General features: G+C 42.2%; 1 protein-coding gene across 1 annotated transcript; it reads left to right on the top strand.

Moving 5' to 3' along the window:
* The first annotated feature begins 1,254 nt into the window (after nt 1–1,254).
* On the top strand, nt 1,255–50,618 carry LPAR3 (lysophosphatidic acid receptor 3). The gene is made up of 2 exons (XM_082614457.1): nt 1,255–2,005; nt 48,465–50,618. The coding sequence occupies exons 1-2, from the start codon at nt 1,270–1,272 to the stop codon at nt 48,794–48,796; spliced, it is 1,068 nt and encodes a 355-aa protein (XP_082470583.1). The 5' UTR covers nt 1,255–1,269; the 3' UTR covers nt 48,797–50,618.
* Nucleotides 50,619–60,948: the final 10,330 nt, after the last annotated feature.

Raw genomic sequence — 60,948 nt, 5'->3', positions numbered from 1 at the left:
GCCTTCTGGATTTCCAGCTTTCCAGCAAAAAAGTTGTAGCCTTGTTTCTTGAGAGAGAGCCCGTGGTCATTCTCCCCAGAAGCTAGATTTTCTGGCCTTCAACCCCAGTCTCCATTGATTGGACACTTCATGGCTATAGCCAGACTACCGTGAGGCAGAACACCTGGTCTTCCTAATAAGCATAGATGGATGGGCATTGTTTGACTCCTTGCCCAGCCCCTCCTTGGCCAGAATCCCTCACTTTTGGGCTGCAAGAGATCTAGTCCCGAGATTAGTGTCTTGCCTGTCTGTTTGATACCCCATTTTGGGGTCTACTTTCAGACATGTGTCTGGAGGACTTGCCCCTCCTTGGCAGGAGTGTTCTAACACCCTTGGACTCCAGATCCTAGTCTTACCCATGGAGGCCTGATCTTCTACTACCATCAGTATTGAAGAGAGCCCAGGGAAGGAAACTAACTTGAAGTGATTGAGGTGGAAAATCCAATATGCAAACTCACACTGGTACAATTTGGATTAGGAGAATAAGAAAGAAGTGAACAAAAAGGTAAGGAAGGAAGATTGAGGCCAAAGTGGCCAGCCCTGCACCACATGCTTAACAAGTATTGTCATTGTAGTTTGAAACTAAAAGATGGCAAAAGGAGAATCAGGATTGGAATCAGAAGTGGTAGAAAATTAATCTCTTGGGGAAGCCATTTGGTCCTGTGAAGAGTAACTCAACACCTGTTATCTGGGCAAGAATGTGCCTGGCATTACCAACCTGCCCTTGATTAATGAACAGAACCTATAAATAAGAAATGAGCTGGAAACCACCAGGAGAAGCCTTAACATGCTAGGCTATAATTGTTACCAGTGTGGGAGGGATTATTGCAAGGCTCAGAATATTTGACCTATTACTGCCTCCATGACCATTCATTCATTCAGCCAACCAGCCAGCCAACCATTCAGCAAATACCTGTCTTGAGGCAGCCAGGGCAGATGGGTCCTGGGGTTGTCATGGTGAACAAAATAGACACAGACCCTCCCTCACTGCGCTTGTGCCTAAACTGGGAAACAGACAACGATGACTGATATGAGATAAATGCTGTGATAGGTGGTCGGGGGCCAGGGTCCTGGCGCAAAGGACATTTACACTGAGATTTGAAGGATGAACAGGAGTTGACTAGAACAAGGGGCTTAGCAATGGCAATTGGTGGTTTAGTGATTGATTTTTCCAAAGAGTGATATTTGTTTCTTTAAATTTCTTTCTAGGATGTTCAGTTCTTCTCCACAATGAATGAGTGTTACTATGATAAGCAGATGGACTTTTTTTATAATAGGAGCAACACTGACACTGCCAATGAGTGGACAGGAACGAAGCTTGTAATTGTTTTGTGTGTTGGAACATTTTTCTGCCTGTTTATCTTTTTTTCTAATTCTCTGGTCATCGCAGCAGTAATCAAAAACAGAAAGTTTCATTTCCCCTTCTACTACCTGTTGGCTAACCTAGCTGCTGCAGATTTCTTTGCTGGAATTGCCTATGTATACCTGATGTTTAACACTGGCCCAGTTTCAAAAACTCTGACTGTCAACCGCTGGTTTCTCCGCCAGGGGCTTCTGGACACTAGCTTAACAGCCTCCCTGACCAATTTGTTTGTTATTGCCGGGGAGAGGCACATGTCAATCATGAGGATGCGAGTCCACAGCAACCTGACCAAGAAGAGAGTGACGCTGCTCATCTTGCTCATCTGGGCCATTGCCATCTTTATGGGGGCTGTCCCCACACTGGGCTGGAATTGCCTCTGTGACATCTCTGCCTGCTCTTCCCTGGCCCCCATTTATAGCAGGAGTTACCTCATTTTCTGGACTGTGTCCAACCTCATGGCCTTCTTCATTATGGTCGTGGTGTACCTGCGGATCTACATGTACGTAAAGAGGAAAACCAACGTCTTATCTCCGCACACAAGTGGATCCATCAGCCACCGGAGGACACCCATGAAGCTAATGAAGACGGTGATGACTGTCTTAGGTAAGAGGAACCAAGTCAGCCATTATTCCCCTTCAGCAAATATTTGTTGAGCACCTGTTGTATACAAGGCACTTACTAGGTAGTAGGAATGCAGCAGTGAACATGAACAGACTGAAACCCTCACCTGTCTGGAGCTTATACTCTAATAGCGGAAGACAATATAAGTATTCTAATGGGGACAAACAAAATAATTTTACAGTACATTTTATTATAAAATTTGTAAAATAAGATGTTGAGTGGTCTAATGGGGAAAAATAAAGCAGGGAAGAGAGATAAGGAGTGCGCTAAGCAGGTATAGTTTGCAATTTTAAAAAGTGTTGTGAGGGACAGCTTCACCTAGCAGGCGACGTTTTAGCCAAGATGGGAGAGTGATGAGGGAGTGAACCATGTGGGTGTGGGGGGAAGGGTGTTCCAGGCAGCAGATGCAGTGAGTGTAGGAGGCTGAACAGCAAGGGGGTCAGTGTGGCTGGAGTGGAGTGGAGGGAGGGTGGGAGGTGATGAGGTCAGAGAGTTGAGGTGGTATAGGTGGAGTGACTCAGATTCAGTCAGGCTGCACAGTTAATCACAAAGCCTTTGCTTTTCTGAGGGAGAGGAGGAGAAGACATTGGAAGGTTTTGAACGAGGGAGTGACGTGATCTGACTTGAATTTTTTTTTTAACATCTTTATTGGAGTATAATTGCTTTACAATGGTGTGTTAGTTTCTGCTTTATAACAAAGTGAATCAGTTATACATATACATATATCCCCATATCTCTTCCATCTTGTGTCTCCCTCCCTCTCACCCTCCCTATCCCACCCCTCTAGGTGGTCACAAAGCACTGAGCTGATCTCCCTGTGCTATGCAGCTGCTTCCCATGACTTGCATTTTAATGGCATCTCTCTGGCTGCTGTTTTGAGGAAGTACTGTAGTGGGGCAAGGGTAAAAACAGAGAACTGCTTAAGAGAGTATTTCAGTACTCAAGAGAGATGGTAATGACTAGGACCAGAGGGCAGTCTAGAGGTGATGCAACAAGGTTGCATTCTGAATTTTTTTACATGGTAGAGTCAATAGGATTTGCTGAGCAGTAAGGTATGAAGAAAGGCGGGAGGAGGAGGGGAGAGTGGAGCACGTCATTTGTGGAGATGCGGAAGACAGAAGAGGAGATTAGGGGGGAAGGTTGGGAGTCTGGTTTTGGACTAGCTAAGTTTAGGATTTTATTAGACAATGAATTGAATTTCTCCTATTGAATCAAGAGTTGAGGATTTAGGTCTGGGCTGGAGATCTATATTTGAGAGTCGTTTGGGGACAAATATGGTATTTTAAACCACAAGACTGGATGAGCCCACTATGGAGGTGAGTGTGGATGGAAGAGAGAAGAGGACCGAGGAGCAAGCCCTGGGGTACTCCAACGTAGGGAGGGTGGGAAGGCAGGGAGCAACGTCACAAGAGCCTGGGAAAAGGAGAAGCCTGAAAACCCAGGAGAATAAGGTGGCCTGGAAGCTGTGAGAAGGAAAGGGTGTATCAGCAATGTTAATACTCCTCAGAGGTGGAGTCAGATGTAGTCTTAGCAGAGTGGTAGTTGTTTGGTGACCTTGAGAAGATCAAAACTAGTGTAGCCAAGAGCCTGATGAGAAGGAAATGAAGAAACGGAGGGAGGAGAGTCTTTAAGACAGAGTTTAAACAGCTCTGAGGAGTTTTGCTCTCCACTGTGAGCCCTGGACCAAGAAGACACTTTTGGGGCAAAGAACTTTCCCTTTATTTTGTTTTCTCTATGGCAGGTAGCCAGTTGTGCCCCAATTCCAGTCCCGGATTACAGGTAGAATTTGTGATATGTGAGCAAACAAGAACTTTTGTGGCTTCACAGGCCTGTGTTCTACGTTAGAGAGGTCATTTTCTCACCATGTGTGGTGGCTGCAGCGATGGGGACCATTATTGAGAGAGAGCCAGGAGTATATTCCTTTTAATTCCCAATGTGAAGGAACTATAAAATGAATTCTTGGGAAACAATTCATAACAGAAGATGCAGGGTATATATGGTGTGGTATGGGAGCCATCATGATGTCTGTAGGTCCTGAAACTGCTAATAAGATTTGGAGGTCAGCAGACACATAGTGTGATAGTTAAAATAATTTGAAACTGAGGATTTATTTTCGTTAACAAATATTTATGTAGGGTTTAATATGTGTCAAGCATTGTCCTAAGTGTTTTACAGATATTAACTTACTTAATTCCCATGGCAACCCTGTGAGATAGGTGCTACTGTCATCCCCCTACCAGATGAAGAAACTGAGTGGAGAGTTTAAGCAGTATGCCCAAGGTCACTTGTTATTAATGGTGGAAGCAAGACTGACCAGTTGGCCTTTGGAGTCCACATGTTTATTACCACACTCTGTAGCTAGTTTTGCTTTATTTGGACATTTTACTGGCCTCCTCTTTGTCCTGTCTTCTGCTTTGACCACCTCATTCTCCTTTTAGTGTCTTGACAAGAACATAGACAACAGTAAGAAAAAGAGTAGTCACATTAATCCATTTTTCCACTCTTGAGCTAGAGCTATTGATGTTTTTGGTACTTATTGGTAGTGTCAGCAACTCTGCTACTTTCCCTGCTTAACTTGCAAGCATAAACATTTGCTTGGCTATGTATCTTGAGAAACTACCTGCCTAATTAAAGAGAAAACTTTTTTCCATCATGTTCTATATTATATACAGCACGAGATGGCAAAAAAAACTTCTGTCATCCTAGGTAGGACTTTTTGTGAGATGGTCATCATGGTCACCAGCTTCAGTGTCATATGTAACTTTGGAATGTATGGAAGGGCTTAAAATAAAAGAGCTGTGTGGTTTGGGCGGGTGTGGTGTTGGATAAGGGCAAAACCAGAAGAAACAGTGAAATTGCGGAGTAGGTTAAGAGAAGTCAGGGCATCAAGATGAAACAACATTGGGGAATTGGTTAATATCAGGAAGACAGTTTGGTGTGGAGGACCTGGGGAAGTTCCTCAGTGGTGAGACAGAGGGATCTGGTGGAAGACAAGAGGTCTGGGGACAGGGGAAATGAAACCGAAGAGCTAGGTGGTATGAGGTTTTTAGGCTTCCAGCTCCTGACTTCTTCAGATAACAGATTTGGGTTTTAGCCCCACCTCTGTGATTTTCTACAGGGGTGATCTGAAGCACATTAGCTCACCTTTTCTTGGTTAAATTCCCTCATCTGAGGTTGAATAGGTAAACTTTAAATTCTTTCCAAGTTATGAAATTCAGTAATCCTACCATGACAGTAAGAAGCCAAAGCCAACACAGAGTTCGTGGATTGACTGTGTATCAAAGCACAGAGTCCCCTTCCATGAGAGCATCTTTCATGGTGTTCCTTAGGAAGGAAGCCCCTTAGTTGCTCTATCTGTTACATGTAAGAGTTTGGTTGCCTAATACAGGCGTCTCTCATATGATAGTATATGCATTAGAAAAATCAACAGGACTGGCAGGACCTACCATCACTGTAGTCATTGGTTCTGAGTATATGGAAATTAATAGCTTAATACTTACTTCATTAATGATTACCTGATTTTAAAAACTTCATGATAAAATGCTAAACCTTTCTATTTACTCCTTGATATATATTTTGTAGGAAAGGTTAATTTAAGATTAAAGTTTCTTATATATGTAACTTCTTTTAAGTTTTAGAAAGTTAATCAATAAATATATATCAACTGTCTGTTAAATAGCATCTAAGAGGCAAAGGGCTGCGTGTATTCAGTGAGCTTAATCTCATTTCAGAGAAGGAAGAATGGATAATTAGGGGCTGTAGAGTTTGGGGAAGGCTTCTTAGGGAGCTTGGGGTGTGATCTGGAAGGATGGGTGGGATTTGTATTGGCAGGAGGGAAAGAATTCTATGTGGGAGAAACAGTATAATCAGAAGTGTGATGGCAGAGACATGTAAAGCTTTTGCAGTAACACAAGGAAGGCCCCGTGGAACTCAGATGCATGTTGATGTACAAGGGGAAATAACTCAGCTATGAGCCAGAAAAGTTTAGTTGGCCATCCTCTTTGGAAGGAGAGGGGTAGACCAGATGACCTTTGTGTTTCTTTCTGGCTTTAGGATTTTGGTTGAACACAAAAAGCATACAGAGCCGGATGGGGAGCAGACTCTTTCCTGGATGAGGGCGGTGGTGGTAGTGACGATGGCGGTGTGGATTTTAAATCTGTGTGTGACTGGAAAGGCATCTAGGCATTGTGTTCCCATTTCAGCAGACCTGAGGCAGAATGCTGCTCACTTCTGGGTTATAACGTGTGATGGGCCCTTTACATGAAAGAAGTTGCTTATTTTTTTACTTTATTTATTTATTTATTTATTGGCTGCGTTGGGTCTTCGTTGCTGCATGTGGGCTTTCTCCAGTTGCGGCAAGCTGGGACCACTTTTCGCTGCGGTGAGCAGGCCTCCCATTGCGGTGGCCTCTCTCGTTGTGGAGCACGGGATCCAGGAGTGCGGGCCTCAGCAGTTGCAGCACACGGGCTTAGCAGCTGTGGCTCACGGGCTCCAGAGCTCAGGCTCAGCAGCTGTGGCGCACAGGCCCAGCTGCTCCGAGGCATGTGGGATCTTCCCGGACCAAGGCTCGAACCCATGTCCCCTGCTTTGGCAGGCAGACTCCCAACCACTGCACCACCAGTTGCTTGTTGAATGTTCTCATCGAAAAGACATTGGAGACATATGATCCTACTTTCCACAGGGCACCAAGGCCCTGCCTAAGAGAGACTCCTGTATTTTGAAATCTTACTTGTCAGCCAGCCTAATCAGCCACAGCAACCCCAAACACATAAGATGCCCCATGTGGAAACCTCTTATTTATTGTCAAACAACATACTATGTGAACTGTGCACACATGGATGTTTTATTTTCCAGGAAATGGGCTGGGCTTTCTTTTATTCTGCAGTATCTTGAAATGCAAAAGAAAAGAAAGATTCAAAGGATTTGTGAACCATACTTTTGAAATCTTTCATAAACCTTCCTGTCTCTTAGCATGGTGATTTTCAAATTGCAAGTTGTGACCTACTGGCAAGTAGTGAACTCAATTAGGAGATTGTAACTGACACTTTAAAAAAATGACATAAAGTAGGAAAGAAGAGAAAATATTAGAGTGCATTGCATATAGTAGGTATAAGTGTATTTCATAATGTTTGTGCGTGTGTGAGACTGGATTATGGTGTGTGTGTGTGTGTATATATATATATATATATATTTTTTTTTTTTTTTTTTTTTTTGCTATGGGTTATAGTGAAGAACATTTGAAAAACCATGGTCTTAGGGTCCAGGTTACTTTTCTGGCCAATAAGGATAGAGCTTTTCAAAAATATGAGCAACATTACAGTTAAGGGACTTTGAAAATGTTTGCGGTCATTGAAACAAAGAGCTGGAATTTTTTATTTCTCCCTTCTACTTTTCCACTCCAATCAATGCTGAATCCACCTTGCCTTCTCTCAGGGGAGAGGGGAGGGAGACAAAGCGGTGGTAAGAGAAGAAACAGTACCAGGAGTTCTCATGCTAGGAAATGGGTGAAAATTTAGTGCCATATAAGCCTTGCTAGAGTACTACTAACAATCATACATGACATTTCTGCGACACTATGTCTTTTTCAGTGTTTTAATACATTATTCTCATTTGGTCTCATGGAAATTCTGTACGGTTAAGTGGGGAAGATAGCATTATCCTATTTTCTTCCTACTCCCCTAAATGCACCCTCTACCCAGCTATAAGTAATTATTTACAGTTTTTCACTTTGCATTGCTAGGCCTTTGCTTCAGCTGGAATACCTTTCCTCTTGTTTTGCCTGGGAAACTTGCATTCGTCTTGTAAGATGCAACTCAAGGGCTTATCTTCTCTGAATCTTGCCTAGATGAATCTGATCCTACCTCCTTTGGGCCACTCTCTATCTTGTCCATACCTCAGTCAGTGTACTTCATTTGTTTACATGCCTTTATCTTGAACTAGGGTGTACATTCTTTGAAGTTGAGGTCTGTACCTTATTTATCTACCTTTGCATATCTAACATGTAGCACGCTGTCTGGAACACACTTGTTGAGGTTATAACAGAAGGAATAAGTGAGGAAATCAAGGTTTAGAGGAGTGGCTTTTCAAAAGCTGGAAATAAAAGTAGAACCCAGGTTTCCTCATGTGCAGCCTGACCTTTGGCAGGCTCTGGCTGTGACATGCCTGTGAGGTAAACAATGGTGTGAGGGGAGTGAGTGGGTATCCCATTTCATAGTGTGGGAAACTGAGGTCTCTCTTGGGAAGAGGAAAACAAATGAAAATTTTTTGATTGCTTACTATGAGGAGGTCTGCATCTTACACGCTTTTAGGATTTTCTTTCATTTAACCCTCATAACAACTCCCTGCAGATCTGTTTAATAGATGAGGAAACTCAGATGGACTTAAGCATCTTCCCCATAGACCCATACTGGAAAAAATAATAATAGTTATTATTACGTGCAATACATGGTTTCTGAGACACGTTTTATTGCATTTAATCTCCATGACAACCCTATGAGGGAGGTTCTGTTATTATTACCAGGAAACTGAGGCCCAGAGAGGTTCAGTGTCTTGCCCAAGATTAGTAGCAGAGCTGAGATTCAAATCCAAGCAGATTGGCTCCAGGAACCAATTTTTCAAGGTTAATTAGCAGCCTCTTGAAAGTGATAGAGCTAGAACAACATCTACCTACGTAATGACGTTTATAACTTGTATCTCCCTTAATTTCTAGTTAAGTTTATTTCATTAAAGGTACTTGATCTCTCGATGTTTACCTTGCTCTTGATTTTTTTTTTTTTTTTTTGAGGTACGCGGGCCTCTCACTGCTGTGGCCTCTCCCACTGCAGAGCACAGGCTCCGGATGCGCAGGCCCAGCGGCCACGGCTCACGGGCCCAGCCGCTCCGCGGCACGTGGGATCCTCCCGAACCGGGTCACGAACCCGCGTCCCCTGCATCAGCAGGCGGACTCTCAACCACTGCGCCACCAGGGAAGCCCAGCTCTTGATATGTTTTAAAGATTCTGCAGCTTGGTGACAGTTATGACAACATCTCCCAGGGAATGACAGCTCCACATTCTTCAAACTTTATGTTCATTAAAGTAGATGGCAAGAGCAGGGGCTTTGGAATAGGGAGGGAACCAGATTTAAATCCTGGCTTTGCAGCTTCCAAGTTGCATGACCCTGAGCAATTCACCTGACCTCCCTGTGACTTGGTTTCCCCATCTGTAAAATGGGGATAATATCAGTAGCCCTGGCATGGCAAGTTTTTATGGATACAATGAGACAATGCACATAAAATACCTAGTGTAGTGCTTGACACATAGAAGGTACTAAACAATTTACATAGTAAGTACTAAGAAGAGTTAGGTAATCTGAAGAGCCTTGCCCTGTATTCAAGCAGAGTGCTCTTGTTTCCCCAGTAATGTTGCAGGTACTGTGGAGAAGGGGACTAGGGACCTACTGTTGGCACCATCATAACGGCAGGTTTTGTATTGTGGACAAGTAGCCAGGAGGAAGCTAACTGGATGTGCTTTGCAAAGGCTATCCGACAGCAGACAAATGGCACCACTTCAGTTCCTGGAGACCCAGGCCAATCTGAAAACATGGTCACCACAGATCTGAAAAGCTCTGTGCTTGCATTGCTAGTCCCTGTAAACCATCTTCTACCACCCCCCACCCCCCCACCCCACCCCGCCCCCAGTGCCGGTGAAATTCTGTTAATGATTCCTATCTCTGCCAAATGATCTTTGCATTAATAATTCATTTTGCTTTTGCAACATTTATGAATAAAACATGATAAGTGAGACCCTGACCATCAAATGTTAGCTTAATAAGAATCCTGTAATATAGCACCAACATCTTGTGTGTGGATCTATAAAACATTCCTCATGAGAAACTGTCCCCATCTTGCTAATGAATCCTACCAGGATTCCTAGTTAACCAAGTACTATTACCACCTTTACTAGGATTGGGAAATGTGCCCTTTGTCTGAAAAGAATTGGGAACACACACACACGCACGCATGCACACACACAGAAACCAGGAGTGAAGAGAAACTAACTATGGTCCCCAGGAATTCTGAAACATTTGTTTTTAGCTCCTGTGACCTTGTAGTGGCTTCTACATCACAGAAGCCTGCTTTCAATGTTTGCTGCCTTGCATGCCTTTGTAATCAAATATCTGTTAAAAAAAAAAAAAGTTAAAGCTTTGCTTTAAGAAATGCTGAGTGAAACGATCAGATTTTTGGCACTCAAGAGTTTGCTTGTTGCTGTGCAGTCATATCAGAATGACTAATTCTTTTCAGAGTCAAGCCACCCAGGCACCACTACTCAGTATGTTTTGTCCAGGGGTGTTTGTACTTTTGTCTTGAAAACAGCTAATCAAAGGAGCACCTTTGTGGCAGACGCTTTTCCTCTGGGCTTCATGTCATTGCAGCAGGGGCCTTCGGGAGAGGGACCTTTGCTTCCAGGCAAGCTGTAAATGAATGAGGACAAAAAGGTAATCGCTCCCCAGGTGCTGCCCCCAACAATACAGTGTGACAGACCCCTCCATTCTGAGGGGGAACGTGGTGATTGAGAAAACCTCAACGTCTGATGTTAGAGGGAAAATAGCTTCAAATTTAAAAAAAATCCATCACTGTATGCCTCTCCATCCCACCTTTTCAAATTGTCTGCACTTCTTGATATCTTTTCTTAACCTCACATTTTTAGGAGTCTGTTCCTCCCCTTCTGCCTCTGCTGTATGTAGCCCTTTGTTATCTCGAGTCTGGCTTTTGGTTCTTTTATTTTTTATTTTTTTTCCCGCTTTACTGTTTCAGATGCCTTCCTTTGCAGTCACTTCAAAAGTAATTTTACCAGATCTTTGTCGTCGTTTCCAGTGTAATCACTGCTCTGCCTTCTTCCTGCTTCTGTTGCCTCTGTATACCCCTTCAGTTGTTTTAATCTAAATCCATTCAGCTTCTTTTATTTCCCTATCACTCTCCCTCCTTCAGAACTGTTTTTCTCTGGTTTTTCATCTTTTTAGAAACCTGAAACCTTCCTCTTCAGCCAGAACAATTATTGAATATTTCCTGAGTACAACGTACAGGAGCACTTCTCAAGTTCTACCTCTTTGTTTTTTTCCCCCAACTTTATTGAGGAATAATTGTCGAATATAATTGTATATTTTTAAAGTATACAACATGATGATTTGATAGACATACATATTGTGGAATGATTACCAAGATCCAGATAATTAACACATTTCATCTGTCACATAGTTAACTGTTCCTTTTTTGTGGTGAGAATGCTTAAGAGACGCTCTCAGAAACTTTCAAGTATACAGTACTGTATTATTAACTACAGTCATCATGCTATACATTAGATCCTCAGAACTTACACTTCTTCTAACTGAACATTTGTACCTTTGACCTACACCTCTCATTCCTCCTCCCCCTGCCTCTGGTACCCACCATTCTGTTTCATTTCTGTGAACTCAGCCTTTTGGTTTTTTTTTTAAAGATTCCACATATATGTGGTGTGTACAGCATTTATCTCTCTCTGTCTGACTTATTTCACTTAACAGAGAAGTTTCATTACCCAACTACATCCAACTCTCCTGCACCCAGCCTCCTGGAAGGGTTAGAGTTCCAGAACTCAGTCATGCCCTCTCTCAGGGCCTTGACTTCTGCCGAAGGAGAATGTAGTTGTTACCTGTCACATCACTTGACTAACTTAACACCTGGAATAGCATGGTATATGTTGATCCATGGTAGAATTTTTACCAAATCCGTGTTAACATTGTTTGTACTTTTAAAATTTCCACTGGGGACTGCATTCATTGTGTAGCTAAAGCAAACATTTTGGGGAGGAATTAGGAGTTAAGGGTGTTTGCTGGAATCATAGCCTGTCACAGACCTAGGGGTCAACATGGAAGCTGGGATAAAGGGTGGACAAACCAGGCAGTATTGGCGGGGGTATACCAGGTGGGCAGCCCTTCCTCCTGCTGTAGTCCAGGTACCTGCTCTTTCTCCCTCCTCACCAGACTGGTATCATAGCTCTGCAGAGTGCGAGAAGGAAAGATCCCATTACCTAGAAAATCAATATCTGTTGAGAGATTTATCCAAGTTCATCTTGTAAATCATTGCTAGTGTTGGGGCCAGAGCTCCGGATTTCCTAGTTTCTGCTTCTTCTTGTGGGTCTCTCTTCTTGCTTTGGTGAAAGACACCTGTGCTTGGGTGCCTGAGTGGCAGTGATAAACAATAAGTTGTTTATTTCCATCAAGTCAGAGAGTTTATAGTGTGCCTATTTTATCCTTTACATTTTCTTAACAAGAAGAGATTTCTGCTTTTTATACTTTCTCATCATAAACATTTATTGAGTACCTACGTGATTTTAGGCAGTATACTAACTATAAGACATGGCCTCTGTCCTGAAGGCTACGAATCTATGCTGCTCTGATGTTTTATGGTTGTCAGGAGATAGCCATGGTTTGAGTCAACGGTTGGGTTACATATGAGATAGATTACACAACGGCAGATCTGCTCTGTGTGGCTTTTTGGGCGAATGACTTATAGGGAGCCCTATTTATAGGCTTATCTGAGGAATGAAGAAGCTTACCAAAAAAAGATTAAAAGAAATATAGATAAAAAGAAACAAAGAAATATAGATAAAAAGAAACAAAGAAATATATACAAGAGCAAAGTGAAGGGTCCAGGCAAATAGTGCTGTGGGTTTGGATGGTCTTTGGAGGCCTCCTTGAAGAGAGGGGATATGAGTGGATCTCAGTGTGACACGTGGAGAGGAGAGGGTAAGGCCTTACTGGTAGGGGGAAAGATAGGGCAGGATACAGGCATACATACATCTAGGGAGACCATGCCAGGCCGGGACAGGGAGGAGGGCAGGGACAGGGCAGGCAGGTTTCTGGAATAAGGGCTTTGCATGGTTTGAGAAGTGACTGGACCAGAGATTGGAAGGCCTTGAATCCTAAGATTGTGTGGACTTTATTGTCAAGTGTCTACAGAGACTGAGTAGAACACCTTGGTGTGTGGATTGGGCCAAGGGTAGGAATAAGGCACTAGGGAGGGGTGGCACCTGTGGCTAACGGGAGAGTTCAACTTTTGTTAAAATCCCTGCAGGCTGGGCTTCCCTGGTGGCGCAGTGGTTGAGAGTCCGCCTGCTGATGTGGGGGACACAGGTTCGTGCCCCGGTCCGGGAGGATCCCACATGCCACAGAGCGGCTGGGCCCATGAGCCATGGTCGCTGAGCCTGTGCGTCCGGAGCCTGTGCTCTGCAATGGGAGAGGCCACAACAGTGAGAGGCCCGCGTACCGCAAAAAAAAAATCCCTGCAGTCTAAGTTAAATAGGTCTGTGGCCAGTCATAAGCCCATAGCTAAGTTGCCTCATCTGAGCCCCTGTAGGATCTTGGGGTATTGGTGGGTTGAGAAGAAGGTGGGAGTTGCGAGGTGGGCTGGAGAGGGAGAGATCACTTAGGGGACTGCTGAGATTGGCCCAGGGCTCTGTGGGTGGTAGGTAGCTCAGATGCCCGAGAGAGACAGAGCTGGCTCTTCATAGTAGGTGCTACAGGAAAGCACATCTGTCACTAGCAGGCCCAGTCTACACGGGGAGGGAGGAGCAGCCAGGGAGGACCAATGGGGACTGCAGGGGAGCAGAAGGGGAGCAGTCCAGTGGAGCATGAGCTTGTGGAAATCTGGTAGGAGACAAAGGTGGAATAAGCAGGTGGCCAAGGTCAGAGAGATCTGGAAGCAGGAATCCATCATGGGAAGTAGGATTCAGGGGCAGGGGACTGGCAAAAACAAGATTGGACCTAATCAAACTTTTCCCACTTTCCTTAAGGCTTTTGAGCTTTGCCCTTTTTCCCCTCCCAGCTGACCTCTCCTTCCTTGCTTCCTTCTAACCAAGAAGATAGAAGTTATCTGGCATGAATTCCCCTAATTTCCCTCCCTTCACTGGCTTAGCCAACCTACAAAGCCCCCCCCCCATAACCTTCTAGCTTTTCTGTGAGAGTCATTTCCCACCTCCCCAGGAGCCTCATCCTTATTCTTGCTCTCCTGTGCTTTATTTTTGGTCATTAAAAAATATAACCCTTGATCTTACCTCCCTTTTCTAACTACTGCTCCTTCCATTTATTATCCTGTTTTCTTAATACCTTAAACCGTGATAAGCTAGCTCTGACCCTGCCACTCTACTAAGACCGTGCTGATGAAGCCACCATCGCCATTCTGTTGCTTAACATTGAGTCTGTCTGGATTCCTTCCTCCCTGTTTTCCCTGCCCCAGGCCTTCCTCCATACCACCAGCTGAGGGATCTTCCTAAAAAGCACAATTAACTCTGATCTTTTCTCGCTCCTCCTACATATTACATAAAACTCAAATGCCTTAGCTGGAATTGCAAGGCCCCTTTCACAGCTCTGTTCCCAGTCTTCTTTTCCAAATGCCTCTTCACACCCACCTCCCCAGCCCATTCTTCCATTGTGTCAGGCTTCTCACCACCACTCTGGAGGAATGCAGGGATGGCTTGATACTCCTTGTGGTTTTTCTTAGCAGGGCAAACTCCTATCCATCTTTCAGGATCCTTCTCTGTGATATCGTCTGACTCTCTCAGGCAGAGTTAATTATGCACTGCTTCTATAGCACACTATTTATATGCATAAAAGTATTTAGCTCACTTGATTACAATTTATTTGCTAAATGCCCTTACCTCTTACTAGACTGGGAGCTTGTCAAGGTCAGGACTGTGTCTATCTTCATTCTGCAGTGCCTGGCACATAGTAGGTACTCAACAAATGTTTATATAATGAACTAACAAACATATTTACTGGATGAGTCACTGGGAGGCAGCTGCCCCAGCCTCCCAGCCTCCATCCTTGTCCTTGTCATAACCACAGGGATGGTCCTACTGCCACTCAGGATCCTTCTTACTAACCCTGGGGTATCTTAACCTGATTTCTTCCTGGAATGCAGGCCCCCTATGTCCTGCTTCTCACCAGTGGTCTTGTTTTGAGCTGGGGGAAATTTGAAGAGGGTAGCAAGTAAAGCTGGGATGGGAATTGACTTGTGTGAAGAGTGACCCTAAGGCATCAAAGGAGATTTCTTTGGGAGGCATGGGACTAGAGGTTGAGGGAGCTCCAGAAAATACCTGGAGTTTATGTTACTTGGGAAGCAATTACATCAGGGCTGCTGACAGGTCCAGCTACATAATTTGTGGACCTCTTGTAAGAAAGGCAGGAAAGGGGAGGATTGAGAGTGGATTGAGAGTTTAGGGTTAGCAGATGCAGCCTATTATATATAGACTGGATGAACAGCAAGGTCCTACTGTATAGCACAGGGAACTATATTCAATATCCTGTGATAAGCCATCATGGAAAAGAATATAAAAAAGAATGTATATATAAGTATAACTGAATCACTTTGCTGTACAGCAGAAATGAACACAACATTGTAAATCAACTATACTTCAATAAAAAAATTTTTTTTAATTATAACAAAAAGGCAGGGGACAGAAGTGCTACTTTCCTTTCTTCTGCACATCTCCTCTACTCACACTCATGCTCATTGTCCCGTCAAGCTTTACTTACAAAAAAATAAGTTCAAAGGTACACTTAGGATTTCAAGGCAGCAACAGCAGAGCTTTAAGCCAGGCTCAGGGCCCTTGTGAGTGACTTGTGACTGCACAGGCTTCATGCCCACGAGGCTGGCCCTGGCTGCTGAGTTTGACCCCTTGACCTTAACTAGCCCAGGACCCAGCTACTGTGATGCACAGCACTTTGAACGACTTAGGTCTCATTGAATTTGCTCCTTCAGTTTTATGAGGACCAGTCATGTGTGTCGTTTCATGATGTCTCCTCGATTGCGAGAGAGGTGTTTTCTTAGAGCCTTCCTTGTCTTCACTAGGACCCGTGCCTGTTTCCAGGGTCCTGTTTCCAGGGTGAGGCTCCTTATCACCAGGCTTGAGCACTGATGGGAGGTGGAGTGGGGCTGCGTGGCTGAGACAGGCCCAGGGCTCCCGCTTAGAGCTTATACGTTACTGGGCTTTCAGATCTGGACTCACCGATGAGTCAGGGAACGGTCTGTTCCTGCTCTGTATCTGCTCTGAGTTGCCTGTCTGCGTCCAGGGCAAGGCTTATGAGATAAGTGCTGTATTCAGAGCACTTCACCTTATGACTGGGTCACCTCAAGAACCCTGCAAATGGGCCTTGTGCAAAAGGTCAGGACTTGCTACTTGAACAATTCCTCCTTTGAGAGGTCCGTGTTTTCCTCCCCAGGACACGTTCCAAGCTCCTCGATCCTGGGGCTTCTCATCGCTAGGTCTGATGTTCTGTGGAAGGCTCTGGGTTCCACAGGAGTTGTAGTGAGTTTATTCCTGAGGGTACAGATGCTGGAAAGCATGTAGCCAAGTTCCTAGAATCTGCATGGCCGCTTAGGTGTCTTGCTGTTTCTCCAGAGACACATGGCAAGCCTTTTTGTTTAGGCTGACAAACACACATTTATTTTCTCACAGTTTGGAGGCTGGAAGTCTAAGATCAAGCAGGGCTGGTTTTTACTGAGACCTGTCTCCTTGGCTTGTAGATGGATGTCTCCTTGCTGTGTCCTCACATGGCCTTTTTTCTAACCATGACATGGCAGACTTTTGAAAGCCATCTCCGAGTGGAGTTCAGTGCTGTCACTGAGGCTAGGGAACATAAGGATGTTGAAGTGGCACAGCAGACCTGAGTGGTTCTGGGCGCTCCATTGACTCTCTGTGCATCTTGGAAGCTGAAACTGTGTCTCTTCAGTAGCATGGAATGGACCCTCAGACGGACATTGATGTGGTCCTACAAGAGGTTAATGCTAATTTATGGGGTAATAACTGGACTCTCCTCATTTGGAGGGGAAGTCTTGTTCCTCTGCTTTAAGGCAACTTGCAGTTCAGAGACGGCAGCATTGGCATGAGCCTGGAGAATCTTTAGGATTCCTGATTCTTCTTTGTTGGCCTCTGTATAACAAGGGGCCATGTAGACCCTCCTGACTCAGGGAGTCTCTCTGAATGCAGTCCCCAGGGACAATGCCAAGAACCAACCCCTGAATTCTGGATTTCTGTCATTTGGGAGAAATATTGGCCAGCCTGGGGGCCCTGCAGGGACAGTCTGGAAGTTCTTAAGTTGAGGGCTTTCTTGGATTCCCTCAATCTCAGGAATGACGTAACATAGGAGACTTCACTGTTAGGTGGGAGAGTCAGGCCTAAACCTCCCCAGATGGAAAAGTGATGCTTGGGCTCAGCCTGGGGGAGGTCTCAGTGATTATAGAGTGGAGAAGCCATGGCCTTCAGGATCTGGCAAAGAAGGATGGGGATCTCTAAACCGAGGAGTTCCCTGGGATCTGGCTCTGCAGCCCCTCTGAAGCCCCCAGGGTTAGGCTCTGGGAAGCTGGGATTTCAGGGCAGCCTCAAGAAACTTCAGGGTCTCAGGAAAGAGTGGCCTCCTTGGATCGTTTAGAGGCACTGGCGATTCAGAGAACACAGCCAAGCCAGAGCTCATCAGCCAGAGGCAGCCGTGGACAATGGAAAAGAGAGTAGCCTAGGGTCCGAGGGTTCTGTAGGAGAGGCCTCATTCTCTTAAGGTCCCTTGAAGACTCTTTGGAGCACAGTAATACCTGTCCCACGTTTGTCAATCAAGGGCATATGCTGAGACCACCCTTCCTATGCTGAGCAAGGAAGGCTGGGTGCAAAGCTCGCTGAATTCATGTCTCCATGGGAGATAAAGTTCTCTAGCAGCTGTGGGCTCCTCTGGAGTTTCCTAGGGAGCTCTCTGGGCATTCCCTTGGCATGGGAAGTGGATGCCTGGAGACCTGAGGGGGCAGATGACCCCCTGCGGTCCGGTGGCCACCTAGGTGGAGCTTTTCCCACACTTCCAGACCAGGATAGGGTCACAGAGTGATGGCAGGAGCTCCCTGTAGGGTTAAGGAAGTAGTGCAGGTGGGGGCTGGCCATGTTCAGGTGGAGAGCACTGTTCCCTTCAAGCTGCCACTGTCTGAGCTCTGTAGCAGGTACAGGCTGGGGCGGCTGGCAGGCGGGGGCTGGGCTGTAGGGGTCACAGTGGAGGGAGGGAGCTGACTCTGGGCCTGTGCCTGCTGTTAAAGGAGGTACTGAGGGAGTGCCACAGAGTAAAGTGTAAAGTGGCGGGTCCTCAATGACAGCACGGGCCCGAGAACAGTGCCCAGGAGCCACCAAGGAAGGGTTTGGGATCCAGCCAGGAGAGCTGGGGACAACAGATGCCACTTCCTGCAGCAGCCAGGTACAGGCAGCCCTCTTGAGAGCAGCAGCTGGAAGTCAGGGTCAGGGAAACCTGGCTGTGGATAACAGGAACCTGATCATCGACCCAGGCCCGGCTGGGATCACCATGGGTGGATGGATGCACGATGAGTGGGGGGCCAGAAGGTCCCTGACAGGAGTTGGGGAGAGGCCCAGCCTCAGCAGACCTTGAGTGTCAGGTCACCATGGAGACCTAATTAGTGGGGCTGGGATATAAGGCAGACACCAGGGTTAAGGCTGAGCTAAGGCTTGAGGCTCTTCAGATTCCTCCTGATCAGAGATAGGCTCTAACTGGTTCCAAGTGCTTGGTTTGGAGAGTTGAGGAATGAGGGCCCAGACAATTCATTACAGAATGTGGTGGTACTTTGCATCAAGATCCCCCAGGCAACATTTTCCACATATGCGGAGCTCTCTCTCCCCTCCTACACACACATACCAGTTTCTACTTCAGTGGTCTGCTGGCACAGCCCTGACATGCATGTTTTGAAAAAACTACCAGGGTGTTCTGAATGCCCTCATCCCATGCATAAACACCTCAGAGGCAAGAGTTCCTGTGATGGCAGTGAGAAAAGCAAAGGAAAAATGGAATTTAAAGACATTAAAATGATAGATGCCTCAGAAGGTGGAGACATATCGACATGAGGGGAACAGCAAAAGGATGACTTCAGCTTCAGAATTTTACATTTGGATGACTGAAAGAACAAAGAAAATGGTGGTTTAGAGATGGAAGAAGTTCAGTGAAATAGAGATCCAAACCCAAATCTCTGATATAAAATATCATTTCTTTAAAAACCTTTAGAAAATATGTGCTCCCCCAAGCCCAGTCTCTAGGAGAATAACCTGCAGGGTAGACCCTCACAACTTCCAGATACCACATCAAAGCTGCATCATTTGCTCTGATAGGACCCATCTATTTAATACATTTCTTCCCTTCTGCCTCTATATCATGGAGACTTAACACATTTTTTGTCCTTGTCTTGTTCTTTTCGCTATAGGAATAAACTATTTTGTTAGGTTGAAATTAGCCAGTGTGAATTTGTGTCAGGTCTCATTTGCCCTGACACAAATAACCCCTTTGTGGGTAATGAAAACAATTTAATGGTGTGGTCTAAAGGAGAAGACAATATTATTCAAGTGATTAACACCAGGGGACTTCTCGCTGACCTCTCACGATGACCTGCAAAATGTGCTTCCAGTATTATTGCACTCTTGAGGAAGCATGGAGTGAAAGGTTGCCCCCAAATATTTTAGAGAATGCTTTATGTGGAAAAAGTCATAAAATACAGGCAGAGAAAGATAAGTAGCTATAAGTGAGAGGGGAGAAGGGACTTTGGGAATTAACCTGATGACAAGGTCGACTCGTTTGGAGCAGCACATCTTCAACACCAGTATGTCTGAATTAGGTACAGGACCCTGTTGCTATAGCATCTTGAAGATAAAAATTGCACAGGGTTCTGCAATATTGCGTTTTGCGATTCTCTAATAGGACTGCAACTTTCAAGGAAGTGCAAATTAGGCCTAGCATCTCTAGCCTTAATTATTTTTTTTCTTTTAATATTTCTTTATTTTCTTTCTTTATTTTCTTTATTTTTTTGGCTGCATCAGGTCTTAGTTGTGGCACATGGGATCTTTCATTGCGGTGCGGGTTTCACTGCTCTCCATTGTGGCATGTGGGCTTCTCTCTAGTTTTGGCGTGAGGGCTCCAGAGCGTGTGGGCTCAGTAGTTGTGGCGCACGGGCTTAGTTGCTCCGCCGCATGTGGGATCTTAGTTCCACCACCAGGTATCGAACCTGCATCCCCTGCATTTGAAGGTGGATTCTTTACCACTGGACCACCAGGGAAGTCCCTAGCCTTAATTCTGAGTGTCGAGTAAACACCTTTGAGGCAGGGAGTGGTGCCTCCATCTTGTTCATCTTTACATTGTACTGTGAACTACACACAGTTGGGCTCAAGAAATGTTTGTTGATTTGAATTATCCAAGCAAAGAAATCTTTTTTTTTTTTTTTGCGGTACGTGGGTCTCTAACTGTTGTGGTCTCCCGTTGCGGAGCACAGGCTCTGGACGTGCAGTCTCAGCGGCCATGGCTCACGGGCCCAGCCGCTCTGCGGCATGTGGGATCTTCCCAGACCTGGGCACGAACCCGTGTCCCCTGCATCGGCAGGCGGACTCTCAACCACTGCGCCACCAGGGAAGCCCGCCAAGCAAAGAAATCTTTAAGAAGACAGTCTATTCCTGCCTTGAGACATGGATGGTACTCCCAAGGAACAGAGGAATAATTATTATTGAAAACTAATGTCTAGGAGCAGTGTAATTGGTAGTTGTTTACTGTTTAGTTATATAGCTGAAACATCTTTAAAATGCCTATTTTAACACTTAGGAAAACTTATCTGGGAAGTCTTTTTTTTTTTTTTTTTTTTTTTTGCGGTACACGGGCCTCTCACTGTTGTGGCCTCTCCCGTTGCGGAGCACAGGCTCCGGACGTGCAGGCTCAGCGGCCATGGCTCACGGGCCTAGCCGCTCCGCGGCATGTGGGATCTTCCCGGACTGGGGCACAAACCAGTGTCCCCTGCATCGGCAGGCGGGCTCTCAACCACTGCGCCACCAGGGAAGCCCTGGGAAGTCTTTTTTACAATCTTTTATGATCAATAAACATACTATCTCAATTTTGGTTTTTAGACCCATAGTAGTGGGAAATTGATAGAACTTTGTAACACTGATTAAAATTTGCTTGCTTAGGCAGAAATAGAGATACAGATGTAGAGAACTAACGTATGGACACTAAGGGGGAAAAGCGCAATGGGGGGTGGGATGAATTGGGAGATTGGGATTGACATATATACACTAATATGTATAAAATAGATAATTAATAAGAACCTGCTGTATAAAAAAAGTTCAAAAAAAAAGAAAAAGCAGAAAATCTGAATATACCAATAACCATGTAATAAATTGAAACACTTGTAAAAGAGGTATTCTCTGAAAAGGTATGAAGCTCAGATGGTTTTAGCAAGAAGTTCTTCCAAATTCTGAGAAGGAATGATATTTTTGTCCTGTTTAAACTGTTATAAAGCATGGAAGACATGCAAAATATCACAATTCATGTTATCAAATTATGTTGCTGTTCTTTATAACTACTCTTCCCCACACCCCACTCAGCCCCAAGTTTTATGATTTGTAATTTGCTGCCTCAAGAATTTTTGAACAGTTATCGCTCCTCTTTTGCAAAAACTCCATTGAAGAGATCAGTTTAAGTATTTTCACGGCGGAGACCAGTTTTTCCTTAGAGAAAAGCCACGAAGAAGTTCCGTTGAACTGGTAAGAAAGAAAGATTTATAATTCCCTAAAACATCAGGGACCTGTACTGTGTGTTCTGGCATATTCTAGAAAGCAGTAAAACCTCTGGGGAAAATGGCAGCACAGGGATCTAGGACTGAAAAATAGGTGGCTTGGGAGCAGCTGAGGAGCAGAGATGACTGATGACAAGAGTTTCCTCCAATGCCTTGGTACTTTGTAAGACCCCAGAAGCTTTATACTACCTCAGTAATAGGAAGGGGACTCAAGAATAACTGACTGAATTTCCTGCCAACCTAGGGGCCTATGTGCTTGAAGTTGGAAGTAAATTGATTTAAAAGTAAAGAAACTGTGATATTTCTGTCACAATTGAGTTTGTACATTAAGATCATACCCACTACATACAGATTAAAATTTTTAAAAATATATTTCTGGTGAATTAAATCTGGGAGAATAATTTTAAAAATCACACTGGGATAATTCTACAAATATAAGAATGGTTAAACATAGAAAAAAAAATTTGCTTGCTTGAGGGAATTCCCTGGCAGTCCAGTGGTTAGGACTCCACACTTTCACTGCTGAGGGCCCGGGTTCAATCCCTGGTCAGGGAACTAAGATCCCACAAGCCGCACGGCACAGACCAAAAAAAAAAAAAAAAAAAAAGCTTGCTTGAAGCTGAAGGAATTGGAGCCCACACACCTTATTTGGAAGTGAGCCCTCTTATTTGAAGCCTTGGCAAGAGTTATAACTTACGGGACGATGGCTGGGTGGGACAGGTAGGACATGTCCCGCCCACTTGTTTGTACACCGCTTGTATATAATGGTAACAGTGCCACAACAAGCAAACCTTCAGAAACTTCCCACTGACTGAAGTATCCCTTTCTGCAATTTGGTGGAATCAGTGTCCCTGCTTTTTTCTAAGTCTTATTTTTTCCTCCAGGTAAATGCATGTTTGAATCAAGACCTACATTTTCTTCGTTTTTAAAATCCTGAATATTTATTCTGAAGAAGTTTTCCTAAACTGCTCTGGTTTTAGGTGCATAAAAGCATTTATTTGAGCATAATTCAAAAGGTTAATTGGCCTTGGTGAAGATGGACCAACACACTTTGCAGGAAGAGAAACATACGGGGTTTTTTTCGCTGCACTTGTATTTTATTTTATAGTTCCAAAGGTGCTTATTACTGCTCCTGACTAGACCCAGTCCCTTTCACCTTGGAGGGAATCATAGTCTACAGAGTCTATTCACCTACATTCTCTCTGGGTAATGCATGGGATGAAGCGGGGGTTTAACTTCAGAGCATTTGATTCTAGTTCTGCAATCTATGGGGGAAATTTAATTTCTCTCCACCCAAATTTCTTCACCTGGAAAAGTCATAACACAGATCCTTCCTAGAGCATATCCTTAGGAATAAATGATAGCATGCTAACAAAAAGCTTAAACAATATACATAATGGCTTCTTGGAATTTAAAATGTTTTTTAAACTCATGTCATCATTTTGATTTAGCTACCCAATAACCCTGAGCAGTAGCCTCATTTTATGGGTCAGGAATAAATAAAGCCTAGAGAGGTGATAGAATTTGTTAATCTGAATGTCAGCGATGAAAGCTCAGAATGTAAATAATTTTATAAATATTAAAGTGTTCCAGCTCCAGAATTTAAATGATGTCTAAAACCTTTATTATTTTTGTTATTAGGAATGTGGCATTTGCTTGTTGCTAAAACATACACATGACATAAATGTATTATATTTAGAAAGTGAAAGTCTCACTCAGCCCCCTCTTTAGAGCAGTCAGCACCACTGTTAACAGTTTGATGTGTCGTCTTGGAGACATTGTCCCTGCAAATAAAAGTGTGTGATACACACATATAGTGATGATTGTTGTACAGAAAGGTGTTCTTGATACTCATAATTGTTCTCTAGCTTGCTTTGTTCCCTTGACCATAATATCTTGGATTTGTTTTTTTGGGTTTTGTTGGTCATGTCAGTATCAGCATATGTATCTAATTCTCTTTGGTGACTATATAAGATTACATTGTATTCCACACTGAATTGTTGATATTTTACAGACTACTTCTAATTTTTCACCCTTATCAATAATGCTGCAGTGAACACCTTGTATATACATCTTCGAGGATTTGTGGGACTATTTTGTGGCCTATATTATTTGAGAATTAACAGGTCAAGAAAACACCTGTTTAAAATTTTGTTAGATATTTCTAAATTGTCCTCCAATGGATTATATCAAACCGCACTCCCACAAACAGTGCGGTATTCTTTCTTCTCATGCTTTCCATCAGTACCAGGTTTATATAATTCACATACCTTTAAATGAAGTGTTCCTGCTTTAGCACAAGACGTGTGAAAGGGTGAGAGCTATCCATTTCTCAACTCCTGTCAGCAAACCAAGGGCAGAAAGCACAGAGTAAATCAAAGCTGACAGGGAGCTAGAAATGAAGTAACTTGGCTTCCATTCCCATTCATTCATTCAAATACCCTTAATTGAGGGCCGTTATGGGCCAGGCCCTATTTAGGCCTTGGGAATAGGGTGATAAAAGACAAAGTACCTACCTTCATGAACTTACATTCTAGTGGTCGTGAACCATAAATAAATTAGAATATTATCTCAAATAGTGTGAAGCTCTCTGATGAAAAATAAAGCAGGGGAAGGGATAAAGAGTGGCAGGGAAGGGATAAAGAGTGACAGGGCAGAGGTGGGTGGAGGGGAGAGGGGTGGTCCTGGAAATTTCTCTGCTGATGTGATGCCTGAACAGAACCCCCGATACAGTGAGAGCTGAGCCCAGCTGATCAGAGAGGGTCCACCCAGACAAAGCTGGCAGCAAGCAGCAAGAGAAAAAGCCCGAGAAAGGAACAGTTTGGTGGGTTCCAGAAATAGCCCTAAAGCTTCACTGACTTTTGATCTTCCAGAAGAGGATAATTGAGCTACTTACTTTCTTTATAGAAGACCATGTTCAGGTAAAGGAACTTGGAAATGCTTATGTCTCTTTAGTAAAGCAATGCTCTTAGTGTAGACTGGGATTCTAACCACTAAAATCCACCAGCAAGTCTCTGCCAGGGTCCAGCACATGTGGAGTTTTCACACAGTCTCTCTCCCTAGCAGTAAGACCACCTGTGTTGAAACATAAAAGTGTAAAACGGACCCACTGCCCCTCCAGCCTGGAGAAGTTTAGACCAACACACTTTTATGACTGACATAGCCTTCCTCCTGCTTTCTTGCTTCCTAAGAACCCAGTTCTTTGTTAAAGTGTTTTAACACCACCAGAGAGAAGAAATCACAATCAAAAACCAAGTTTTTTTGGAAGATGGTTGCAGAAAGAAGCTTCCACTCTCCAGGCCTAGGAGTTACTCCTGTGTCTAAGGATGGGTCACCCCCTCCCCTACTCCTCTGACTCAGGCAAAGGCTGAGGGCAGCAGCCAGGAGATTGAGGGGTAGCTGTGTGGGGTGTGAAAGAGGATGTGCTGAAAGCAAAAAGGCAGCTTTAAATGTGAGGATGAAGGCAGGAGTTAAGAAGAGCCTCCATAGGCACTGAACTACTGGTTCATCCCAGACACACGCTCTAAGCTTGAGTTCCTTTTAGTGATGTGAAGACTGAGACAGGAGTTTACTTCCTCATCAGCACTTGGTCCCCTCCTTTTAGAGCTCATCTTTTAAGGAAAGGATGAAGCTGCCTGGCCATAAGGCTTATAGAGGCCAAAGCCTTGCTTATTGGGTGGTTTATGTTGCCTGCGTACCAGCTCCTCTATGTCTCAACATGTGGCGAATCTTTTTTTTTTTTTCTTTGCCCTTCTCCAAGAGTCTTACGTAAGAAGGCTCAAACAAGAAAAGCCTCCCTGTGAACAAAGCAGCACCACTGGAAGATTTTGATATTCATGCCAAATGTGATACTGAACTTGAAATTCAAACATAGGACTGTTGTTATTATCTTCTACTTCTAAAAGGAACTCCCAAGTCTACCCTCATTTACCTGCATGAAGAAAAACTGTACTTACTCAGAAGTGCTTTAACAGATAATTTTTTTTAAATGACAAGTTTGTAAGAGTGCTATGAATAAACAGACTGATGAGGTTTAAAATCTGCATGAATACTTTGCATTTTATAGAAATGAAAACTAATCTACTAAAGTGCGTTTCTTTAATGCATCTCTTCAAAGCTCTAACTTATGAAGCTAAAGGAAATGTAGGAAAATAATTTCTGCAAGTTTATTTACATCATTAAAACCACTTGTGTGGCCATACATTATGTTCCCCCCATCCCAAACTCTTTGGGAACTTTTTGGCTTTTGACCAGTGACTGAACTCCTTTTGTCTGCAACTCCAAAATCACAGCAAATGATTGATCTGATTGTGGTGGTTATGAAATATCTGGAAGAAACTATATATTTCAGTTTCTGGCCCTATGCTTAAATTTAGAGTTCCATTCATTTATTAACTATCATCTTAATTGCAAAAACAGGGACCAACTCATGTCAGCTGAAGTGAAAAAGAGAGGAACAGGAGTGCCATAGAACCAAGAACGTGTAGATCACCAGACCTAAGGGATGGCCTGGAACCAGGTCTTGGAAAGCCCTGTGTTCTCCAGGAAATTCTTTTCCCTTTTCATCTGAGTTTCTTCTATGTGCTTATTTTATTCTTATCTCCCTCTGCAAACTGCTTTTTATTGTCCAGCTACTTCTATCTAGACTGTGCAAAATATAGCAACCAGTAGCTCCTATGTGTGTATATCAAGGTCTCTCTCTCCTATTGACATATTCTCTGGGATGGGACTCAACTGGCCCAGCCTGAAATCATATGCTAAGCCTTAGACCATTCACATCTGGCCAGAAGCTGGGGTCTATGGATGAGATTTTGATTGGTCCAGTCTGAGTCAGGTGTTTCAAAGGAATCAATTTTGGTCAGGAGTAGAATCAGGTATGCCAGGAACCTCAGCTGTGTAACCATGTGGATGGAGCATGTAAAGGAAAGATAGTGAGAAACAGAGAGAATGACAGAGAGAGACAGAGACAGAGAGGGATAAGGGATATGATACTTAATTACTACAAATCTGAGACACAGACAGAGAGATTGAGGGGGTATGCAGTCACCAGAGAAGAGGGAATCTTTGACTTGTAGGTGTCCATTTTAATCCCAAAACATGATGCCCTACACACTGCATAACTTGAAAGTGTAGAGGTGGGTACTTGGAGAATGATAGAAGAGCCACTGAGAATTTCCTAGAATCTTACGCGGGGAAGGGTGGGGGTTCATCCATTTTTCTTTACCACTAAAGGACAAACTCCACTTCAGTGAAATCTAAGGACTCTCCAGATTTTTAGTTGTAGTGGGGTTTTGTTGTTACAAAAATTTTTTATTAAATTAATGAATAAAACAAACATTATCTGTCATAAGGCACCATTGGTTGTTCTTCCAAACCTCTCAGGCAAATAAAGAATTTCATGATTATGCTACATTTTAAGTAGAATTTAATCTCCATCACAAAAATGGGAAATGGAGTTTCAGGAATTCATTTTTGACTTGGGATCTAGAAAGAAAAGATAGGAACCTCAATGAATACTGTATTATTTTCATTGCCAAGCATTGGCAAAGAATGGATCATTGTTGAGAACTGAAGGATAATGTTTATAGTAAAAGTTCTGGTTGCTGTTTCTTCACAAGGAAATTCCAGTGAGTATTTAAATGGGTCATGGACATGAGGACCAAGGCTTTGGATTGCTCAGCAGAGGGTCTACTCTGAATGAAACTTTTCTCTATTTATGTGTGTCTTTTGGTGAAAACCAGCCACTGTTTCAGCAAATGGGGTCTCCATTCCAGTATTCTCTAAGCAAAGACACTGTCCCTAACAAGGGATGCAATACTCAGTTACTCCACAAAATCCTGGCACAGTGTCTATTCCTTTGGTTATATCTTTTCTTAGATCAAATTATTGTTTTAATAAGACATCTGCTTTGTTTTTAAGAGCACACAATTAAATCCCTGTTGAGATCTGAGGATTAAAGTTTTTTCACTGTCAGTGAGTAAATTGTTCAGGAAATTTTCCCTGTAAAATGGAATTTCTTTGGTCCTAACCATTCTCACAAATCTGAGCTTGTCCTATTAGTTAGTCTTAGGAAACATTTCCCAAAAGCTTTCTTATAAATTTATTCCTCATATGTAGGAGTTTATCTTTTATGTAAGTGGTGTGCTCTGAAACTTCTAGATCATTTCCTCTTTAGAGTTGGTTAGAGCCGACTCATTCATCTGCTGTTTTTGTTAGTTAGTTAGTTGTTTTTGTTGTTTTTTAAAAAGTCTACTGATGAGATTATTTTGTAAGGAATCCATCCTTAGACTATTTCCTTGATGCTTTGTAACAAGTATTTGGGCAGTGATGTTTAATTCTAGGACGAGCATATTTTTGAGGTTTGTCACTTTATCTTAGTTTCTCTTGCCTGTAAAGTTGAACTAATGATATTCATCATTTTACAAGTGCTTTTAGTTTCTTCCTTAACATGAACGCTAATAATAACAAGCACTTGTATAGTCCTTCTATGTTCCAGGAACTCATCTAAGCACTCTACAGCTATCAACTTATTTAACTCTTACATGAACTGTGTATTATCATTATCCCCATTCTAGGCAGAGAAGTAAAGTAACTTGCTCAAGGTTACACAGTTAGTCATTGGAAGAGCTGAGATCTGAATGCAGATTGCTCCTGGCATGTGCTCCTAACCCCATACCATATTGCCAAGTACTGTCATCACTTATTAATTCAGCAATCATTCACTGAGCTTCATCTAGGAGACCACCAAAAATCAGACATGTCTTTCCTTCAGGACCTGCAGTCTGTGGTGCAGAAAATTGGGAAAATAGATAATTGTAAGTTTTATGATAAACACAGGGGGCTCTGGGAGCACTTAGAAGAGGCACATAACCCAGCTTTGAGAGATCATGTGATATCATCTCTAAAAGGGGAACATGATAATCCCTACCTCAAAGGGTTGTTGAGAGGACTCAGTGACTGGATGCATAAAAATGCCTTGAACAGAACCACTCATATTAAGTGGAAGCTACTGTTTTTATTAAACTGAGCACTGGAAGCTGTGGAGTTGTGTGAGGAACTGGCCCATGGATCTTTAAAGTGTGTTGGAAGCAGAGGGAGCTTCAGGGACAAAGACCCAGAAACGAAAGACAACATGGCCTGTTCAGGGCACTGCCAGTAACACAGAAAGTAGGAACAAGGGGTGAGGGGAGCAAGGAGGCTGGTGGGTCAGTCAGGGAGAGGTCATCAGGGACCTGCTGGTCAGGCTGGTGACTTTGGACTCGTCCTGAAGATGTCCTAAACAAGGAGGCAGCTTTGTCAGACTTGACTCATACAGAGATCTCTGACCACACTTTGCAGAATATAGAGGCAGGAAGGCCATTTGGAAAGCTATTAAATTAACCTAGGCTTGGGATGATGGTGATCTGATCTAAGGGAAGCATAGGATGGTTGGAAAGAAACGAATGCATTAGAGAGATATTAATGAGGTAGAATTGACAGTACTTGGTGATTGTTTGCATGCGAAGGTGGGAGAAGGGAAAAGTCCTTTGGGGTGACACCCAAATTCTGGCCTGGGCAACTGAGTGGACAGTGGTCCTATTCCCTGGAACTCATGGCATGTAACCCATATATGAATGCAGGTTCTGGCAGCATTGAGAAAGGGACCATGAGAGATGGTAGAGTACACAGTGAAAGAGGATGGCCTATGAAAGAATCCACGATGGATCTGGCGTCAATACTGGGTGGCACAGATTTCTTAACATTTGTACAGAGAGGCTAATAACCAGACTGTTGGCACAGGACTGTTGGAAACAGTGATCCTCACCCTCAGATACCTTTTGCTCTGAGGATCCCCACTGGCCCCCTAGCCTCCAGAGCCTGCCCTAGCAGGAGGTGAATGCAACTTGTTTCTCAAGGAGTTGGCTTCATGCTGTTTATGCCCCAATACATGTTAGACCTGTGTTTTATAGAGCACTGGTGTTCTAGGGGGAATTTTAAAATCACATGCTATTATGCCAGGAAGGACCTCAAAGGCCATCTAGTTCAACCATCCCTGGAGGATATTTCACAAGTAGATGTGATAATACTGAATTATGTGTATTGTAAGGATACCGTTTCTGAATCACACCATTTTTCTTCCAGCTCCAAATAAGATTGTTTTCACCCTAGTTTTTGTGCCAATAAGAACATAACTCTCCCCAGCCTCACTACCCTCCTGTTTCTGTATCTTGTTATCTCCATTAGATTTCAGCCTTTCTTTTCAGTGGCAACAAACTGATATGAATAGTATTTGTGTGTGTGTGACATATATATATATATATATGTATATATACCATATTTCCATGTTTTATGATGAGAAACTCCTGCCTAAGTTTGGCATTTCATATACCCTGTGTTAATTCCGTCAGAGTTGATGTCACTTGGGCTTTTTCTAGAATAGGAAAGGACCCCAGATTCTCCTAACTGGCCCCAACCTGGCTCAGAACCTGCAGGAAAGCGTATCTGCTGACCATGTAGAGTCAACCTGGGGGAAGTTTCTGTCTTTCTTTAAATAAAGTGCTATGTTCATATCAAGGGAGTTTTAAAATAAATAAGTGATAAAGTAAATGTTTTTCTTTCAGGGATAGGATTATTTTTTTCGTAAGAATATAGGGCTTTTAATTTGTTAAATAGATCAGCCTTAATTTTATTATTTGCTAGTAAGATTTACTAAGCCCTCTGTGTCTCAGTTTCCTCACCTACGAAATGAAGCAATTAGAAAGCACAGAAATGACTTTATTTTGAGACCTGTGATTTTAAGATTTTGTTCTAATTTTCTAAATAAAGTCTCAAATGAGCAATTATGGTTGACTGTAAATGAAATGTTATTATTCTTCCCTAGGATGCAGTGTATATGTGGAAAAAAGCAACAGTTTTGAACTTTAAAATTTGAAATTTCATTTTCTGACCACCTTTACAAGACCTTTGAGTATTTTACAAATATGAGCAGTTTTGTATGAAGTCAGAAGATAAGTCATGAATTTATATTGCATAACTAACTACTTTAATGTTTGATGAAGAATCTTACATGCTCAGCAAAACTGTAGAATAGATTTTTAATTAAAAAAATAAGAAGTGGTGCTCATAAAACACCACATAAATTAAGTAACAAATTAGCTCAGTTTATAATTTGTGATAAGGTTGCTAGGAGAGTAGATAGGAGCATGCTATAGATAGTATGTATATGTGGATGTCAAGAAGCCCTTTGTTAATTGGACGTCGTATTCTGGTGATCAAGAGGAACTGTGGGCAGGATGATAGAATAGTCAGAAGATTCACCAGTACCTGAACAGGTACACCTGAGCCCTGGTGATTAGGGACAGGCTTGATGTCAACCTAGCAAGAATCTCAAGGATGCCAGAGAACTCTGCACTTGGTCTGTATTTCCCCAGCAAAGTAGCAACGACTTAGAGAAGATGGAAAAAAACATTACTTGCAGGTGTCAAAATATGTAGGTAGCAAAAAGAGAGAAGAATAGCTAATATGTTAAGTAGGAGGTTCCTTATTCAAACAGCTGTCAACAGAGTAGAATGATCTGCCAAAGCAAGTGAGAACAGCACTTTATAAGAATAGATATGGTCGTTAGGTTTAGACAAAACACACACACACACACGTGCACGCACGCACACACACACACACACCACACACTGCAGTTATACAACCAAAAAGATAAGGAAGATCTTAAAAACAGTATATGTATATACGTTTGGGGGAAAAAAAGAACTAAGGGTTTTAACTGACCAGAAGTGCTGTCGTGTCGAGGACATTACGCTGTCCCAGAGGAGAGTGTGGTCATAGGCATCCTCATGGAATGTGAAGGATCTATGCTTAGGAAAGAAAGTGTGCTGCTTTCTCTGGATACAAGGACGTCCACAGTGGTACCGTAAGGCCAGATCTGGACATCACATTTTGAGAGGAATATTGTCAGTGTAGTCAGTACCTACTGGAGAGTGACTGGGGTTTGAAAGGATCCAGAACAGATGAAGGAACTGGAATTGTCACCAAAGAAGAGAAGAAATGAGGACATAACAGTTATTTTAAAACATTTTATGTGTTCAAAAAAAGGAATTATATTTTAGAAGTTTGGTAGTTAAAGCTAGGATCAAGGGATAGAAATTTGAGAAAGAATATTTTCACTCATTATCAGAAGAACTTTGTAAAAATTAGAGCTGTTCTCCAATGGAGCTGGCTGCCTAGTGATACGGGTGGGCTTCCCCTTGCTAGAGGTGCTGGGTAACTGATAGATGACTCTCATGTGTAGTGCTACTTAGGGATTCTTACACAACGTGGGAGGATAGATGGACAAACTGTAAGAACGCTTGTGAATCTCAGAGTCTATGACTCTATAAAAAATGTTTGTTAGGTTTATTGATAACATTTTTGTGCAGGTAGGGGAAGACGACTTGATCTTATTTGAACTAGGAGCAAGCATTAAATACTTTAGTTGGTTGGGTGTATATCATCCACATAAAGCAAAACAGTCTTGCCAAAGGCCTTATGCAGTACATGAGCTCTGGCTGGGCTAATTAGAATTGCCAAGCAAATGAGAGGATTCATAATGAAACCTCCACACGGTGAAAACTAGGTTCTGTGAACTTGAGGTTCCAGGCTATAGACGTCACTCCTGTTCATTTATCTTCTCGTTTGCTGTTGGCTCCTTCCTACCTGGTGATGCAAGAGTCAGATTCTGCTCTGATAGGATGAAAAGATCTTCTTGAACTTGGACAAATATCTACATATATCTTTAGACCATTCTTCAATTCACTCGTTTGATCACTCACTCATTAATAAGTATTGGTTAAGTGTCTGCTTTATGTCAGGCACTCTGCTAAGAACTGGGAATGCAGAAGTGAATTGGCTGTATCTAGTTGTAATCCTTGAGGTACATATGGTCTAGTAGAGAAAACAGGCATGAAAATGAAAAATATTTGCAACATTGCTAGTGCTGTAACAGAGGTGTGCTGAATGGACGGGACTCCGCAGGCTACTTCTGTCACTCAGGTCTTTTCACTTAGTTCCTCCTATACAGCTATGTTCTAAAAGACTAAATTTAAAAAAAATAAAAAATAAAGACTAAATTTATTGAAAAAAAGTCATTATCCCTATGGGATTACTTAGGAAATAGCAACTAGTTACTGCGTCTCAAATAACGCTAGTTTCTTAGTATTTTCCCACATCTTCCCACTCTGGAGTTTGATTCTGACCATCTTTAAACCTGGAAAGCAGGGTCCACAGCAAGAATGACTAACACATCATGTCTCACTCAGTGCTGAGCAATGATCTGGATATTTTATGTATAATCAGTGATGTAGCCCTTACAGCAATCCCAGGAGGTGGGCGTCCTTATTATCTCCATGTTACAGATAAGGTTACTGAGGTACAGGTGGGTTAAATGGGTTAAATAAAAATCACCCAAGGGTACCCCAAAGCAAGCATACCTCTGGGATTTGAACCCAGTAGTTTGGCGCCAGGGGCCGAGCTGTTAAAATGCTCCTCTGACCAATGCTGTTTTAGGTTTTCCAAATATCAGATCACAAAAGGAGTACACATAAGGGATGCTGATCACGATGATGTCTCTGTGCTAAATGCTGCACTGAAGGGCCTTATATCTGTTCTCCCAACTGGGCCTCACCAACCCCACGAGGGGAATTTTAGTGTCTGTTTTACAGATGAGGAAACAAGGTTTAGCAAGTTTAAGTAAATTACCCGAGTTTACCTAACTAGTAAATCCTTCAGTATATGTATATCATTAGGTTAAAAGATCAAATTAGTCATTGTACCCAATAATAAATGAACACATTTGCTTCAGGAAAATAAAAAGGTATATGTTGAAAGAGGAAGTGTTTAATGTTTTCCTGTGGGGGAGGGGCTAAATGATAAGAAGATGAGCTTTCTGTTATTTGAGTATCACGATGTCTTTAGTTCCACAGTTTGAGGGAGACAGTATCTCAGACTTTATTTATTTGCCCTTTATTGAACTTAGGGTATTTGATGTGCCCAATATCCTGGACCAAGGTAAATAGATAGTCTCTAGTTCAAAGATAGACTCCTTTAAACTTTGAACAGTCTTTCTCAGCATCTATATTTATGTGATTTGGATGTTTCGTCTTCACTGATTGACAATTTATAAACTATTTATTGTCGTTTACACATTTTGACTTATTAATCTCATTTGATTAATAGTATAGTAAAAGTAACATTTTAAACAGAGTTCTTTCAAGCTATGATATAATGTCTTAAATGTGTTTGATTAACCCAAATGTGGAAACACATGGACTATAAGAACCTCAGACTCTTCTGTTCTAGATTATAATAAACCATCCCAAATCAGAAGAGGAGTCCTTGGTTTCCCAGGTACCTATGATAACATGGTTTATAGTTTCTCTGGGAGAAAAATGCACGGGGAGTTTTCCAAGCTTGCTGGTATTGCAGCACCAAGGTACAGTGCCTGATCGCAAAGGTATTGGTATATTTATATGGTCATGTGTGTGGTCAGTAGGTTAGGGACATTTCAGCTTTCCTTTCATGCTTCCTTGAAAACTGAGCAACTACTAAGCATCCAGCCCCAATCAGGTGTCAGGAATCCAAGGTGAATATGGCAGCATCTCTGCCCTTCAGGTGCTCTCAACCCAGCTGGCCAGATGGAGGGATAATCTACTAATGGTGTCTAATTTGACAGTAAATATGTGGAGAGCCTATGGAAATGTGGGATGGGGACATTTGGCTCAGCCTTGGGAGGAGTGTCTGAGGAAAGCTGCACACAGGAGGTAACAAGGGAGCTGCTTTCAAAGGAGGAGGAGGAGACCATCAGGCCATCAGATGGCAGAGGGGAGAATGTGAATCAAGCATGGCACCACAACCGGTTTGCCTCCTTCCTTCCTCCCTTTGGCCTGCCCTCTCTCTGGATTGTGTGTGTGTGTGTGTGTGTGTGATTAACTAGAATGCCATTGTATTTATTTGGATGGAGGAAATAAAGTTACCAAGAGGTTTAGATACTCAATACCTGGCAAATCAAGTTACCATTAGACGTTGTTTTTTGTACAGAATCGGAACAATAGAGACATCCCAGCCATGAGAAAGGCTGACCTTGACCAAGAACTCTTCTCCCTCTGAATTGCATACAGTCGTTCTAGACATCCCTGGCTCTGATGACATTCTTTCTTCTGAGATGTTAGTCAGTTCAGTCAGATTTCAGAAAAGGTGTTGCAGGTCTGGGAACTATAATGTCTCTTTAAGATGACTTTGGTATAGGGCTGAATTTTAAAAAACGACCTTTTTCCTCTCATTTCCAGGTTCTTACAGGATACTTTGTCGGCATCTCCTTGTACTTGGCGCTCCTGGCAAGTGTACTCCTGGCACTCCTTGTTTGCAGTGTCCATTGTCTCTTTCACTGTTATATGTTATACATATTCTATTTATGACCTCCAACCTTACTTTGCTTTCTTCTTCTTTCATCCTTACTGTATACTTAAGCCACCCATTCCCTCATATTCCTTCTATCAAGCTTCGAAAGTTTGTTCAATGCAAACTGAGAATATGCTTCCAAATAATGGGTTTTTTTCTTTTTCTGATTACATAATTTGTTCATTTAGTTATTAAGCAGGTTGTGCTTTACCAATAATTTTATTTTTCTTGAATATGAACCTGATGGAGAATGGCTTTTCTTAAATGCCTGTAGGCCTACACCATTCACTGTCACCAAATTACATTTCACAGAAGAGTCCACAGAGTATATCCAAATTGAAGACTTTTCCTTTTCAGTGGAAGGATCCCCAAGTGGGATGTAAGCAGATATGGTCATCAAACTTTAAGACCTAGGTTTGTATAAAATCCAGCACTTCACACATTCACCCTGAGCATGAGACTCCCTTGGGACATCTGTTAAACATTCAGATTCTTGGGCCCCACTCCAGGCTCCTGGAATCAGAACCTCCAGAAGCGAACTAGAAGGCGCTGTATACAAGAAAGGTGTTTGTAGGTGAGTTAAATGGGCAAAGTCCTCACTTTCATGTTTTCTGTCCAACTGGGATGATGGGCAATTAGTAAATGAAGCAACCAACCAGTCAACAAATAAACAAGGTAAGTGCAGAGAGTGATATAAGGAAATCAAACAGAATAATATTTTAGGGAATGGCTGGGTTGGGCTACTTTATATGGCACAAAGGAAAAGCTCTCCAAAGGGTACACTTGGAGCTGAACTACGAGAAGGAGCCAGTGAAATCAGGAACTGGGAAAGAGCTAGTATGTTTCACCTTATTTACCTGTGTCCTGGGTAATTAACACAGTTATTGGCACCTCTTGGGGCTCAATGAATTTTCGTTGGATGATGCATGCAGTCCTGGGATAGCAATGCTTATATCACAAATAGGATACAAGCAGAATTCCTGAAGAAGAAGAGAAAATGAAGAAAAGTAGATAAAGGAGAGCATCTGGGATGAATCGGACATGGCTGGGGGTTGGGGAGGGTGGCAGCAGGGCAGCTAAGGAGTTGAGGAATAAAGAAAATTAGAAAACAAGGCTATGTTTGCACCCCTAGCATCACTGAATTGCTGGTTAAAAGGTTAATCGGTAAAATTATTGCCATGTTCTTGGCACTTGAGCACTGTGCTCTGACTAGCATTGCTTTCTAAATTACAAAGTAAACTGTAAAAAGTCTTTAGAAAACAAAGACAGTGTCACATTACATTCCTTTAAAGCAAATTATGGTAAATACCAATTCCAACAAGCTTAGGGACAAGTCACATATGACCCAAAGTAGCAAGTTTTTTTTTTTTTTTTTTTTTTTTTTTTCCGTACGCGGGCCTCTCACTGTTGTGGCCTCTCCCGTTGCGGAGCACAGGCTCCGGTCACGCAGGCTCAGCGGCCATGGCTCACGGGCCCAGCCGCTCCGCGGCATATGGGATCCTCCCAGATCGGGGCACGAACCCGCATCCCCTGCATCGGCAGGCGGACTCTCAACCACTGCGCCACCAGGGAGGCCCCCAAAGTAGCAAGTTTAAGGTATTTTGACAGATTCTGAATGGCGCTCTGATTCATACACCTGGCAAGTTGAAACTATAGATGTTTGTCACTTGGATTCTTTTTTTCCCCACTTGGTAGCAGAAAGCATAACAAACGCAAAATGAGTTATTGGAGAAGCTGGCTATTTAAGAACTAGTGGGGTGTATTTACAGCAGACTATCTACACATCTGCATGTAGAGAAGGAAGCTGTAGGTGAAACTCAGAATCAGCCAGTGTAGGAGCCAGAAGGAAACTTACAGGTCATTATGGTCCAAATCCCTTAATATACGGATGAAGAAACTGGAGGCAGAGACATAGAATGACCTTTTCAAATTACTCTAGTCCAGGGTCTGCATTTGAATCAAGATCCCTTACTTCTTCATTTAATAAGCTTCAAGTATTAAGTACCTATTATGTGTATGGCACATGGTCAAGCACTGTGCATCCCAAGCTGAAGAAGGTGCAGAAGGGATCTCCTCTGAGGATGTCAGTGTAGCAGGGTAGCCAAAATAGGATAGAGTGTAATAGATTGTGTGTGTGTGTGTGCACATGTGTACACACAGGTGTGGGCCTATGACAGCGACCAAAGCTTTCACACTTCAGCAAGCTTTCACACTTTCACACGACAGCAACACACCAGATGTGTTCATAAATTGCCTGAGGAAGCACAGCAGGGGAAGTGACCCACACCATCTGGGCAGTCAGAATGAACATTTTCTGAGTGTCTTCTGTGTTAGGCACTCTCCACCCATTATCGCAGTAAATCTCCCAAAAAATCCTGTCAGGTCAGTATCCTTCATGCTCATTCCATAGCTAAGAAGTGGAGGGAGGCTCAGGAAGGTGAACTGATTTGCCTGTGGGCATAAACCAGGATTTCAACTCTGGGTCTGCTTGATCTTTAGCCTATGCTCTTTTTTTTTTTTTTTTTTTTTACTATGATAGGGATGGTAAGTGGATGTCATCTCAAGGGCAAATTGAAGCTGATTGCTAGAGGCTGAGCACTGTGCTGTGAAGGCTCCCAGGCCATCTGGGTTCAGAAGCACATGGTGGATTAATGATGGCGGCCATGGGAGTAGGACGGAAAGGGGTAGCCCTGAGTCAGGACTTCGTACTTCCTGAGCTATACCATACCGTCACTCTTCCAGGCCCAACTCTCTCTAAGTCAAGTCTCCTACATCCTGTTCCTTTCCTCTGAGCTCAAGATGGTATTTTGTGCCATCTGGGTGTCTAGAATCTTGTCTCCTAATCAGGTCAGCTTCCCTGTACATTGTCCCAGGCTGCAACCCTTTTCAAAATTTTCAGCCCTATCAAAGATATCCCTTTTGCATTGCCTCACAACCCTGCTCCATGCTGATGACAGCTTATGTGATATGTAGATTATTACATGCCTACAGCTTAATATGTTCGTGTCTAGGTAAGGTGCAGGCCTTCCTAATTCAAAGAAGTGACTCCAGCAGAAAGAAGTTCAGATCCTTGGGCAGGCTAGCTGGGATCTGTCAGTCTTTAAGATTATACCAGACAAATAGCTGCTGACCTCACACCTTTTCTTAGATGCTAGAGAGCCCTTGATATAATAGTTAGTGAGGTACTGAGGTATTGTAGGTCCACGCATACGGTGCTTAAAGAGGAATCTGGAGGTGGAGATGGTGTTTTCTTACTGTTGCAGTTTATGATTTCCAGCTGTTGCCCTGAGTTAGACACTACAATTAGGTCTAGGCTGTGGTTCTAGCTAGTATGCCTCTGCTTTAAATTTTATCTCATAACTCCTTGGCAGCAAAGAATTTCAACTTTCCAAAGCTGGCCACAAGTTTGAAACAAGTGTCTAAAAGCAGTTGTTAGAGTCAAAAGATACAGCGGTAGTAACAACCGTGTTAAATGAATCATTTGTGGAATGCTTAACTGCTCGTCATCTATTTGAAGTGTCTCAGTGTTTCTTGTTTTCTGCAGTAAAAATAAGTCAGGTTTACTCAAGGTATATATTTTCATTCCTTTCACATATGTGACAATCTATTTTCTGAATTATTGGACTTCTAAAACACTGTGGGTAAACGAGTATGAATTTGAATGCAAACCACATCTGGAGGTGTTATTTTTAAATTATTGAATAAATTCTTTAGTATCATAAGAGCATTTTTACTTGAATATTCTATTAGTATGTAACATACACATTGTAATACTTCTAACCAAGAATAGCTATTAACTTTAAATTTTTACTTTTAAAATTCTTTTCAAATAAGAAGAGAGCTTCCATAGGATGAGGTTCCTAGCCTGATTTTTATGTAGAGTTGTAATTTTCTATTTTAGTAAATCAGACAGCCCTGTGGCTTAGTAGGTTAGCATTATTGCTGGTGCCCTGCTGTTTTTTCCTGGATTAAAAACAAAGAATAACAGAGTGAACATATTTAAAATATATCCTCTTGTTTGATGAAATGAGTAGCCTGTGTGCCAAAGTGAGACTATTCTGTGTGAGTGATTGCTTTTATCACTATGGATGTTTTATTTGTGTGCCACTCACATGTCAAGTTTTCTTTTTAATTGTATGTATGAATTTTTAAACAGAGGAAAATAAGGCTAACTAGATGGAATAGAAAAGTATGAGTCCTAAAGAACAGGAGTCATACAACTTGAGGTCTGAATCTTCTATACATCTTGTCTGTCACCTAAACCCCAAGAACTATCTTAAATACGTTGCAGTGAGGGGCCCTTCTCCCATATGGACTGGTATTCTTTCCTATAATGTATGTATCTTCTTTCATATAATGTAGCCATGAGGTGTTAACCAGGGTATTGTTTGAAATATTTTGAAAACTTCCAAATAAGGGGGATGGTGGTTGTAGATTATTTCAGCATAATATTGACTAGGGAGTTTGAAAGATTTTTGATTTCACTTGTCACCAATATTTTCAGTTGTAATTGTCTCTTCTAAAGTGTTAGACATTCCTTAACTTGATGTTTCTGATTACCTTAAATTGCAGTCATTAAATATCATTTCAGAACTTAATTGAATATTCTAGTGTATGATTCACTATACTTTAGAAACTTGTATTGAATTCATGATACTGGTTTTTGAGTACAGCACTGAAACTCATTGAATTACTAGAGGAAAGCTCAGTGGTAATCTAATTGGACTATTAGTGAGTCTCTTAAACAGGTACTGAAAGAACATAGAATATCATTAAAATAAAAAAAAAATAGGGCTTCCCTGGTGGCGCAGTGGTTGAGGGCCCGCCTGCCGATGCAGGGGACACGGGTTCGTGCCCCGGCCCGGGAAGATCCCACATGCCGCGGAGTGGCTGGGCCCGTGAGGCCATGGCCTCTGAGCCTGCGCGTCCGGAGCCTGTGCTCTGCAACGGGAGAGGCCATGGCAGTGAGAGGCCCGCGTACCGCAAAAAAAAAAAAAAAATGTTTCTTATCAACATAACTGACCTGTCACGTGGCACTAGAAGGATGTTATATTTGTTATTCAAATGTAATCATCTGGAAGACATTCACTCTTAGTGGCTGACACATGGCAGGTGGTTGCCTAGTAAGTATTTATTAATGAAAGAACATACGGCTTCAGTTCCACCTACTGCTGATGACTCCCAAGTTAACATTTCAATTTGGAGCTCTCAGAGTTCCGACCCACATTTCTGGCTGCCTTCTACTCGTCTATGCCTGGAGGAGCCACAGATATTCTAAGTGCCCGATGCCTAAAATTGAATCACCATCTCTTCCTTCTAATCCTGTCCCTCCTCCCTCTTCCGCTTGGTTATCAGAATCCCATGCTACCCAGTCACCCTGGATTCTTTCCTCTCCCTCACCACCTAGATCCAGTTGTTTATACATCGAGTCTTACAGGTTTTCCTCCTTACCACCTCGCTGACCTGGCTACGTCTCTCCAACTCCATCAGATCCTTAGACTTTCCACCTGAATTTTAGCTGGTCTTCAGAGGAGTCTCCATGCCTAGGTCAGTGGTCCTATACTTCACCCTACTAAAGCATTCCCCGGGGAGCTCGTCAAAACTGGAGATGCCCAGATCATACCTTCATCAGTTTATCATTTGGTAGGTCTGGGTGGGACCCAGAAATCTGAATTTCAAGCAGTCAGCCCAGGTGATTGTGATGCAGGGGGAGCGTCACATACCTCCATTCCATCCTGAGCACTCAGACACAGGTTTGCTTTAAAATATAAGACTTATCCATGCTCTTGATTAAAAATCTTCAAAGAACTACTATTCTACAGCAGTCATTTTCAAACCTAGGCCAGCGAGGTTCCCAGGGGTTCCTCAGAGGTGCCTCAGTGTATGTATGTGTAGCGGGGAGTGGGGGGAGCACTGTAGTGTGAAGATGGGAGTGAATTCTCCAGGAAGATCTTTATTCAACTCCCCCCACCCCGTCTCCTTCTTTAGTCAGAGCAGCTCTGATATTGAAGTTTAACAAGAGATTTTCTTTGGGAAGTCATCCTCTACTTAAAAAAAAAAATCTACAGAAGTAGGTTTTAATTTTTATTTTTCAATCAGGACCCCACAGTGAGAAATAATGTACATTCTCTATCATGGCCCACTACATACACATAGTTTTGTATGTAATTGAAACAAGTTTCATGAAACATACCATTACTGTACTTGATGTATCCTGATGTTTTCTGTTTTATTTTTTAGAAAAAGGCTGGTTGCAACCTACTAAATTGATTTCACAAGCCACTGATGAGTTACAACTGAGCCTGAAACACCTCAGCTCTTAACCTTTCTCATTAGGTTTCCTTTATGAACCGTGGAACCTAGAAATATTTTCTTAATCCTCCCATGATGGTGTATGACTCATACCATTCTAGATGCTTGGGAGAGAGGTTAATTCATTACATACCATGGATACTTGAGGGCATTCACCTGATGAACTCCTGGTTGAAAAAGACTTATGGGGTGTGATCTATACAATAAATCCAAACTCCTGAGAACTGCCCACAGGGCCCTTCCAGGTCTGACCCATGTTCATCTTTCAGACTTCATCTTACTTCCCTAGTAACCTTCCTGGGTTAAAACCATCCTAAACTGTTTGGAAATCCCCAAGTACATCATGCTACTTCTCACCTCTGCACAGTCATTCTTGACCTTCAATACTCAGCTCAACTGAGTGTCATTTCACCTGACACCTTCCTGGACAGTAATCAGAATCATCACATCCTGTTTCCCTGCCTGTCAGTGCCCGAAGGGCAGGATGGCACACTGTTTGCATCAGCAAGTGCTGCAGCTCATGCGTTACCTGGCCCCATGTGTCCTCTTAATATAAAACTTCAGTTATGTTCAATGGACTCATCGTCTCTGCTACTGAGTATGGAGCTCTATACTTCATTCTGAGGACACAGACAGGTATGAGGCACAGCCTACATGCTTAGGAAGCTTGCAATGGGCCCGAGAGACAGGATGTATATATTAAAAATGACCTCAGAATAGCACAACACTCAAGAGTTTGCATGGGGGAATCAGGCCTGGGTTCAAATTCTGACTCTTCTATTTGTTGGCTTCTGACTAAACCTAGGACAAACTCTTGAGCTGTTCTGAAGTTCAAATTCCTTATATGTGAGATGGAAAATAAGAGTGGCAACTTCACAGGGCCATGAGTTTTAAACAATGGGTGTATGTAAAGCTCTAAGCACACTGCCCAGCCCAGAGCTCTTGGGAAATGTTAGAGTGGAATTAAGCAGGTAATATGCCCAGTGCCATGTGGATGTTGTAGGTGGAAAATGCCACAGGAGTTGAGAGGAGGGAATGGTCATTGTGGGTTGGACATATGGGAAAGGTCCAGTGGAGGAGCTAAGCTTAGAATGAAAAGTAGACCTTAGATTAGGAGCCAGGAAGGCATTCCTGGCAGGGCAAACCAGAGAGCCAACCAAGGCCAGTGGAGGATGGTATATGCCTTGCCTGTAGACTAGTTTCCCTGCTAGTGTTTGTACATTTCATTTATGCATAAGATGTACTCAAACATTCTGTCCAAATAGAAGCTGAAGGTATTGATCTGAAGGTGATTTTCTTGTTCTAAAGAATTCTGCCCCCTTTCTCTTTTCCATGACTTTTTGCCAAGTGTGTATGGAGTCTACAATTTTGCTGACAGGATCAGCTTGATTGGTCAGCATAGAAAAATGGTTTGTAAAACTGGCCATGCATCATAATCACCCAGGGAACTTTTTAGTACTACAGATTTCCATGTACCACCCCAGAGAGTCTGACCATTGGCTCTGATCTAGGACCAGGATATCTGCATTATTAAAAAGCTCCCCTGGGAATTTGATGGCCAGCCAGCTTTGGGAACTGGTAGCTCAGAGAATTCATCTTAATCAGTTTTTAGCCATACTGTCTGATAATGGTGTCTGGGAAACCAATACGTCGAATTTGTTTGAATTTTATGGGGAGTTGAAACTCATAGTTTGTAGAATTTAGCAGTTTTCTACTTGGAAAAGAGTTCAGAAGCCACTTAACCCTCTCTCTCTCATTTAGGAAAAATCTCTTCCCTTTGTACATCTCAGGATGATCTGGGCAAAGTAAATACCCTGGCCAAGGGAGGCTCTCTATCTGCCGAACAACAAATTCCTCTCCTAGTAGCTTCATTTTCTTAAAAAGAAGTCTTACATTCAAATTCTGCCTTTTGGTACTTTTCCATTTGTCTCAGGGTGACCTTCAAGATAAGTCATGCTTCTCTCTATGTGATGGCCCTTCAGGTCTTTGGGAATAGTTAACATAATGTGGTTTTCCTTTGCCTTTTCTTTTCCAAGAGAAACATGCTTGATTTCTTCCATCAGTTCCCAGATAGATACCTTTAGATCTGCTCCTACTTGTTAATGCCTGATTTAGGGGGAAAAAAAAAAAAAAGATCCGGGCTTGGCATATGTCTCTTTGAAAGCCTTGTTTGGTCCCAGCTGTCTTGGTCTGAGCATTGAGTTTAAATACTCAAAAAACATTCATCTTAGTTTTTTCCTCTAGAAACTTTGGAAATTGATAAGGGACTGACTGATATATATTTCTCAGGATGTACCCTCTGCCCCTCTTTTAAGAACTGGGACAGACAGAAACATTTGTATGTTTCTGACATCTCCCACATTCTCCAAGAGTTCTCCAAAAAGACGGATTCCCAAGGCCAAAACCATTCCTGACATTTTCTTCTCTTTTAAATGTTTTTGGGGACTTCATATCTGTTGCTGCTGACATACAGTAAAAACTCCCAAGGAATGAGCTGTTTAGATAAGCTGTGACCCCGCTCTGAGATGTGTTTGGAGGTAGAGCTTGGCCACTGGTGGAGGAGTTGGGGAGCTGCAGTTTCCCAGGGTTCCTGCTCGGAGTGCAATCATCACCTCAGCACCGCTGAAGCACCCATCAGCAGCGCAGTGTGTGGCGGCTGTTCTGTCAGAGACTTGCCTTTTGTTGTTCTTGGAAACAGTGTAAAGAAAAAGTCAGCAGATTTTTTTTTTATAAATTTTATTTATTTATTTGTTTGTTTGTTTGTTTGTTTATGGCTGCATTGGGTTTCCGTTGCCGCGCGCGGGCTTTCTCTAGTTGCGGCGAGCAGGGGCTGCTCTTCGTGGCAGTGAGGGGGCTTCTCACTGCGGTGGCTTTTCTTGTTGCGGACCACGGGCTCTAGGCACGCGGGCTTCCGTAGTGTGGCACGTGGGCTTAATAGTTGTGGCGCGCGGGCTCTAGAGCGCAGGTTCAGTAGTTGCGGCCCGCGGGCTTAGTTGCTACGCGGCATGTAGGATCTTCCCGGACCAGGGCTCGAACCCTTTTCCCCTGCATTGGCAGGAGGATTCTTAACCACTGCGCCACCAGGGAAGCCCCAGGTCAGCAGATTTTTGTTGCTCTTCTTACCTGTATTTTTGTTGAAATTCTTTCTCCTTTCTTTCCTCCCCTTCCTTTCCTTCCTTCTTTCCTTCTTCATCGTTTTCGCTTCCTCCCTCCCACCCTCCCTCCCTTCCTTCCTTCCTTTGCCAGAAATTCTTTCTGTTAGCAAAGCAAAGAATGACTTGGTTGTGATATACTGTATGCAGTTTCACAGTCAGGTATGATATTCTATGAATGAGACTTTAAAGGTCAGAAGTACCCTCCCCCCTTCCCCATCACTTACTTTAGAAATAATATCCTTTGCAGCTCACTGCTGAGCAGCCTAGCACGTGAAAAGAAGCACAGGCCCTGGGGCCAGGCTGCCTTTTCAAATCCTGGCCCTTCCACTTATCATGGCTTTGAGCAGGTTACCAATTTCTCTGTGGTTCACTTTCCTCAGTTTTAAAATGAGGGTTTTATATATATAAATGAAAGTTATATGTGTATATATATATATATGTGTGTGTGTGTATGTATGTGTGTGTGTGTGTGTAACAGTACCTATTTCCAAGGGTTGCTATGAGGATTAAATGGTTAATTCATATAAAATGTTTACAAGAGTGCCTGGTGTATAACCATTGCTCAGTGAAAAGTGTGTCAGTGTTGACTGAATGAATTACTTTATGAAATTCAATGCAAAAGGAAAATGTCTGTGAAGTACCACATTATGACAAACAGGGCATCAATTTGAAGATTTATTTAGAGTGTTTAGGTCCCCTGATTAATCCAAACTAGAATTTTATGCTAGGGAAAAAAGCTTTAATGATTTTTAAAAATCCAATTTTAAAAACAGTCTTTAGGAAAACATGTTGACAATTTACTTTTATCCTTTTTTCTGACGTGTGTGTGAAATATATCATTCAAACAAAATTATATAAGATATATGTACAGTTTAAAGAATAACACTTAAAAGAATATTAAAAATTTAAAACACCTGTGTACTTGCCACCCAATTTAATAGAACATTTTCAGTGTCTTTAGAACCTCTTTGTGCCCTATCCTGGTGGCCCCCTCTCTCCTGTAGAAATAATCATATTATAAATTTCATGTTAATCATCTTGCTTTTCTTCATGGTTTTAGCACATATGGTTATAATGTTAGACATCAAATTATTTAGATTCACTTTTTTAACTATACAATTAACATTGATTTTGATTATTAGTATACCGTTGACCCTTGAACAACAGGGGTTTGAACTGAGCGGGTCCATTTATGTGCAGATTTTTTTCAGTAAATACATGCTACAGTGCTACATAATCTGATCTGAGGTTGGTTGTATCTACAGATGTGGAACCATAGACACGAGGGCCAAATGTAAAGTTATATACGGATTTTTGACTGTGCAGGGGTCAGTGCCCCTAACCCCTGTGTTGTTCAAGGATCAACTTATCTGGATTCATTTCCAGCATCTTAATTTTTTCTTTATCCCATTTTTCTATGTTTCCCTCCTTTCTTATGCATTGAGACTTTTTTTTTTCCTTTCCTTTACTTGCATCCTTCCCCCTCCATTGGTTTGGAAGTTATATACACTATTAAATTTTGACATGTGTATTTAACTAAGTATAAAGTTTATCAATATTTCTCCCTCCTACCCATTAACACAAAAACCTTGGAACACTCCTACTAGGATTTCTTTGGAATTCTGCCATCTCACACAAAAAGGACTCTTCACATCAAATTTGGTAGCTACAGCTTTTGATGTCTGCTTTGTTTAGTTCTTCCCTCCTGACAACATAGTAACCCTGTCTCAGAAATGGCAGAGAGAACAAAAGTATTACTTCTATGGGAAATACAGACCACTGGAGCTGGATGCAGCCTTAAAGGTTATCTAAATTAGTGTTTTTCAAACTTTTTGACTAATCCCAACAGTCAAAAATAATATTTTATTTTATAACCAATGCACACATAAATATAGTATATAAAACTGAAACAAAAGTTTCATGAAACAGTACTTCTCTTGGTCTGTGTAATATACTCTGAGCTATTCCATTGCATTTGCATTTCCATTATTTCATTAAAAAAAAAAAAGAAACTTTTCCCAATTCATTAAATTGATTGCATACTCACTAAGGTGCCTTGGCCCACAGTTTGAAAAACCCAGAACTTGCCTAACATCCTCAGTTTACAGTTTAAGAAGATGAAGCCCAGACCAATGGCATGGATCTCCCAGAGTTGCACAGTAAGTGAAGAATTAGGACCCAAATCCCTGATATTTTATCTCTAAGTTCACTTCTTTCTTCACATATGTCAGCCAAACTCAAAATAATACAGGATGGAGAAAAAAGGGAGCCATTGGAGAGCTGTAGTTATGAAATGGGAAATAAAACCCCCTGAGAACTCCTGATCATCTACTTTTGGCAGATGTCTTTGACAAAGCATCTCATGATAACCACTGCTGAGTGAACCCAACACGGTATTAGACGCCACTTTTCATTACCTCTGACTCTTAACAACCACTTCGTAAATCGGGATCATTATCCTTATTAAATAAGGGAATGAAGGCTCAGAAGAGTAATTTGCCTCACTAGCAGCGTGTAAGGTGAGGGGCTGGGCGTAGCTGTCTGACCCCATAGCTCATGGAGTTTCACGGCCTCATACTGCCTCTTTATAATTCTTGACTTGACTTGCTTATTATTATATCTCTCAGAAGGAAGATAAAGCACCAAGAGGAATACTGTCCAGGTCTGACTCTAACCAGGAAGGGTAACTAGTTGGTGATACGGTTCACAGACTCGCTTGTTCGTTCTATCTCTCCCATTAGCACTTTTGTTCCCGCACCGCATGGTCTTCACCCCATTCACTGTATAGTACAGTTCTTGGCACATTGAAACCTCACAATGACTATTTGTTCAGTGGATAAGTAAGGGCCTTCAGAAATCAGAAGGACTTTGGGAGAAAGAAACCATGTCCCAGTATGGAGGCAGGTCCCATAGTGGCCCAGAGTACAGCCTGTGGAGGAAGACTGCCTAGGTTCAAAATTCAATGTCCCTTACAAGCTATTTGCCTGTAAGCAAGTTACTGAACTTCTCTTGTGCCTCAGTTTCCTGAGGATGATAATGATGTCTATTTCAGAGTGTGATTCTATGAGTTAATAAAGGGAAGCGTTGATGTGTTAGCTGTCATTGTTATCTGATGTTACGATGACTAAGTAGGGAAATATTGAACATGTGTCTCATATTTTAGGAAAAACATACCAGAAAATTTGAGGTAAGCTAAGTATGATCATATGGGTAGAGACTCAGAACAGACCCCCCTTCGTGTGCCATTGGTGCTAAAATTATGCTAAATAAATAAATGTGCTAATAAAAAGCACATCTCTATTTCATCATGAAAGAGAAAGATTTATTTCTGACAAAAATATCTCAGCCTAGAACAGATTATTAAAGGAGATGGCCTATGAATATGTCAAAAAGAATTTAGTGCTTACTCAGCAGCAACTTGGATTTGTAAAGAATACAGTTTTTGAGCAGGTGACTTGATTAAAAGACTAGGAGACTCCCATAGATGCAATGCATCTTATTTTCAGGAAAACATTTGGAACGTCTGATTTGGAGAACAGTAGAGTGCAGGGTTAAGTGTGTGAGGCTTCCCCACATAGACCCTGGGATTTGGCCTCAGTTTTCTCACCTGCAGAGTGTGGATAATGACTGCACAGCCTCCTAGTGTGATTCAGAGAACAAACAGAAATAAGGTCCGTGTTGTGCTCAATAAGTAAGAGATAAGTGTAAGCCCCTAATTACGGTACCTGGGTAAGCAGATAAGAAGGTGAAGTGGAACGTGGTTAAGAGTCTGTTTGCTTCTAACAAGCCCAGTCTCAAATGCTCAGAGGAAGGCTGGAAGTTTGCTTTGCAGTTGTCAGAACAAATCCTCAAGGTCCCTTGACACCCCGGACCGAAGACTGGGTGAGAAGAAACCCAAATAATTAGCCTGAGGTCTGAGTGCCTGTTGCTTCCTCTCTCCCCTCCAGGGGCCTTTGTCGTGTGCTGGACACCAGGTCTGGTGGTTCTGCTGCTCGACGGCCTGAACTGCACGTGGTGCAACGTGCAGCATGTGAAAAGGTGGTTCCTGCTGCTGGCGCTGCTTAACTCCGTCATGAACCCCATCATCTACTCCTACAAGGATGAGGACATGTACAGCACCATGAAGAGGATGCTCTGCTGCTTCTCGCAGGAGAAGAACCCAGAGAGGCGGCCCTCCCACATCCCCTCCATGGTCCTCAGCCAGAGCGACACGGGGGGCAGCCAGTATATGGAGGATAACAGCAATCGAGACCAGGTCTGCAACAAGAGCAGCTCCTAGGCTTCAATGCCCCTCTGCCTGGCCCAGCCTCCTCTGGGAGAACTGTTCAGAATGGTTACCTGTCTCCAACTAAGCCCACGTACAGTGTTATTTGAGCTCTGAATGAATCATTGGGAAATTTCTTTAAAAATTGTTTTTCATCATTTAAAAGCATGGGCAGGAAAGAGAGGACACAATGCATTTAGAGAAAACGCACAGAAAGAGGGAAGGCAGCACAGTGGATTCCTGCCTGACATCCTGTGAACCCCTTGGAGCATCGCCCACCAGGCCATGCATCCTGGGCTCTGCCACCATCTTGTAGCCATTCTCTTTGTGTTTCTGAAGGATGCTGTTAAAGGTCTTAGGCCAAAATAAATAAAAATGTCACTTGAGCCACCTTATGTAGCTGCTTGGAAAGCCTATGTAGTTCTTTCTGCATGCATTTGAAATTTTAAAAAATGCTTCAGCAGTGATGTTTTTCTCCTCAAACAAATCATGGCCAGTAGCTAGGTGTGCAATAGCAATCTCAGAATAACAAATCAGTCAGGGCTCCAGATTAATTAACTTGATTTTTAACTGAAAGAACATTCTGAGGAAAAAGATTTACTTTGAAGTAATAACAAAAAAGGTAAATGTTAAAAACTCTTCTTGCAGGAAAAAGAAAAAGAGGCCTTGACGTGGTCCTCTCAGTGTGCGTGCGTGTGTATACACACCTGTATATTTACACACTTCGAATTTGTATTTAAAGGCATCACAGACAGTGATGGTGAAATAAATTTACTGACCACCTAGACTTTCCAGTCTAGGACTACAGTTGTAGAAATGACCTCTTGTGCCCTAAAATAGAAAGAGGTGATTTGTTTGAAAACAGACATTCAGCAGGGTAAAAAAGGTATATTAGCATGCGGGCTGAGTTCCTTGCATATAGGATCAAATATGAGCTTAAATGAGTCTTTCTATCCAGTTCCTTCCATGCCACTGGTGACTTGTCAGATTTAGTATTTAGAATAATTTTCACACCTCATATTTTACCCACAATTATTGACATGTTTCCACTACTTGTTTTACTTGTGGATTGAATTTTGATCTGGGTTCTATTTGAAAGTTTTCTCCTTCAAAGACCGAAGTAGGCAACATGAAAGGCAAGTCAGTAAGAAAAAAAAATTTTATATACATAGGCTACTGACCAGAGTTTTCTATGTAAAGCATATAGAGTATCTTCTGATTCTAAAACGAGAATAACTTCAAGGCAGATATTATAGTATTTATGTAGTTTGCAAAAGAAGTTTACATTTTTTTTTGCTATTGTGGTGTAACATTTATGTGCAAGAACTACTTGTAATAAAAGGATTTGAGAAGTCATGCTTTTAGATATAATGGCCTAAAATAGAGAGTAGTATGATTTAAAGGTATAGATCTCACAAACTGTGTAGTAAGTGGGTCTGTCTGAAGCTTATACCAAAGCTACCTATAAAATAAAATAAAAAAAGAGGATCTGTTTTCTGTTGTTGGAGGTGCATTATTACTTTGTGTATTTTCTAAGTAAAAATATAGTTTTGTGGTAGCTATAACACATGTTTCTATTGCAGAAGAAAAATCAGATTTGCCAGGAAGTACATACTCTCAGTGTTTTATGTAAGCATTTTGAATCTGCAGCTGGTCAAAGGGTGGAGAATTGAGATTGAATTCCCATCCCTGAATAGCTACTAAGGGATCTTTAAAGGTTTTATTTTGAGCAAAGCACCATTTTTAGTACCCTGCAGCAGAGTGTCATGTTCAGAATGGTGTCTGGAGGGGATCCAACTATGGAGACTCAGGGTGGAAATATATAGCTTTTGCTTTTATGCACACACATATCTCAGCACTTGTGCAAGAGTAGAGTCATGTATATTTGCAGATGACAAGTGCCAGCCATCACAGGGCTCACCAAGAACACAGCAAAACCATCTCTTAGTTGGGGAAAAAAAACAAGGAAAGAATGTTCCTATTCAAGTCCTAGGACCCCGAGTTTATCTGCAAGTCATTGTGATGATGATTCTAAAAATTTGATCTAGACCTTTTCAGACCAGCCCTTGACTCAAAGCATGGGCTACTCCTGAGCCAAGCAAGATTTCATTTTCTCCTTAGATTTGTAGCACTGTCCAAGGTGTTCTGTTAAATCTGTATGGGTGAGAGAGTTTAGTCCTTCATGAAGACTGCCTGCTTGGAAAGAAAGAATTTTTTGGAAGTAAACTGAAGTTTCTTGGTGACATTTTTTTTAAAGTGACTGGTAGACTTGAGGCCATAATGTAACTTTTAGAAGCCCTAAGCACTGAAATGATTATGCCTCCATTTGTGTAATTCCAAATAAAAACAGTACTTAACCATAGAACAAATGTAAGCCTTGAACAAAACTCTAATTTCCTTCACAGTTAGCACTTTGATGCTTTTTATAAATGTTGACGATCAAAATTTAGCAATTTTGATGCTGCTGCAGCCCTGGCACCCTGAGTTTGGATGGCCCAGGATCAGGGCCTGGGAGAGCCCAGCAGCAGCAGCAGCATCAGGCAGTGAGGGGACTGGGGAGGCATGGGGGATGCAGCTCTTTTCATCTTCTGGTGCTGCTCCACATGGACTACAAGGCATGCCATGCCCCGTGCTTGTAGACTAACTGTAGGAGGTTGAGAGTGTTTTGTTCTTATTAGCTCATCAATTCTCTAATCATTCAGGGAGTGGGGGCAATAAGAATGCTTGGCCCTCTTTTAATTGATTGACTAGGCATAATGAAAGCAAGCCCCATGAAGACATTCATGAAGGTGACTTAACGACAAACACAAGCCCTGTTAGAACCTGGAGTGAAAATAACCAGAGCGTTGTTCTACACGATGATGCATCTCCTGGCATACTAAAAAGAATTTAAAACACACAAAGACAGATCTGACTTCTGGGATGTTTACCAGAGAATTCTATCCCCTTGGTGGACCACTAAATGTGAGCTTAAATTGGAAACTCCTAGAGCTCCTTCCAACTTTACACACTGTCTTTCAGGCATAGGAGTTGGGGTTAGAATCACTTAAAGACATGAAGGAGCTTTAAGAGAGATGCATTTTGTGAGGGATGCTCTGCCGAACACGTCACATAATGTACAATACTCATAATGTAAGACTGGTTTTCACAGAGGAGTAAACATTAGGATGGGAGATGCTGTTGCTGTAGGGTTTTTTTTTTGGCCCTAATCCTCTATCTATCTTTACATCATTCTCTCTAGAGCCTTTTAGAGTGTGCTCTCTCCTAAATTAATAGATGGTAAAGTTTTAATGGCAGTGGTTATGGGTTCAGAGTATTTTATTATATATAACTTCTGAGCTAAAGGTTTATGGTGCAAACAATAGGACAACAGTCACTAAAATCACATGGGGAGATTCCGGTACACGTGAATAAGAGGGTGGGTCATGTTATATATATAATGCAGTACCTCTGCATGTCAATCCATGAACATGGTTTGCAATTTACTGGGTCAGCCAAGTTTGGAATTTGCAGTTCTTGCCAGCTTTTTTTTTTTTTTTTTTTTTTTTTTTGCAGTACGCGGGCCTCTCACTATTGTGGCCTCTCCCGTTGCGGAGCACAGGCTCCGGACGTGCAGGCTCAGCGGCCATGGCTCATGGGCCCAGCCACTCCACGGCATGTGGGATCTTCCTGGACCAGGGCACGAACCCGTGTCCCCTAGCATCGGCAGGCAGACTCTCAACCACTGTGCCACCAGGGAAGCCCTTGCCAGCTTTTTAGAGAGTTGCAACTTTATAAAAATTTTTCTGTATTAGCAACTTCAAGTTTACATAATTCAAATTTCCAAAAGCTGCATCTGTATTGTATTTGTTACTGAGATTAGCACTTACACATTCTTTGTGAGTTGTAAGGTCGTATTGAAGAAAAGGGGGTGGCACCTGTCAGAAGTCCATGTTACATCTTTGCGCATATTAGAAAACACTGTCCCTTCCTCAAGACACTTTACCTGCATCTATTGGAAAGCATCTAATACATTTTGTATTAGAACTTTTGTTAGAACTTTACTACTACTTGTCAGACAACTTCCTAACACATATGCGTGTTCACAGTATGATTGGCACACATAGAGTTGTTCAGTTCACCACTCACCCAAATGTAATGACAACCATCTTAAAGAAAGCACAAGATTGAAATTCAGAATACCTAGGTTCTGAGTTCTGTTCTGTTCTGTCCTAAACTATCTATGAAATTCTAGGTATGATTTATGATCTCCTAAATGATAAGCTTAAATGATCTGTAAGGACCTTTTCAGCTCCAAAATTCTGTCATTCTATACATCACCTCCCAGATGTGAATCATGGAAAGAACCCCAAGTCTTTGGATTTGTTGGGTTTTACTCCTTGCATAGGGATTTCAAATAAAAGGAGCTCTGTTTCTATTTATTGCAGTGGTTCTCAAGCTTTAGTGTACGTAAGGATCACCTAGGAGAGACCATTTAAAATCTATGAGATTGAGGCAGGTGTGAAATGTGTAACTGTAAACCCATCATCAATACGAGAAGGAATTTATGGAATACAATGGAACTGCTAATCAAAATGGAGAACCTAAGAGACTTGAAGATCTGCTTATGTGTGCTAAAGTGAACTTAAACTCAAAGTGTGTGAGTTGATGTTTACTCCATCAAGGCAAATGGGAACCCACAAATTTACTTTTACATGTAATTTAACCAAAATCTTTGAATAGTCCCTAGGTGCTAGGGAACAAACAAGCAAAAAGTCCCTGCCATTAAAAGAATGAACAAAATCATAAATTAAACATACACACAAGTAATTGAAGGGAAATAAAATGAAAGGGAGCTGAAAATATTAAGGATGGACATATGTGGAGGTAGCCATCCTCCAGATATCACTTGGAACATTGTTTGATATTGGTGTTGCATTTTTTAGATACAGCCTCTGTAATATAATTCTTAATATAGAATTCTCCAAGACCTAGGGGAAGAAAAAGAAATCACATAAAGGGGCTACTCTGGGAGTTAAAATCTGTTTACAATTTATGGGTTGGGGATCTGGTACTGATCATCTAAACTAGACTTGTCTTTTTCTTAAGTGGACACCTGACCACAGGTTTATATAAATTAGGAGATGGGATATTTCCGTCAGTCTTCAGTTCGAAAACCAGAAACCACTCTGGGTACTTGAAGCAGGAAGGTATTTAAAATAGGCAATTAAGTGCTTATAAAATAGTTGGAAAGGCTAGAGGAGCAAAGGTGAGGGAAGCCCATTGTTAGCTCTCAGGTTTGCAGCTAACCTGTAGGGAATTATTGCCACACAGGTCAGGAACTTGTGGAAACTGCTTCCTGAGGGATACTCAGAGGCCACTGCCAAATCTAACATCTGCTGCTAGGGGAAGACTATGTCTCCTGCTTCCCTTCTGCCCTCCTCATCTCTTGTCTCTGGCACTGGCAGAATCTAAACTGGGATATTTGCTGGCTTTGTATTCTGAGAAATAGAATTCCCAGGCTTCCAACCTTTCAGATTCAGGGAAGAGCAGAGAAAGGGCCAGCAATCCAGCTGATTGCTGACAGACAATACAGCAGATGGAAAAAGAAAAAAGGAAGGGAGTGGGTCATCTTGGCTTCTGAGACTTTTGCCTTGCGGAGATAGGGGTCCTATTAGTTTATCTTGACTGTGGGTAGAAGATAATATAACTAGTTCTAGAGTAAGGGATGAAAATTCTCTAAAAAGTAAAGTGTTGGTATGTGTAAGTTATGGGTTCCCCCTTACAGTATATGGATCTTCTGAAGGCTGAATGGGTAAATAAGACAAAAAAGAGCATAAGAGCATGGTTTACTTATTGGCTATTCATTATCCAAACCTGTGATATCAAAACTGAGATTAGAGCACAAGAAATAAAATGTGTGGTCACAGTTGATATACAGCCGTGGCATATTTAGTACTACTTAATCTTTCCTTTAGGTTTCCAGATGATGAGAATAGGACCTTGAAACAATAATGAGTGAGCCAAGGTAGGTGTAAAATGCAGATGTGCAAAGTTATTTAGAAGTCAGAACTGTGTGTTCCATGGCCTTAAAAGATGCAATGGATCAAGACTTTTCTAGAGTTGAATGGTAATAGATCTAAGTTTCAGAGTTTGTGGTTTTTTGGGGAAAGTAACACTAAAGTTTCTTCTTTTGATGGAAATAAGGGCCTGATTTATGCATCGTTGTGAGAAAGTTGTAATGTAAGGATTATCTTGATTTTACAAATGAGGAAACTGAAGACCACAAGATTAAATGAGTACTTAAGTGACTGAGTCAGGATCAAACTTAGCTAGCTAAGTTCTTCTTCAGAGGTTTTTCTCTATTAAGAAAAAGTTTCCTACCACTGTATATAACTTCAGATTTCAAAGAGCCAATGTTTACTAATAATAGGTTAGCCATTTTAGGGACTGAGAACGTTTATGCTCATTGAGCAATTCAACTTCTAAGAATGTATGCTAAAGAAATGATTCTAAATTAAGAAAAGGTTTATTACACAAAGGTGATCAAAACAACATGATTTATAACACTGGAAACTTCTAAACAATGTAAATATTCAAGCATGTGACAAATGTAAGGCATTGTAGTCAAGCAAATGGACTCTGGAATCAAATTGCCTGCATTCATATCTCAGCCATTTCACTTACTAGCTCTGTGACTTTGGGCAATTCCTCTGTGCGTTAAGTATCTCACCTATAAAATGGGGATCGAGAGTCTACCTCCCTCACAGAGTTGTTGTAGATTCAATAAATTATATGTCAAGCACTTAGAACAATGCTGGGCACTGTGTAAGTGTACTTATTGTTATTGATGGAATGCTATTTGGCGATTTTAAGTTATGGGTATGGATAATCTAATAACATTGAAAAATGTGTATGATGTAGGATATACCAATGGAGTGGATATGGCAACAAGAGATTTGTCTTAAGACAACTTCAAGTGTTTTGATCCAAACCACTACAAAAATGGGATTTCTTTTTACAACGGAGAAGGTGGTAGGAGCAGCAGATTTGGGGATGGGTAGGAATCAGGAATTCAGGTTCAGTGTGATACTAGATGTGGCAGAGGTACATGCAGGTGGAGATGTCGAGAAGGCAACTGGAGAAGCAAATCTGCTGCTTGGGGGAGAGGTCCAGGCTGGAGATATTAATCTTGGAGTCACCAGTGTATGAATAGTATTTATAACCACGAGGCTGGACTAAATCACACGGGGAGAGTAAGTGTAGATGGATTAACAGATTTGAGAACTGACCCGTGGGCATTTGCAATGTTGGAGGTCAGGGAAATGAGGAGTCAGTTGAGGAGACAGGAGGAGCAGCCAGTGGTGTAGGGAGGGAACCAAGAGTCAGTGAGACCCGGGAATGATCAACTGTATCAAATGCTGTGACTTGAGGCTTGAGAAGTGACTGCTGATTTGGCCTTGGAGGTGTTTGGTGACCTGACAAAGCTGTTTCAGTACCGTGGTGGTGAAAGCCCAATTGGAGGGGGTTCAAGAGAGATTGGGAGGAGAGGATAGGAGACAAGTGAGGACTGTTTTTTTTTTTCTGGCCACACCACGCAGCATGCAGGGTCTTAGTTCCCTGACCAGGGATCAAACCTGTGCCCATTGCAGTGGAAGCACGAAGTCTTAACCACTGGACCACCAGTGAAGTCCCAGGACTAGTTATTTTTAAATTACTGTTTTTATTTTCCTAAAAAGGCATCAGAGAAATGGGGCAGTAGCTGGAGATGTATGTGAGGTTGGGGGGTCGGGGGTGGGATTTATTTTCAGATGGGAATTATTACAGCTTATTAGCTGCTGGTGAGAATGCTCCAGTAAAGAGGGAGTAAGTGATGATTTGGGAGAGTCATGGTGATAATTGCTGAAAGGAATGGGCTCCAGGATATAAGTGGAAGTTTTGGCCTTTGAGAGCAGTGGGGACATTCCATTCATAGTCAGAGCGGGGAAGGCAAGGTATGCACACAGGGAGCTGGAAGATATGTTGATGGGGGTGTGTTCACTTTTTTTCCTATCTTATCAATGAGTGAGGGCTTCACATCCTTAGCAGAGAATAAAGATAAGGCAAGAGGAGTTGGAGGTTTGAGTAGAGAAGAGGAGGTGAGAAATCACTGTCCAAGGGAGTAGGCTGGTGAGTGGACCAGGGGAGTTAGAAGGGCTGCTGGACCAAGGCCCACCCAGTGAGATTTAAGACCATTCAGAAAGTTCATGTGTTTCCCTTCAGCCTGACTAGTTGCCTGGCTGCAGTCGTGGTGCAGACAGAGAGTTGAATTGTTTGTCAAGTCATGTCTGGGCTCCATCCTAACCAATTAGATCAGAATCTCTGGGACTTGGCCCAAGCTGTGGGTACATCCAAAGTGATTGCCATGTGTAGCCAGAGTTCAGATCCATGGATTAAAGCAAGAAGGTGAAGGGAATGTTCACAGAAGAGCCTGAGATCCAGGACATCCTGCTGTGAAAAAATTCAGTGTCTGTTTAATAACCTAATTGTGGGCTGAAATTTTAGCTGAGAAAAGAAGGCAAGATAGGGGAAACTAACATTATGGAGTACCCATTATGAGTTAGGAATTGTGCTGTGCCCTATATACTTAGTACCCGGAATCAGATAAGAATTAGATAAGAATCTTGGAGATAAGAATTTTAACCTCCACTCTATAGTAAATAAGCTGAGATTTAGATAGGTGATGTGAGTTGCCCTCAGCTCCACTGCTAAAAAGTCATCAGGCCAGTATTTAGATCCGGAACAAATTTACTCTAAAGTTTTGTGTAAGATTTTGTGGAAGATGTGAGACTTGAGCTGTGTGCTAAAGGAGGAGTATGGTTTTGATTTTGGAGAGGCAAGAAGGCTTCCCAGCTACAGGGATACTGTGAGAAAAAAGGTTATGGAGTCAAGAAAGAACATGATGATTACAAGGAAAATTCAGGAAGAAAGGCACCTCCCATGGCCAGGTGGGTTGAAGTAAATGAAGGAACAAATGATTCAACCAACCAACCAAGTGAGGGAGTGTCTGCTGTAAGTGGCCAGACAGCTGGGCAGCCTGCCAGCATACTTAGGGCCCCAGGAAGTTGCATTGCAGAACTGCTAAGCAAACGTTCCCTGCATTGTTTGTACAATTCATTATTTTTAAGAAATGTTAGCTATTGGGCTCCATTGAGATAAAAGATGGCCTCTGAGTATAATCACATTATCATCTGTCACCCTGGCTGGGGAGTTTTATGTGTCTGCAGAATCTTAGCATCTATACTTCTCTAGCTTTAATCTCAGGGTCGATACCCCAACACAGCACTGCTCATAATAAATAGCTAGTAGTAAATGATAAAGTAGGCTACTGTGTTTTATTTTATTTGGCATTCAAGCCAATCAATTTTATAGCTGTCTGAGGGCTGAAAAAGAATTCTGGAGACAGCAAAGAATCATATGAAAAACTGGAACACACTGACAAAAAGAATCTTTATCTCCCCCGCCTCCCCCATGGAAAGAGGCCCTAGATAGACTGTTGATTATGCATCTAATAAGGCAGCTGCTCATGGAAATGGTCCTTTTGATTGGTTTGCAGAGTAACTATTTTATGCCCCTTTGGCCAGTAATACAGCTTCTCATAGGCACCTGTATGGTGTACTCGGTGATGACATTGGTTTGCTTGCCTTCTCAGAGATTTTTTACTTTGAAGATATGGAAAATCATAATTCCTGAAGTGGTAGCAAGAGAATAAAAGAGAGATATGAAAAATAAAATAGCATGTGTCCTCAATAGTAGTGCTGATTAGAAAGCTGAATTTCTCCTCTCTCTGCCTAGTTATTGCTTTTGGAAATATATGTGGTTCAGATAAGGTGGAAAGTAGTTTGCCTGCCCTGCGGTGGAAACAAAAGTATAAATGATCCCATCAAAAAGTATGCAATAAATTCAACATAAAAGGCCGCATTTAAGTATACTTGTTATGCTCATCTGACTTTCAGTTTCTGACCAAGAAAGTTTTTTTATTTCAAGACATTCATTAATGCAACATGCTCTCACTATTCATTCATTCACTGAGCATACTTTCAGAGAATCTACCTTAAAGCAGACAGTGTGCTGGGTACTGAGAAAGATACTGAGGAAAATGAGATTGACTCTAAGCTCAAAAAGAGCTTACATTAGTGACTAAGCCTCTTCCAGTAGATATTCATGGGCAAGAAAGGGGCTAAAATCGGTGGTTGCCCACACTGTCCAAAATGTATCGCCAGAGTTATACCCAGAAGTGCTGTATGGATTGCCATTGCACAACTTATAGGCTATGGCATAAAATTCACTTTTGTTATGGAACTAACTGGAATTTTCCTAAGAACCAGTGACTGCAAGGGCATTTGCCTGTGATGTGCACATTTTATATAGATTATGTGAACAAGTTATAGGCATACTTTAAAAAAATTATTATTGCTATCTCTTGATTTTCATTTCCTTATTATTTTTAAATTGTTAAAACCCATTAGATTTCCCCTACAGAAGTCTATGCAAAAAGTCAAAAGATGTCTAGCTAGACAGGAAGAGTTAGGGGAAACTGGGAGGGCTACAACAGATGTCACCTGGACTGTTAAGGGCTCACTGTCATCGAGTGGAGGGTATTTCAAGTTAAATACAGACTTTAGCACCGTTGAGAATCAGCCCCTTGCTTCCATGACACTATGTCTCTTGGTTGCCCCTTCTCAGTGTCTTTTGCTGGTTTCACTCTTCTCCCTGGCTCCACAATGCTGATGGGCTCTGCCACCGGTCCATTTCTCTTTTCTATCCACCTCCACTGTGTTGGTCATCTCATCTAGTCACATGGCTCTAAATACCATACATATGCCAACAGCTCTGAAATTTTTATCTGTAGCCAAGACCTCTCTGTCTCTCTCTCAAACTCTAAACTCATACAGAAAATTCTCCCTTGAGGGAGAGATAAATTAGGAGTTTGGGAAACATATACACACTACTATGTATAAAATAGGTAAACAACAACAACCTACTGTGTAACACAGGGAATTATACTGTACTCAACATCTTGTAATAACCTATAATAGAAAAGAATCTGAAAAAAGATATATATATGTGCAACTGAATCACTTTGCTGTGCATTTGAAACTAACACAGCATTGTAAATCAACTATGCTTCAATTTTTAAAAATTGGGAAAAAGAAAGAAAATTCCCTCGTGGCGCAGTGGTTAAGTATCTGCCTGCCAATGAAGAGGACACGGGTTTGAGCCCTGGTCCGGGAAGGTCCTACATACCATGGAGCAACTAAGCCCATGCACCACAACTACTGAGCCTACGCTCTAGAGCCTGCAAGCCACAACTACTGAGCCTGCGTGCCACAACTACTGAAGTCCACACACCTAGAGCCTGTGCTCCGCAACAATAGAAGCCACCACAATGAGAAGCCCGCGCACCGCAACTAAGAATAGCCCCTGCTCGCCGCAACTGGAGAAAGCCCCCAGGCATCAGCGAAGACCCAACGCAGCCAAAAATAAATAAATAAATAAATAAATTTTAAAAAAGAAAATTCGCCTTTGAATGTCTAGTATACATTCACTCCCACCCCACACCTGATCTACTCACAGCCCACCCTGTCTCAGTTGATGGTAACACAATTCTTCAGGTTGCTCAGGTCAGCAATCTTAGTGCCTTCCTTCACTTCTTTTTCCTTCACATCCCACATCCAATATGTCAACAAATTGCCTAAGCTCTTTTTATCATAAAAGCAGAATCTGCCCACTTTTCACCACCTCCAGTGCTACCTCCTGGTCTGAGCTACCTTTGTCTCTTGCCTAGATTCCTACATAGTCTCTGATTGGTCTCCCTGCTTCTACCCTTCCCTTCCTCCCATCTATCCTCCACACTGTAGCCAGAGTGATCCTTTTAAAATTCAGGTTAAATCATGTCATCCCTCTGCTCTTAACCTTGCAATGGCCTCCCATCTTATTAAAGAGATGCTAATGACCTTCAAGATCTAGCTGTCATCTCTCTACCTCTTTCCCATGTACTCTCCCCCTCGCTTACACCACTCCAGTTACATCATCTCTTGCTTGTCCTTGAACATGTCAGGAATGCTCCCACCTCAGGACCTTTGCACTGTTGGTTTCTCTGCCTGAAATGGTGTCTCCCCTTATACCTGCATATCCCTCACCTCCTT

Source organism: Mesoplodon mirus (assembly GCF_964341445.2).
Source record: "Mesoplodon mirus genome assembly, chromosome: 3".
Lineage (NCBI taxonomy): Eukaryota > Metazoa > Chordata > Mammalia > Artiodactyla > Ziphiidae > Mesoplodon > Mesoplodon mirus.
This window is presented reverse-complemented; position numbering and strand designations above follow the sequence as displayed.

Bases quoted from the DNA above. Each gene is read 5' to 3' on its own strand.
- LPAR3 (XM_082614457.1), top strand. From the start codon at position 1,270: ATGAATGAGTGTTACTATGATAAGCAGATGGACTTTTTTTATAATAGG. The intron at 2,006-48,464 runs GTAAGAGGAACC...TCTCCCCTCCAG, and splicing joins GACGGTGATGACTGTCTTAG to GGGCCTTTGTCGTGTGCTGG.